The following is a 70412-nucleotide window of genomic DNA, read 5'->3' as shown; positions in this document are numbered from 1 at the left end:
ACATAAAGAGTGAAGTAACCTGCGCCGCACGTGAGGGGAAATCCTGGCTGAGCTAAAAGTTTGCGTTGGTAGAGTGATGAATAAAGTGGTAAAATAAGTACATTTTCTTGCGCTATAAGTTACTGTTTGAACATAAATGCCTCTGAAGATAATTCACTCGTTTATTCACAGGTGTTGGAATGAACTCTGACATGAGGAAATTAGCTGACTTGTTTACGGAGGATTCAGAAAATGATGCGACATTTTATGGCTTTTCTGACTCTGAATTCGTAGATACGGTACGTTTTTATTTTTTAACAAATATTTTAGATTAGTCATGTCGACATGTGTGATGTATGGCAGAGAACGGCTGCCCTTTTAATTGTTTTACAGTATTTCAACAAGAATTTTAACTTTTTTTCTGTTAAGCTACTAGAAATTTTCTCAACAAGTAATTTTTACATTTCCAAACAGCGTTTGGATTATGACGATGAAGTCCAGCTTGACATGTCCCCCAAGGAACAGCAGAAAACCACATCTGCAGGCCTTCCACCTTTCAGACTGAGGGTTGCATTACGCTGTGTGCCTTCCATCCAGCTGTCCACAGGTCATGATGCAGAAGACAGTGAGAAAATAACAACTAGAAGAGGAGTGAAGAGGCTGAGAAACACCAGTAAAACTAAAAAGGACAGAGCTGTAAAACGTGAAGAAGAGGAGTCAACAGTTGGCCATCCTTCTCTGTCTGAGGAGCGTGGATCTGATTCAGACGAAGATGTTTTTGATAATTTTCTGTTAAAGAGAGAGCAGAACATCAAGGCTAACAAAGCAATGGTGACTCAGAAACATTTAAATTTTAGTTGGAAGTCAGTAATTAGAAATCTGTAATTTGAAAAACACTGCATTTAAACCCAATAATGGTCAATTAGTGCTTAAAACTTTAACAGATACCACATTCTCAACAGCTCAAAACCTCTATTAGAGGAGCCAATAAAGAGGATAACTGATTTTTTTGTTATTTGATCCTGATACTGGGGTCCAGAAACCTAATTTGATATATTTTGCTGGCAAGTCATTCTGATCAAGCAAGTAAAACAATAATAATGCATATAAAATACTTAGATTTTTAAGGCTGTAACTCTGGCATGTTATTTATATTACACTGCTGATTTTCAAAAGGGAATTTTTTTGAATTATTATTTTTACAGTTGGCTCAGCTGATGGCAGATCTGCAGAAAATTCCAGAAGGTGCAGGGATTTTCAAAAGATCAGGCAAACGGAAGGCAAAAGTAAGACACTCTGTGAGTGCACTGAAAAAAGGCAAATTTGTTAAACATCACTAGTCTTAGCTAATTTTCAAAACCCAGCATACCTGTAAAGACATCTTCACTCCACTAGGGAACAGTAGATTGTGCTGATTCTTCCAAATTCACAGCGTCCACCACATACTGATCTGACTGGAGAGGAGTCCAGAAGGTATCCAGAACGAGCTTCCCGCAGACAAACACGTTCCATGAGGAAAGGTCAGGATCCCTCATCCTCTGAGGAGGTAGATGTGGAGCTCAGTTTGGAGGAAGAGCTACTAGAGGTCAGTGAAGCCATTTACCTAATAACTAAAAGGCAAGAAATTCAGGCAATTGTCACGCTTTTTTTGTTAGAAGTATAGGAAATACATGTTTTACACTGCAGAAATAGAGCAGCATTGAATTTATGAATTTAGAAATAATACTTAAAAAGACTTAAAGTCTTAAATGGTAAATGGCTTGTATTTGATATAGCGCCTTCTAGAGTCCTGCCCCCCCCCCCCCCCCAGGCGCTTTACAACACAATCAGTCATTCACCCATTCACACACACATTCACACACTGGAGGGGATGAGCTAAGATGTAGCCAAAGCTACCCTGGGGCGCACTGATAGAGGCGAGGCTGTCGAGCACAGGCGCCACCGGTCCCTCCGACCACCACCAGCAGGCAAGGTGGGTTAAGTGTCTTGCTCAAGTACACAACGACAGCGACAGACTGAGCGGGGCTCGAACCTGCAACCGTCTGATTATGGGGCGAGCACTTAACTCCTGTGTCACCGCCACCTTAAAAGTTGTGCTGAATTTTACTGCTGAAACAAATACTTCAAATACATTTCTCATGTCTTTTTATTTTATTTTATTTTTTTTACTTATTTGAGGCTTCATTAAATGCAGGTACCACTCAACAGAATATTCCAATACAAAAATATTTGATAACTGCAGCCCTACTGTATTAACTTCAGTGTATGGCATTTCTCCTCAAAAGTTTTATTTGTCCACTATTTTGAATAAATAATGTAGCCTAAATGAAGTTTGACGGAACAAATAAGTGAGAGTGCAAGATCCTACTTTAAGGAGAGGACTTTCATTTAATTGAGTTCTGATTTTCATTGTTTATTGTTTAACAGTCACCTTAAAAAAGTTTATAATGGTTTTAAAATATTAAAACTCAATTTCCATACCACGGTCAATAAGGTCTACTAGGAATTTATCTGCACAACTTTTAAAATCCATCAAACCCTGTTTTGTTGATACAAGTTAAAAGTCCAACCCAGCAGATTTGGTTAAAAGTTAAAACAAACTCAATAAAACCTCATAAAAGTTGTTCCCACGTTAAACCATGAAGCTTTATATAAAAGCATAATTGCTGATGAGCTTTCTTTAAACGCGAGTCAATGTGGGGGTCCACCTCATCCCCAGACATGAGCACAGGCTAGATGACTGATATTTTTCCTAAAATCAATAACAAAATAATAAATCGTTCTAAGGCCTTTGTGCTGTGGTCTTTGTTTATATTTTTTGCCTCTTTGCGAACATCCATTTGTAAATGTCTTCATTTCAGGTGATCGGTCATAATATTTGGAATGTTTGTTGGTTTTGTTTGAGAAAGAAAAACAATTTCATTGCACAAAAATTCAGCCCATCTGTTTTAGGTGCGCAGAGCCCCACGGCATCGGTCCACTCCACGACCCAATCAGAGCAAGCCTCATGTAATCCGTCCAGTAGAGGACATCAAAGACGATGAGCTTCAGCTGGTTGCAGACAATATGACTGATAAAGTGTACAACAGTGCCACAGTAAGTTCACAGTTGGACATGATTTCTACCTTAAACATTTTATTTTCAAACATCTACTGTGTAGGACACACTGTCTGCACTGCTGTATGAAAATGGTAGCTTACCGATCTGATGGTTTCTGTGATGAGGTAGCAGTATTTCGTGACACGGTTCCTACAACAGCCATATTGAGTTTCACTTGAACTGTGTCTTTATCTTACGTTTATTTTTATGTCTTCAGAATTGGAAAAGAGAACTTGATCTTAATGGTTTTCTTGCATTGATGTGATGAAAGAACTTCCTGCATTTAGTGTTTTCTGGTTATATCAATGGTAGCTAGAGGAATTTAAGACATTGCTTTCTCTGAGATTTAAGATTTTCTTGCAAAATAGATTCAAAGTTCTTAATATAGTGTGGTCAGTTTGAGCACAGGTGCATGAGAATGTAAATTTTAATATTTTGTGTGTGATGTAGCTGACTTTTCTCTGCATTTTCAGGGTTCTACATGCCATCAGTGCAGGCAGAAAACCATCGATACAAAGACGTGCTGCCGTAGCGAAGACTGCCGTGGGATTCGGGGTCAGTTCTGTGGGCCATGTTTGAGGAACAGATACGGAGAAGACGTGAGGAAAGCGCTGCTGGATCCGGTCAGACCTTTGATATGCCAGTGCTCTCTACACATGTGCTGGCACATGACACAAAAATAGTTTGAGGAACACACATGCACAGACCGTCAAGAACAAAAATGTTTATTTGAATGAAGATGGAAACTTTTCATACAGCTTTTTAAAAGTATCAGCAGTAGCTTTTAAGGCACGGGAACAGAAACTTTATTTTAAATTCTCAATTGGTTTGTTGTCTCTTGATCTTCATCTCTTTCCAAATTCAACACAGATATTCTAACCTGAAGGTCTGTTGCCCAGCACTGAGTTGTTTCCCTCCTCCAACACACCTGATTCAGTGACTGAATAACTCTGTTAAGCAGCTCATGAAGCTCTGCAAAAACCTGTTTTAAAATCAGATGTGTTGGGGCCGTGAAACGACAAAAGCATTTTCTGCATAGCGGACCTCCAGTACCAGGATTGGTCATCACAGTTTTAACAAGTTAAAACACAAATATGTTAAACACAATACAAGTATGTCACATGGCCTTGCATAACATAAGTGGTAGCATTAGCTCATGAGGTCTCTTTGATTCCAGCTCCTTTCTGGGAATTCTGCCATTGTGTCAGTTCACCTGACGTGGTTGTGGTCAGGCTATGATGTAACTTGCCATCACCAGCAGAATGTGAAAGAATATTGGATTTTGTGGAAAGTTCTTTAAAAGGAACCCAGGTTACAAAACTTTTTGGTTCTTAAAAGATAAATGTTAGTATCGTTTATATTAAAGTGGTGTAAAAAACCTTCTTAATGTCTTCATCTTTATAAAATTTGTAAAAATATTTTAACTCGTAAGTCGCCATTGTTGTTAGCGTCACAATGCACTCTGGGTAGTGACGTCATATGGTTGTACCCCGGTTGCACCGGCCGGCTTTGGGACCCTGTAGTGACTGTTGAGCGACATCAACGTGTCGTCTGTTCAGCCTTTTCAGTTTGAACCAGAGTGAAACATTAACGAGGACATCACTGACCATGTTTCACAAAACAAGCATCAAAATGAAGAGCAAGAAGGGCGGGATGAAGCGAGTGCAGGACAAAACCGGTGGTGCGTGTGCGGCAAATGTGTCTCCGTGGTAACCGAGAGGGAGCGTGTTTGTTAAGAGCTCACATTTTTGTCAGCAGAAGTTAACGGTAAGCTATCGTGTGATCAAACTTATTCAATTATGAATAATTTTGTAGAATTTTAGCATCCAGAGCTGTCGTGTGCTTCATAGATGATTAGGATATTCAGAGAAACGACTTTAATCGTTTTTGCTGATATGTTTGGAGAACACTGTATTGCTACACTTACTGCTTGTTTTACTGACGGGAGAGGTGAACGTTCAGCTTCATCCGTGATGAGTGGCTTGTCGGATGGTTCACTGAACGTGACAGAAGCGGCAGCTGCAGGAGCGGGTTGTCTGCTCAGGAGAGCGTCCAGCGTCTCTTGTCTCTCCGAGAGTGTTTAGGCTCCTTGTGTGGGAAAATGGTCAGTAAAGCATTTAGTTTCAGCCTTCTCTTTTACCCAGCTGCTCCGGTGAGCTCTTTAAGTAGTTGTGGTCAACTATAAGCCTCAAACGCATCAGGAGAGAATTGTTGGGAACACAGCCGCAGATCTTTGGGAAGTTGTGTCCGTCCACAGGCATCTTCCCACTGCTTTCTCCTCTACTTGCCAGTGGGAAAGCTGTGTAAACTCACATCACTCCCTTTGTTGCCCTTTGACTGTAAATTGCATCCAAAAGCAGCATAATGCAGCATTTTACTTAATTATTAATACAGTGAGCGCGTAAACAAACACTAGTGTCAATAGCTATTCTTCCAAGAGCAACCAATATACGTCATCGCCCCCAGAGTGCATTGCGTGTGGAAAACATGGCATCCTGCGTATGTAAAAAAATGCACTAAATATTACAGATTTATTATAAATGGCTATATTTTGTGTGTTTCTAACAACATATTTTGGTACAATAGAAAATTTGTGGCTTATTAGGGCATACACGTCCTCATAGCTGGAGTTCCTTTCAAGTGCCTTGAAAAGCACAATATTTTATTCCATCCATCCATCCACTGTCTTACGCTTATCCAGAGTCGGGTCGCAGAGCAACAGCCTAAGTCAAGAGGCACAGACTTCCCTCCCTCCAGCCACGCGGGCCAGCTCTTCCGGGGAAACCCCGAGGCGTCCCCTAGCTAGGCGAGAGACATAGTCCCATCGACATGTCCTGGGTCTTCCTTTAGGTCTCCTCCCGGTTGGATGTACCTGGAAAACCTCTCCAGGGAGGCGTCCTAATCAGATGCCCGGCCACTTCAACTGGGTCTTCTTGACATGGAGGAGCAGCAGATCTACTTTGCGCCTCTCCCAGATGACCGAGCTTCTCACCCTATGTCTAAGAAAGAGCCCAGACACCCTGTGGAGAAAACTCATTTCGGCCGCTTGTATCCGCGATCTTGTTCTTTCGGTCACTACCCAAAGCTCGTCACTATAGGTGAGGGTTGGAACGTAGATTGACCGGTAAATTGAGAGGTTCACCTTCTGGCTGACGAAGGTGAACTTTAACTTTCACTACTGCGTTTTCAGTGCTGTGATACTCTGCAGTTCCTCAAACAGATCACCAGTGTTTAGAATGCTCACATACTCGACAGGCCACTATTTTCTCAAGAACTTTAAATACTGTATAAATGGAAGGTTAGAGATTTGTCTATAATTCATAAGGTCATCTTAATTTCTTTTCAAAATTAACACTGGGCTGGAATATCATGGAAGCAGAGAATCTCTGGTGAAATGCTTCTCTTGCAGCACACTCTGACCTAGAGAAGTTCCTGTCAGCTGTAGACGTTATCAGCTGGACATTATGTGGTGGAGAGAGATAAAAATGCCAGCACAAATATCAAAACATACATCCAAACAAAACACTGAAGCATAGAGCACTGAGCCGCTGCTTCTGTGCATGCCGCCAGCTATGTTTATCCTCAATTATTTCTCCTGTTGTCATTCAGGTTTTTGGAGGGATGGCGTGGCTTCTTGTGTTTAGAAAAAGTACATCTGTGCTGTTTTGTTTTAGATTCTGTTCTGTGAAAATTGCTGTTTCAACTGGCTGGAGGGGAGAGAGGGCCGTGGCTGCAGCTTGTAGCAGGGGGAGGGGAGTATAGGCGGATAACAAATGCCGTCGCTAAGTTGGTGTTGAAGACTTGGCAGCCCCGCAAGCTCAAACATGGTTGACTCTGGAACCAGGAAGAGAAAAGGTGGCACTGTTTGTCAACAGTAACTACACTCCTTCTTGGCCATTAAAAAAACAAACAACAAAAAAAAAAAACAGAAAACCTGGCAACTCCCCAGCCGGCTGAAAAGGAGATCTGTATCATTGTAACCATTCCTGCAACATGATGGACACAATATACTTTTTTGTGATTATTTAATTCTTAAATTCTGACATATTGCACCTTTTAACCCAATCAATTTCATCCTCAGAATTGGACGTGTCCTCCCTGTCGAGGAATTTGCAATTGTAGTTTTTGCCGGCAGCGGGAAGGCCGATACCCAACTGGTATTTTGTTCCCCCTGGCTCAATACCACGGCTTCTCTGACGTCCATTCCTACCTCACCAGGTTGGGCAACCACACAGCTAAACACAATTTAAAGAGGTGTTGTCTAGCATGGCTGTTACACAATCCTGTACTCAAGGACAAAGTTTCCACATTTTCTTTCTCAAACATGCTAAATGAGCTCATCATGGTGTCTAATTCTGCAGAAGCATATTTAAGACATTTTCATTTGAACCAAGTAGAAAAACAGAATTATGCTGGGCAGTGACGCTCAAAAGTTGAATTTGGTGATTTCTGATCTAGCAGAATAGGTTTCAAATAATTTATCATGAGAAAAGTCTTGAAGCTCGGCAGTGTGTAACATCTGACTTGAGTTTTATCTGAAAATTTCATTGATAATTTAATTTTAATATCTAAAGTGTCTTTTTGTCCTTACAGCCTCCGTAATAAACTGGAGGGAGAATCCTGAAGGAGATGCTGTTCAAGTACTACTGTGTTCTTTCATGTGCTGAAGTTTTATCAGTTTTATACATTCAGCCTGTTTTAAATAAATGCGGTTTTTATCCAACTCTGAGTGTGATTAAAATGAAGTAAAAAACTGAGAAAGAATCAGCTCCTCTAAATCTGAGACCATGGTCTTGATTTGGAAAAGGGTAGAATGCCTTCTCCGGGTCAGGGATGAGATCCTGCTCCAAGTAGAGGAGTTTAAGTATGTCAAGGTCTTGTTTACGAGTGAGGGAAAACTGGAGCGTGAGATCGATAGGTGGATAGGCGCTGCGTCTGCAGTGATGCGGGTGTTGTACCGGTCTGTCGAGGTGACGAGAGAGCTGAGCCAGAAGGCAAAGCTCTCGAATAACCGGTCGATCTACGTTCTTACCCTCACCTATGGTCACGATCTTTGGGTAGTGACCAAAAGAACGAGATCGCGGATACAAGCGGCCGAAATTCTCTATTGGCTGGTAAATGTAAACATAAACCCAGTGTCATGTCTGTCAAAAATAATTATTTTTTTATTTTTCAATTAAAATATAGCTTTTAAAGGAAATACTGTACCTTCATTCTGCACACCTTTAAATGCCCTGTGGAGGTATTGTTTAAAAAATATATAGTTTTTTTAATAAATTTTTCCCGGCACAGTTCCAGTCATTCTGAAAACTACTTTTAATGACAAATAAATGCTTTGTGACCTTAACCTTAAAATAATGGAAAAACAGGACCTCAAAAACACACATGATTGACTTTACTTAAATTCATTTATTGAGCAGGGTAATAGAAATCTAATTAAATACACTTTAGGTATTACATAGAACTGTTTCAGATCAAAGCAGAATAACTTTTGCAGCCACATACAGTAGTGAGAACAAAGACATTTAGAGAATAAATGGGATTGCATGCATCACTCCTGTAATAAATATACTGAGAAAGAAATTTCTACCAAACAAAAAAGCATTAAGGCTTCTCATTGTTACAAATAAACCATAAAACACTAATTGTGCACGGTAAGTGGTCAAAATTATGCATTTGGTTTATAGAAGAGTTGCATTTGTAGATGGCAGCATTCTGCTGGATGTTGAGCTGAGGGCCTCAGTCTGCCTCTCTGCTGCTGCTGCTGAAAACTAAAGAAAAAAAATGTCCATTTAAGAAGCAGAACACTTAGATTTCTAACTTAATACTATATGTTATCTTGATTACATTAAAACTTTTAGAGAAGAATAGATTTACTTTTTTGCAGCCATGTATCCAACAATGTAACATTAGACATTCACACAATCATAAATTACTGAGGAACTAAAACATTTTCAATTCTGCAAATTCACAGCAAAAATTGTCTAAAAAACACTTCAATTAATCCATTGTTTAATTTAAGTTGCATTTCATGTGTAATACTTGACCATGTGACCTAAACAGATAGCAGTACACTGTAGATCATATGACACACACACAGTGTGAAGGCAGCTGTCAAAAGTCCAACGAAGACTTTACATCCATTATTTTATGCATTTGCTGAAGTCAGCATGCCCTTTGCTTTCCATAATTTCCTACACAGAAACTTGTGAATCCATTCAGAAATGTTTTATTGAGAACAGTCTGCATTATGAATCCAAAGAAGTTTCCTTGGAGTTTTAGGAAATGTAAACAATTAAAATGAAGCTTGATGTCATTCTCTGGTAATGTGGGCTTTTGTTCTTCTTTATTTACTCTGTAAATAAAAAAATGCATGCAAAATAACCTTTCAAAAAATCACATTTTCAACATTGAAATGAGGCATAACATTTTCTAGCAATTTTTTTTTTACTATTTTTTCAGATATTATGTTATTGTTAAATAAAATTCTTTGCATAAAAAGCAACTATAAATAAATCACCCCATTTTAAATTGGTATTCCTTTGTAACTGCAGCAACTGGTACTTGACTTTGGCAATTTGACTGCTTTGCCGTCCTGCTCTCATTGTCCTGTTGGTCCAGTAGAAACGGATATTCTTTCATTTCCTTTTTAATGACATGTTTCCTGTATTACCTGTACAGACTGACTTAAAAAGCAAGTCACCCCCTACCAGAGTATTACTCCACTCACACTTACTGTTTGGAAAAATACAACAAAAGCTGTTGCCTAGCAGACCGAAAGGGCGGAGCCGCTAACAAGCACGCGCACGCACGCACGCGCACACACACGCTCACAACGACATTGGGACATCATATGGTACCAGCTAACGTTCTAGGGTACCTCTTAGCCAATAGCGATGGCAGATTTAATTTCAAATGCAGTGCAGAGTTTTTACCTGACAACGGCACAACACTGACAGTTTTAGGCAGAAAATTAAAATTTTAACTAAAATGCACTAAAGTGCTAAACTATTCACTACACGTGTCTGCAGCATTATTAGTCACACATTTATATAGTTTATCAGAAAAAAAATTGATTTGGTGGTGACTTGCTCTTTAACAAAGAGGACCTGGGCAGATCCACTTGTTTCAGGAATCAGCATATCAGGAGAGACCATTAATAAGCCCTCACACCATCTTACCTTGTTCAAAATCTGACCTCACATTGTCACGTTAGTGGTGGTGGTAGTAGTGGTGGTGATGGTGTCCATGCTTGTGGTGTCCAAACCCGTGGTGTCCAAACCCGTGGTGTCCATTCTCGTGGTGTTCATGCATGGGGTGTTCATGCATGGGGTGTTCATGCATGTGGTGTTCACACTCGTGGTGGTCATGTTTATGAGCTTCATGTTTACCCAACATTACTCCAAGACCCAATCCCCCAGCTAAACCTCCAACAAGAGGAAGTAATCCACCATGTTTACATTTTTTGTGATCTTTATGGTGATCCCCTTTGGTACAATATGGGCAAGGACCTGGCTGAAACCCCCCAGAAGGTACTACTAGATAAGCATTAGCTCCAGGAGCTCCATAGGGCACCCCTCCTGGAGTTGCATATGGTCCCATGGCTGGATTCATGGGAGCTGGGTATTGGCCTGCAGGGTACCCAGCATTTGTTGCTTGGGGGTAGACAACTGGTGGAGGAACAGCAGAGTATGCAGGAGGACCTGGCACACAAAAGCGCAATTATATACCTCAAACCTGGAATCAAAGATAACGTACTTCAAAGAGAATCTAAAATGTACAAAAATACAAGGGTTACAATGCATTTAATGTCCCACCTTGATTTGGCCACATCGTTCCACTGCTTATTTGATCAGAACATGAAATCAGGTTTCACACAAAGCCCTGAAGAGACAACATAATTATACAGATTATTAATTTGAAGAAGTAAGATAATAAACACATTTTAGAAGCAAAAGAAAAGTTGGGCATGCATATTTTCCAACCTACTAAAACTTGATTGTATCAAAATCAGTTGACTGTTGCTCAAAGAAAGGAAAAAGAAAAAAAACTGTTTAATCAGTGTTTTTCTACAATTATTATTTATTGAATTGTGTGTTTACATTTTTTTCAGTATTTGATTCATAGTATTATGCTTGTTTTAATCCAAAAACTAAAAAAATAAATCAATATCTTATTCTACAAATATTTTTCCTTAGCAATCATTTTCTTTAGCAATAAAATATTACAACTATCCGTAAAAAAATGAATTTCAATATAATCCCGATTTAAATTACTGGCAATGCAGGTATATTAGATTAGACCTGTATTACTGCACTTGTTAAGACTGAATCACTCATCAGCTTGGTTTGGTGCTACATTATCCTTCAAGAAAGCTTCAAGCAAAAAACTTCAGTGACTGCAGTGAAAACTACAATATTTTCATAGAAATACAGGATGACTTTTGATTGCTGAAAACAAGTTAGCTGAACCTGCCTAAGATTTGAAGTGAAGTTCAAATGGAGATGAACTGTGAAAATTAACATTAGATGGGTTAGAGAATTTAGCAGATCGCTGGACACAGAAACTAAAAGAATATTAACATTCTTTAGTCATTTCATCACCAAACTAAGAACAACAAACACACCCCAGGTGATCTCCCTCCTGTCTAGCAGACCCTTTTGTTTGAACTCACAGGTGCAGTAGCAGCGATCCCAGCCTGGCCAGGGAGAGTGCACATGGGTGTAACAGGTGCATTTCAACAGGCCAAACAATTTAATACAAATTTGAATGTGTAATGTGAAAATTATTAAAGCTTGAATTTAAAAAAATCATAAAAGAAAAGACCAGAGAAGTTGAGTTGAGGTTTGAAAAATAGAAATATTTCTGAAATTTTAAAGGATTTTGTGGTTTTTTTATTTAAAAAAATTCCACAATAAAAGTTGAATATTTCGAGAACGGAAGTTAAAATAACGTCACAGCTGGGAAAAAGAAAACCTTGAACTGTGTTAGTTAAAATAGAGAAATTTTAGAACTAGCTGCAAATCAAAAACATGTGGAGTTGAAAGTCAGAATAAAGACAAACGGGAACCAAAACCACGTCTAGAATTGCTGTTAATTAGGTTTAGCTGCACAAGTTTTCTAAAACCTGCGACCACATTCATGATCCATTGTCATTAAAAAAAAAGGTTTGTGTTCAATCAATATTCAAACTATGAAGTTGGCAAATTTACCACAAATTTTACAGAAAAGGCGACTTAAAAAATGTATTAAATCTGAATCATGATTGTTAGAAATCATGAATCTGTATCCACAACACAACATTTTCTAGGATCTTTAGAATAATTTGTAGGTTTCTCTGGAGATCTTACCTTTGCTGTTGGGTCTGACAAAAGATGCAGTTTGGTGGTTGTTTTCCGCATTTACCTGGATGGAAGATGCTAAACCCACGCCCTCAGAACACGTGATGTGTTTTACGTGCTGTGTTTTACGTGCTGTGTTTTACGTACTGGCAAAGGTGAAAAGTGGCTCAACTGGTTCAAGAGTTATTTTGTTACATTCCTTGACAGACGTGTTTTTGTTTTATGTTTTAAGCAACACGATGTAGGGCAGCTGACACCCACACCAGAAATCTTCCAAATAGGTGGGGTGGTATTTGTTTGCGCTAATTTGTGTCATCACATTTTTTGTTGGTGCTGCTATCGTTTTTGAAACATTCAAGATTATTTTATAGGTCATTCAGGGAATCACCATCCCTCCCCGCTGCTCTAAAAGGAGCTAGGCTGGTTTACTTTTCATTGTTCAGTGTTGAGTTTTCAGTAAAGTAATAAAAAAAACTATTCCCGCTGCCGCACCTAAGTCGTAATGTGCATTTAATGTATTCGGACATAAAAAATGAATGACATTGTAAAAAATAAAGTTCTGTACATTACAAAAGTAGGTAGGTGGACTTTTTGTCAAAATAAATATTCATCATGAACACGATATTTTTTAGAAACGAACATCGATATTTGTCTAATTTACACTCGGTCATTTCAAAAAGACATTTTCCTGTTTTTTTATTTTTTTATTTCTTCCCGTGTCCTGTCTGGCTGTGAAGCAAACAGAATTAATGTCTGAATGCTGGTGACAAGCCTACAAATTCAAATTCAAAGATACTTTACTAACCCCAGAGGGAAATCAGAGATTACAGATTTACTCTCAGGTGGAGCATCAAAGCTTCTGCTTTTAATGTCACGCCTGATACTTAAAACTTTATTGTTATTGTTTTTTGTGAATGCTTGTAATTCAGACCGGACACGGAGACAGAGGTGACAGAGAAAGGAAGAGACAAAAGGAAGGGGGGGTCCACAAAAATAAAACAATCAGTGATGAACAAGAGTCTGCATCTAGACCTGCAGAAGGAGAAAAAAAAGGGACACACAACAACACAACAGGAGCAAACTATCACTGCGTCAACCTGATGAGGAAATATTAAATCAACATTATTTTACTTAAGAATCAAACAATAATAAATCACAGTGCATTAAGTGCCAACCACAGCCTCAAGACATGTGTTGAACGTGCCCAAGTCCATACTTATGAGAGCACCATGTGAGCACCTGTGTGTGTACACGCGCTTGTATATGTAAGGTTTCTCTATAGGAGCATCCAATAGAGAGTGTGAGGGGCCACAGATCTGCCCCCTAAAGATGTGTAGGAGACGGGGGGAGCTCCAAGTCTCAGAGATCCAGGAGCTGCCCCAGAGCGCAGGGACCCCAGGGAGACTGTAACCAGAAAAGCCCCAGCCCCCCTCGAGAGGCGCAGAGGATCACCCCGGGGGGCCACAACCAGCAGCCGGCAGAGTCCCAGGGGATATCAGCAGCAAGCCCACAGGCCCGCCCGCAGCCTCCTACCCCCAAGTCGGCTGAGCCCGGAACCCAGCGACTCGGGACCCAGAGGTGACCAGCCCCGCCGGGGACCCAACAGAGCCCATGGATTCAGATCCCACCAGGCAGCCACCGAGATTAATCAGGCAGACACCAAAAATCTTAAACCCCCTGACCCGGGAGCTACGAACACTCAGGCAGACCAAGGCACCACTCTCCACACCAAGTGTGGCGGGGGAGGGGAGGCGAAATGTGTAGCAGCAAAAGAAGTCCCAGGAGAGGGGAGGAGTCAAAGGCCCCACATGACATATACAGTCATACACAAACACAGTCACACACTCCCTCCCTCATGCTCACACATACACATACAACCCAAGACGTACAAAAATGCACGCCAGACACCCACTCATTCTCCCCATACACACCCTATTCACTCTGGTCCCGGTACTGCTGCACATGGGGTACAACCATCACCGGTTCCCATTTCGACCCTTCCTGTTGGGGTGCTGATGAGCAGGCTCCCCCACCCAACGCCAAGCAAAGCGACCCACCACCCCAGACCCCAGCCAGATGGCCAGATGCCCCTCCTAGCCTCCAGCCCCTGGAAGCCAAGCAACGATGGAAGGGTGCTAAGACCCCTAGTCTCCCTCCCCCTGCTCCAATACAGTGTTGGTGCGTGTTGATGAGGTGTATTTGTGGCTGAGGTGAGCGGGCAGTGCAGGCATTGTCTGGCCTACACCAGTTGATGCCACCACACCACCCCTCTTCCCCCCACAGTCCTCTGTGTCTAAGTGCAGTTTAAAATTAGAAGTGGGCACCGGCACTTGGGATGAGGCTGAAATCCCCATGCCAAATGCCGTTGAATGTGCTCACTCCCAAGGCCCTAAGTGTGTGTTTGCGTGGAATGTCATTGGTGGAAGTGTTTAATGTGCAAATAAAATTGGGGGGCAGTCTGCCACAGGAATGCGGAAATGAGGTCCATACCTGCACCTCCTGACTTGTCCACCCCCCAAGGTGCTATGCGCATGTTTGTGTGAAGATGTGAGGTAGCAGGAGGAGAAAATGTATGGGGATGGGGTTGAATGGCTAGTTGGCCTAAGCCATCCAGGGAGCCAGCTCCCCCACTGGCCCCAATAGGTACCTCCGTTGCCAAAATGCTACCCAGGGCATGGAGACCCCAGCCCATCTTGCCAGGGCCCAAAGCAGAAGCATTGCAGAGTTCCACAGAGTCCGAGGGCACAACCCAGTCCCACCCCAGCAGAATATCTACTCCCATCCCTGCATTTGCACAACTTCCAGAATATATAAGACACAGGACATCCAGGTAAGGTTGGGTTCTCCCCCTCCTGGACATCCCCCTCCCCCGTGATGGGACAGCCGAGGAGCCAAGGTCTACCTGAGGCCCCTGAACCCGGGCCAGGCACTGCCGGATGTTCCCGCCTTCTTCACGGCAGCATACAGCATTCCAGCAATACCAAGTTGAACAGCATAACATTTTTATTTATAACCCCCCCCCCCACACACACACACACACACACACACACACACCATTGCCACCACCCTGAATGAAGGATGTCACTTGACTGGTAATGTTTTGACCCTCAATTTCACTGTCAAAGTTGGAGATATGTACCAAAAAAACTATGTAAATGTGTGGGCGATGGGGGTCATCTTACCCTAGAAATCTAGACAAACCGTTACATTAGCAAAAATGGTCAGTAGTAGTAGAAAAATATCGATGTGGCAATATATTGCAATATTTTTTCCTGCGATATTGGATCAATATTTAAAAGCCATGTATCAAGTTTTTGGAAGAGTTTGCATGCAAACATTTGTGTTTTCTTTTGGTGCAAATCAAATGCCGACCTCTAGTTGGCAACAGTGTACATTGGGTTTTGTTTCCACCACTGAAATGTAAATCCCTCTATCATGGTTCAGATCAGGCACGTGCAGAGGGGGGTGCGGAGGGTGCTTGAGACCCTGCCCCTTTTGTCCGAAGTGCCCAAAGTGCCCTTTTTCCGGTCGTTCGTCAGATTTTACCGTACAAAACTGTTATACTGTGAGAAAAATCGGGCACTAGGACCATGCGGAGGCAGCCGCCTCAAGCTGAAGGCTATTTTCCCTTAGACCCGCCTACAAGCTCACTGATTGGCTCTGCCGCATCATACTAACGTGTGATTGGTTGTCCTTGCTGTCGCTCTACCTTGTAGCCATGGAGACGACAGACCGGTGTTTTCCCTGCGGACAGGAGTCTGCTTTCATCTAACTGTAAGTTTTTTTCTGCCTGCTTCACATCATCTGGATAGATTTTAATATCAGAGCTTTTGTTTACGTGAGTTTGAGTCCGTGGTTAGTGTGTGTGGAGCAGAGTCAGGTAGCTGCATGTCTGGGACAGAAAATGAGACAGAGTACTTCTCCTGAAGTGTTGCAGAAACTCAAAGAATCACGGATGTGTCTCACTCTAGATTCTCCGGGTCATAACTTCTGAATTCCTAATCGAATAAAAATACATGATGTAATTCATGTTACTCCAAAAATCGCTATTAGAAGGAAACATGCTTTGCAGCGTCACAGAAAGAAACGCGCGACGGGAGAGCGAGAACCTAAAGGAGGAGATGATCTGATCATCTTCATCAGCAGCTTTTATAAAGTTATGGAAACTTCACAAATAAAATCCACCTGGTTGGTCAGGTGTCCCAGAAGGCTGTTTCTGTAGATGGTGACATGAGGAGGGACAGATTAAAGTCACACTGGTTTTTATTTGAACACTCAACTGTTTACTAAATGATTCAACTTCATTCCAGCATTATTTATACGTACAATAAATATTTATTTAGCTGAAAATATCATTTTATCAGTGCAGAATTTTATTAGTTGACTTTTTGTAATGAAATGTTTAGATTTAACCTTTTATCTGCTTATTGGTCTTCATAATGCTGGTAGAAAGTTGTGAAGTAGCCCATGAGTGTTATTTTATGATACCTAGTATTTATTTTACTGTATCCCGTTCTCTGGACCAGAGCGTAGACCTGTGGTCACAGACAGGCTGCAGTCATTAAACTGGTTAACATGAGGTCAGGGGTCACACTGTTTTCTGAGTGTTTGCAACACAGTTCTGAGTTTAAATGGTTCTTTTGACATAGTTTGCTCAAGTCATTTTGAAGTTCCTGTTTAGTAATAAATGTAAAGAAAATTCAAATCTAATTTTTTTTTTCATTTAAGCTGCAGTTTTACAGACTTTAATAAACATAAACACTAAATACAAAGCAGACACTGAAAGCTGAGGTTGTTCTGAAAAAAGGAGCAGAGTTACTAACATTTTACACTTTTATTACAAATTTAAAGCCATAAAACAAAAAAAAATACTTGTTATATTTATGGTCATAAGAGGGTTAAACGTGATACATTTTCCACCTCCCACAAAGAGATGGTAAAAGTGAATGTGAGCATGATTATATACGTTTTATTACTTTATCATGTATTTTTTATTATTGACTATTACTCCAAAGAGTTCAGATGAAGGCAACTGGACTTCTTTGGTTTCTTTAAAACATTTCACTTCTCCTCTGAGGAGCTTTGTCAGTTCTAACTGGAATATGGGAGAGTCAAGCTCATAAGCTGTAGCTGTTTGTTGTTATTTAAAGAGCAGAAACTACACTGAGTACCCCACCTCTCTATCTCCTGATGAGTCGTTAGCCTCTATTGATGGTGAGTCATCGTGTTGATTAGATGCAGGAAGATGTGACCTAGACTGAAACTGAATGAGATTCAAAAAAAAGTTCTAATCTTTTAAACAACGCTGTTGGTCCTCTTGGTCCTTGTTCTGGTTTTCTAAAACCCTGTGTTAAAAACCTTGGTGTGTTTTTAGATGGTTCTTTTAATCTTTACAGACAGGTGAGTGCAGTGGTCCAATCAGGTTTTTATCATTTAAGGCAGATAGCAAAGGTGAAGCCATACCTTCCTGCTAAAGTCCTCGAACATGTCATCCACCTGTTCGTGTCTTGCCGATTGGACTACTGCAACTCCCTGCATTCTGGCCTGGACCAGTCCTCCCCACACCGACTTCAGCTGGTCCAAAATGCAGCGGCTCGCTTGCTGACTGGAACCAGCAAGTGGGATCACATAACCCCGGTTCTGGCCTCTCTCCATTGGCTTCCTGTCTCTTACAGGATCCGTTTCAAAATTTTACTTTTTGTTTTTAAATCCCTTCATGGCCTGGCCCCAGTTTACATCTCTGAGCTGCTGTCCGCTTACGTCCCTGCCAGAACCATGAGGTCCAGCTCTCAAGCTCTTTTAACAGTTCCAAAAACCCGCCACAAGACTCGCGGCGACAGAGCGTTCTCTGTGGTTGGGCCCAAACTGTGGAACAAGCTACCTCTCAACATCAGGACCACACAGAATCTAGAGCATTTTAAATCCCTTCTTAAGACGCAATTTTTTGATTTGGCTTTTAATGCAGGTTGACTTGAGCATCTTATTAGTTTTTAACAGTTTTTATCATAGATTGTGACTGTTGTGTGCTCATCTTATTTTAGGTTTTTATTGTTGATTTGTTGTATCTTGACTTGTTTTACCTTGTACAGCGCTTTGGTGTAGCTTTGCTGCTGTAAATGCGCTCTGTAAGTAAAATTGACCTTGACCTTGACCAAAGCTGCATTATTGGTTCTGGAAAGGTGAAATCTAAGCCCCGCCTCTATTTAAAGTGGGGTTTTCACGTTTTGACATAGATAGCTTCTTTTACTCCTCTCTCAAATCATCTATCTTCTCTGTCCAGAATGTGGACTTTGTCATCTTCAAAGGTGTGTCCCTTGTCCTTCAGGTGGAGGTGGATTGCAGAGTTTTGACCTGAAGAGGTGGCTCTCCTGTGTTGTGTTATGTTCTTGTGTAATTGTTGTTTAGTTTCTCTAATGTAAACATCTGGACAGTGCTCCTACACTGGACTGCATAAACGACCCCGCTGAGCTTCTGTTTGGGTGTTTTGTCTTTTGGATGGACCAGGTTCTGTCTGAGGGTGTTGTTGGGTTTAAAGTTTACCGGGATGTTGTGTTTGGAGAAGATTCTTCTAAGTTTCTCTGAGACTCCTGCCACGTACGTGATGATGGTGCATTTGTGTGAAGGGTGTTGTTGTTAGATTGGTAGCAGAGCTCTCATGTTTAGTGTTAAGTTCAGTGAGATCATAGAACGGGATCAAGAATTTTCTACTGACAGGAAAAAGATCTCAGCTAACATAGCCGTAGATCACAATGGATAACTCTCTGTGGTTGCATTTATTTTACATTTATTTTACTACCTCTTACTAGAGCTGTCTTTAGTAAGCACAAAATATCTTTGGTTGTACACCTGTGCAATAGCAATAAAGTATCTTGATTTCTGTTAAATGTACTTCCTGAATGAGTGACCTTTTCAGGCTAAAATAACAAATACAGACAGAAGGACAACTTATTTCTTCTTTTATAATGTGTTGCATCACCACCTGGTATCAGAACAGGACTCAGTATTGGAAGATAATCAAAAATCAAATAACTTGGACTCGGATCAGGGGCAAAAATGTGGTTGTAACACCTCTAGATATAAGTCAGCTTTAAAAACTAAAACTATTATTTATGAACTAACATTAACACTAATGACACTAATTTATATATTTTTATTATGTTGTTTGAACCCAAGGGTCTCATTATCTGAATGTTCTAACTTATTGGATTGCTCTATAAGTGCCCCTTTTTTTACTTTGAGCACCCGCCCCGTCAAAGGTCTCTGCACGGCCCTGTTTCAGATACCTCATGTTGAACATGTTACATATCAGTTTGGACTGTTTATTGAATTTTCTTATAATTAATTCAGTCCAAAAAAATCACTAATATGGCTGAATTTATCTCAATATTTCATGATATATTGTATTGTCTCCCCTGTATCGTCATACGTATTGTATCGCCAGAATTTTACCAATACACATCCCTAGTAAATAGTAAAAGGCACTTCACAACACAATCATTCACCCATTCACACATACATTCACACACTGATGGGGATGAGCTACAATGTAGCCACAGCTGCCGTAGGGCACACTGACAGAGGTGAGGCCTGCCTAAGTTTTCTCTGCAGGTCAGTCTAGCTGCATTCCATCGTAGCCTCAGCAGATTTCTCATTGGCCCAGCAGTATTGTGTTATGCCAACTGCAGTGCTCGATCGGTCAGGTGGGTGAAATTATGCAACTGAGCCAAGAAGGCGGCAGCTCATTTGAAATGGCTTTGATATCCATGTTGGACCATTTAGACTTAAGCTTTGTTTTGAGTGAAGAGGAGTTATAGGTAGTGTGTAACAACAGTTAAACAGTGTTTGGCTTTTGTTGTTTTTATGACCCATAGTAGCATCACTCAAACATGTTCTGTATTAGTTTCCTTCACTCTGTCATTTTCCATACTTTTTCAGATTTTAGAACACCAAAACTAAAATTTCAAGCTTTTCAAGAAGACAAGACACAGAACTTAATTTGATTTGGATTCATTTATTGAGCAGAGAAACAGAACATCTAATTTTGTAAGTACATTTTAGAGTATTTGCATTTAAGTTTCAGATCAGAGCAGAACTTTTTTGGAGCCATAAACAGTAGTGATCACCAAGTTTGACAATTGGAGAATAAATGGGTTCATAAAGAATGTCTCATTTATGATAAACATAAAGAGAAATGAACTTTTAACAAACCAAAAAGAAACACAGGCTTTTCACTTTCACCATTAATCTTTAGAATAATGTAAATCTGCAGCTAAAAGTGCTAAACGCAATTGTATGCCTTAGTTAATAGTATAGTTGCAGTTTACGAAAGGAGCATGCTGGATGGTGAGCTGGGGGCCTCAGTCTGAATCACCGCTTCTGCTGGAAGACTTGAGAAAAAAAATCTAATTAGTATTTTTGAAAAATGTATTGGAATCTATTTGACTAGGAGAAAAATTGAATATCTAACTTTGTAATACATTCTAAAATAACTAACTTTTTTGCAGCCTTGTACAGCAGTGAATTAAGAAGAAGAAGAAGAAGATATCATTTCTATAGCACCTCTCAAGATAAAAATCACGAGGCGCTTAAGCATAACATTAGACATTTAAACAATCTACACTACTTAACATGTGAAAAGTCTGAGAGAAATAAAACATTTAAATTCTGCTAACAGCAAAAATCATCCCAAAACAAAAATTCTTTTTCATCAAAAACAAATGTTAAATTTAAAGATCTACTTATTTTAACATGCTGTTATATCGTCAAATTCTTATTTAAAACGTGACCTCACCTTGTTACGTTAGTGGTGGTGGTTCCCATACCCGTGGTTCCCATGTCCGTGATTCCCATGTCCGTGGTTCCCATGTCCGTGGTTCCCATGCCCGTGGTTCCCATGTCCATGGTTCCCATGTCCATGGATCCCATGTCCGTGGTGCCCATGCCCGTGGTGTCCAGGCTTATGAGCTTTGTGCTCACCCATCATCACTTCATCTCTGTTGGGACAGTATGGGTGAGGATCTAGCTGAACACCTCCAGGAGGGACCACTGGATATCCACCAGGATAGGCATTGGCCCCATGAGGTCCACAGGGCATCCCTCCTGGAGGTGCATATGGCATCATGGATGGATTCATTGGAGCTGGGTATTGACCTGCAGGGTCAGGATATGGTGCCTGGGGATAGCCCCCTGGTGAAGGAACAACACAAAAGCACAGTTAAACACCTGCATGGGATCAGGTAGCCTAGGAATCTAGACAGACCGTAGCAGTAAATATTTTGCTGTGCTTGTCAGTCTAGCCACGCTCCATTGCAGGCTCAGTAGGCCCTAACAAATTAGCTTTAGCCAATCATAGCACTCTGTGGAGAGACGTTGGCCGAGCTTAGCATTCAAGCTGCTGCGATGCAGAAGAACAAAAATGGTGGTGCCAGCTCAGGAACAGTGCTCATTTGAAACAGCTTTGGCATCAACTTTGGACTTGGACTTTTCTTTGAAACATTTGCAGACAGTGGTACTTTGGACATTCATTTAAAAAAAGAATGTGTTTGTGTCTTCTTTGTCTTTGACAGTGTATAGCAGATTGATTTTCGTAGCGATAAATACGTGACATTGTTTGTTACTGTGATTGGTCTTCCTAGAACAACCGTTGATTCCACTCAACCACCGAGCTCTGTCTATGGGGCATGGCCAGACTATATAGGATGGCTTGTAAGGGTAGGGATAATGTACAACAGAGATCCCACAATGTAAATCAAAAAGATGTCTGATGATAAATTTGATATCATACCTTGATTTGGCCACATAGTTTCACTGTTGCTTTGATCAGCAAATGAAATCGGGTTTCACACAATGTCCTATACAGACAAAAAATACATATAAGGTTTATTCAATTAATGAAGTAAGAGAGTAAATATGAAGCTCCAAGGTATAACTAAATGTTTTAAATGTAAATTCATTCTGCACTAAAAATAGGCAAACATATTTTCTACCCTACATAAGTTAAAATAAACTTAAAAAAAAAACAAAGAAAATCTATTTCTTAAATGTATTTTTTTCTTTCTTGGTTATTTAGCAATATAATACTATAACTATGCTTAAAACCTTTCCGTGTAATCCTTAAATGAGATTGCAAATAGAAATGTTTTTTATATTTGAAAAGGATTTTTGTGGCTTTTCTTCAGAAAAATTCCTCAGAAAGCTGAATATTTTGACAACTATGAAAGCTAAAATAACAAAGTTATAGCTGGTAAAAGGAGAAGAAGCTGAACAATGTTTATTGAAATAGCAGAAAAATTGCAGAACTAGCGCTGGCGATTAAAAAAACATACGGATGTAGAAGTTGAAAGTCAGAATAAAGACAAACAGGAAGCATAACTGCCTCTGAAAACAGAGATTGTTTTCTGATTATTAAGAGCAAATTTACCACAATTTTACCAGAAAAAGGTATAAAAGTTTTTAAAAAGTACTAGATCTGTATCATGATTGTTAGAAATCAAGAATCTTTTATCCAATAAACAGCATTAGAATATTTAGTATAATTTGTAGGTTTCACTGGAAGTCTTACCTCTGCTGCTGGGTCTGAGAAACTGGTGTTGCTACATTTACTTGTAGGGAAGGTGCATAAACCAAACGCCCTCTGTTAAAGAACGTGACGTGTTTAACATAATGGCAAATATGCTGAAATGAAAAGTAGCTCAACTGGTTCAAGATGTATCCTGTGACAATTTTTCAATAGTTGTGTATTTACTTTTGTTTGGTATGCAAGCAACATAATGTAGGGCGGGTCAACATGGTGGCTATGCAAAGGCGTGTGTGTGTGCGCGCGTGTGTGTGTTTTCAACAGCTATGAGCCAAAATGAAGAAAAAAAATCCAGTGGGTTCATGAGTCTCCAGAACAAAGAAAATGCGAATGTTTCAATGGGACTAAACAATGGAATATTTTGAAAAATGTAATAGATAATAGAATCTATTTAATATTGCAAAACAAATGTATATATAACTTTTTATTGCATTAACCATTGCAGGAATGAGCAGAACAACTTTATTGCAGCCATGTGCGCTAGTGAGCATAACATTAGACATTTACACAATCAACACTATTGTGTCAAACTTCATGTGTTCAGTCTAAGAGAAAAAAAACATTTTACATCAGTTCTGCAAATTAACTGCAAAAATAAATGAGTTTAAATGATCTAATAACCTACCAACCCATACCTCCAGCTAAACCTCCAACAAGGGAATGTACCCCACTATGATGGTGACCCTTTTGTTGATCATATTGTGGATCTTTTTGGTGAGAATGACCAATGTGGAAACCTTTGTGGTGATCCCCCATTGGGAGGGTAAGGACCTGGATAAACACCTCCTGGAGGGGCCACTGGATATCCAACAGGATAAGCAATAGCCCTAGGAGCTCCATAGGGCATCCCTCCTGGAGGTGCATATGGCCCCATGGCTGGGTTCATGAGGACTGGGTATTGACCTGAAGGGTACCCAGGATTCAGTGCCTGCCCCCTGGTGGAACAGCAGGGTATGCAGAGTTGTAAACAGGAGCACCGGAAACAACAGCACAATTTTACATAGCAGAACCCTGTGTCAGAACCAAACAAGGTGAAGCTGGTTATAGCTACTATTCTTGACACAGATGGAATCAGCTTCCTTATTACCTCAAATGTGCCCCAACTCTAGTAACTTTTAAATCAAAATTGAGAACTTTCATGTATTCATCAGGCTTTGAATAAAGGTTTCTTAATGTGCACCTTCTTCACTGTAACTGCTCACCCTTTAACTTTGCTTTAAAAAAATCTTATTCTTACATTTTTACATTTCTTATTTGTGTATTGAAGTTTGATCTAATCTTATCTGTGTATTTAAATTGGATTTTAAAATCTGCTGTTTTGTGCTGTCACAGTGATTTGAATATTTTATGTTCTTGCTGTTCTTGCTCCTGGCAAGCAAATAGAATTGCTTCTGTATACGAAATGTACCATTACAAATAAAGCTGCCTTGCCTTTCTTAGAATTGGAAGTTCTAAACGAACATGTTGTTCTCCTTGACTCAAGACATCAGTGCTCGCCAGTCGACTTTCAAGAAACTCCTTAAGACCCAGCTCTTCAGAGAACATCTTCTGAACTAGGACCCTCCCTGCACCTGTCCCCTCCCTCTACTGTCCACTCCTTGTTCACCTGCCCCTGAGTCATTATGCTGCCTCACTGCCACCTAGGATTGACTGATTAGTGTTTGTTGTTAGCCTCAAGGGCAATTTGCTGGCTTCATTATCACTTGTAAGTCACTTTGGACAAACGTGTCTGCTAAATACATGAACATAGTTACTTCTAGCCTACAATCATAGAACACCAAGTAACAGGAGAGTGTGACCACCATGATAGACAACTCGGCAGTTAAACTGTGGCCCCGTTCCCACCTGGTTAGGTAGGAATCGGGAGAAGCTGTGAGACACAGGGAACAAAAAGACAGTTGAGCACAAACAATTCTTGGAAAACAAATGGATTAACAGAAACCTGGCCCCAGGGGAATGCAGAAAGGATATTTTTAAAGATTAAAACAAATGTTTATTCTAAGCAAAACCAATTATGAACACATAAGAAACCAGATGTGTGTGAAGATGTAAAAATACACACACACATGCATCAGCTTCTGCACATTCTCCACGATCCTGTTTACTTGCCCCACATCATTTTGCTTGGATGTCTGAAGTCAAGGACTGATTTGTCACAAAATTTTGAACCAGTTGAGCTAAGTTTTATTCCGTCAACCAGTTGAGCTAAGTTTTATTCCGTCACCTTTGCCTGCGATCAAAATGTCACATGTCCTTAAACAGAGGCTGTGGATTCATGCATTTTCCCTACAATTGTTGAGAAATTCAACATAAGAAAAACTGAGCCAGTTGAGTCACTTTTCACCTTTGCCATTACGTAAAACACGTCACCTGTTCTTTAGGAGAGGGCATGGGTTTATGCATCTTCCCTACAGACCCAACAGCAGAGGCAAGATCTCCAGTGAAACATACACATTATACTGAATATCCTAGAAAAAGTTTTTACTGTAGATTCTCGACTTTTATCATGTTGCATAACTTTCTGATGTAATTTTGTTAAGTATTTATGTAAAATCCCTGTTTGTGACATAATAGATCATAAATGTGTTCTCAGGTGTTTTATATCTCTTTTAACCCTTTAACTGTGGTCAACCATGTGGTAGAGCATGTTTGCTATGTTTTCTTTAAATTTGTACTGAACACAAATGAAAAAATAAACTACAAAACTAAATAAATTCCAAAACATATGAAGATAATTCAATAAAAGTTTATTAGCATACATTATTATTGTGCATTATTATCAGATGGTATTGGTGAATGGTCTGTTGTATAGAACTAACCCCCCAAGGCACTTCACAAAACAATAAGTAATTCAACGCACACACACACATTCACCGTCGCTCTAACCACCACCATCAGGGAATGTGCACACAAACAGTTGAGTCAAAAATAATCCAATCTGGGTTGTTTTATAACTCACCTGCAGGATGATTATAGCACCAGCCCAGCTGGAGTTGTTTTGAACCAGCAAGATGGGTTGGTCCATTTAACCCAACCGCTCAATATAAAACCCAAATACGGGGTCAAATTAACTAAAATCCTGGCTTGTTATACTTTGTCAAATTATCAAACATGCCTAATTAATTAGAACACATTACAGTGCAATGTATAAAAACCTCTTCTTATTCCTGATGGTGGCTCCAGCGTACCACCATTGAAGAGGTAAGGACTCGATGATTGCTGTGTAGGACTGCCTCATTAACTGTACTGGTTGGTTGAATTTCTTCAGCTGCTTCAGGAAGTACATCCTCTGCTGGGCCTTTTTTATGATGGTGGTGACGGTGGGCTCCCACTTGAGGTTCTGCGTAATGGTGGTGCCCAGGAAGCAACAGGGTTATGGAGGGAGTGGGGCTGTGTACATTCTAAAGTCCACAACAACCTCTGATGTCTTCTGGGTGTTTAGCACCAGGTTGTTGTGGCTGCACCAGGACATCAGCCGTTTGACCTCCATTCTATAGGCAGACTCATCCCTGTCCGAGATTAATCTGATGGTGGTGTGGTCTGCAAACTTGACTAGCTTGACAGAATTGTAGTTGGAGGTGCAGCTGTTGGTGTACAGGGAGCTGAGCAAGAACACAACCCTGAGGGGAACCGGTGCTGATGGTCTGCCGGTCCGAGATATTCTTCACCAGCCTCACTTGCTCCTTCCTGTCATTCAGAAAATCAGTGATCCACCTTCAGGTGGGGTCAGCCACATTCATCTGGGTCAATTTGTCTTGGAGCAGGTCTGGGAGGATTGTATTGAAGGCAGAGCTGACTATGCCCAACTTTAGTTTATTATAACAAAAACATTTAAGTCTTTACAAAAAATAAAAACTGCAAAGTCATATGAAAAAATTAGTGACGACTCTCCAGGAGGCAGCCATGGATGTTTTAAAAGAATTTATTTTAAAGTTAACAAGTTAGTACTTGAGCAGAAATGGGTAGGGAAACTTAACGGAGAAAAAAAAACATGCACCAACAACCACTGGACAAGCAGGGTATCGGGGCTTTGGGGGTGCCACTGGTTCCACGCAACATGATGCAGGGCAGGCCAGTTTTACTCACGAGGTTCAAAAGAGTTGTGGAAGATGTGCAGAATATGGTGTGTTTACACCTTCACACACATCTGGTTGCTATAGTTCTTGTTTCATAAGATGTTTTATGCTATTGTCCAGAAAAAAAAAACATTTTCACTGCATTCATCTTTTTATCAGGTGTTTTTTTGTTTTCTAAAACCCAATTTTTGCATTCCCCTAAAGCAGGTTCCTTTTTATCCATTTGGTTTTCTTAGAATTGTTAGTGCTCGACTGACATTTTGTTCCTCTTGTCACAGCTTCTCTGTCTATTCCTACCTAACCAGGTGTGGGTGAGGTCACAGTTTAACTTAGGGTGTTGTCCACCATCGTCAGTCCTGCCCTCCAGGAGTTAGATGCTTTCCTGCTCCAACAGAATAAATGAGCTCATCATGACATCATGGTTATGACCCATTCACTTGAATCGGGTGTTGGATTTGGTGTCCTCTGACCTAGCAGTAAAGGTTTCAAATCACGTATGTATCATGGAAAAGTCTTTAGAACTTTTCCATCTGAACTGGAACTGAAAACTTTATTCATAATTTGATGTTAATGTTTAAAATCCTAAAGTTTCTGTCCTTACAGCCTGTACTAACTTGAAGGGAGAAAAGATGGTAAAGAGGCAGACGTTAGAAGTTAGTAATGAAATGAGATCAATTTAATCCAGCTGTTTAATCCAGCATAATATAAACTTACTCATTAAAATGAGAATAAGAGCATTTATCTAAATAAGCTGTTTCACTTTTTATGCTTGCTGCTTCAACTAACCCGCTGTCATCTGGACAAGCAGGCAGCACTGTGAGGGTCATGTTCTTTGATTTCTCCAGTGCATTTAACACAATTCAGCCGGATGTACTTTGCCAGAAACTCCAGAAGACACAGGTGGGGGGTGGGGCTCAACTATTGCCTGGATTAAAGACTACCTGACAAACAGACTACAGTTTGTGAGGCTGAAGAACTGCACATCAAACCAGGCAATCAGTAACACTGGAGCACCACAGGGGACTGTACTCTCACCATTCCTTTTCACCCTGTACACCTCAGACTTCCAGTACAAATCAGAGACCTGTCATCTACAGAAATACTCAGATGACTCTGCAGTTGTTGGGTGTATTAGATGGACAGGAAGCTGAGTACAGAGAGCTGGTGGAGCGCTTTGTGGCATGGTGTGGAAACAATCATCTGACCTTGAACGTGAACAAAGGAGATGATTTTAGACTTCAGAAGAAACAGGGTGGAGTCAAACACTGTTTCCATCATGGGAGAAGTGGGGGTGGTTGAGGAATATAAATACCTTGGAGTTCACCTGGACAACAGACTGGAGAAAACAGCGAAGCCGTTTACAAGAAGGGACACAGCAGACTGCACTTCTTGAGGACGCTTAGGTCCTTCAGTGTCTGTAGCAAGATGCTGCAGATCTTCTACAAGTCTGTTGTTAAGAGTGTAATCTCTTCAGCCATCGTCTGTTGGGGTAGCAGGGACCTGAAAAGGCTCAACAGCCTAATAACAAAGGCTGGTTCTGTTCTGGGGACGACAGTGGAACCACTGGAGGAGATAATGCAAAGAAGGATTCTCCAGAGAATCAAGAAAATGATGGACAACCCTGAGCATTCTTTTCACAAGACTGTCCGACAACAGAAGAGTGTCTTCAGTCAGAGGCTTCTTCAGTTTTGCTGCAACACTGACCGCTACTGGAGATCCTTCCTGCCAACAGCCATTGTAATATACAATAACTCTTTGATGACTTGATTATTATTATTATGCTGAGCTATTACAGCAATTTCCCTCTGGGATTAATAAAGTATTTTTGAATCGAATTGAACTTATACATACATTGCACACATTACATTTATTTACAAAACAATTACAAATCCAATGATGGGAAAAATATTCAAATTTGTTGTGAGAGTACAATCTGGAGCAACAGGACATGTATTCAAGGTTCGCTTCAAGCCAGATCTTTTCCAGTTATAATTTTGGCATTTATTATTAAAAGTAAAAAAAAAAAAAAAACTTTTCCATGTTTTACTTCTGAGTATAAAACTTTGGTTTGGAGCATCTCTAGTCATGATTTTATGGAAATCATTGCAAAATAATTCAGTGTAAAAGTAAATGGCAAACAAAAAAACATCTGCAAAACAAAGTCCATGAAAACAAGTGTACCGCAGGACTTAAAGGAAACTGGACTAGAACACGACAGACTCTTGAGGTTTACATATTTAATCTGCATTTGTAGATATATGTAAAAATAAGATTTAAGATTGATTGTGCATGAAACATACAGACAACTGAAAGACAATCATGTAATATAATCTTAGCTGTGCTAAGACGCTCTGTAGCATTTACCAAAAAAACATATATACAAAAAAAATTAATGTTGCTTTTAGATATTAAAGCATGATGGCTTGAATGTGTGTGAACTTACAAAAGAAGTTAACGAGTTATTTAAGTACTTCAGCGCCCTGACATGAACACCCTTACACAGATTAGAGCTTCTGGCCTCAGCCAGCCATGACTTAATGTGCACAGACATTAATTGGATGATGAAAATACAAGTTATGAATGTATTCCGCAACAGCGGTTAAAAAAACATGTTTGCTGCTGAAGCTTCTCCTTTTTATGAAGAGATCTTTCATTTTGAGATGATTTGGGCCAACTAGCCTGAGGGGACCTGACACGGCAGCTCGCTGTGACGGGTCAGGAAACTCCTGAGGTGAACGACGAGAAATAGCAAAGCTCACAGCCCCAGGAAAATAAAAGTAGAGTCTGACTTAGTGTCATCTCTTCACTGAAGTAGTTTGTACAAAGAATTTCACAATCTACAAATTCATCATGAAGTGTGCTGATCTGTTATTGCAGATGGGAAACGGAGGCTGGATCTTTTTGAGAAACAGATGTTAGTGTAATGCCACTTCCACACAGGGGAAATGGGATTTCACAGTGATTTATCTAGATCTGAATCCCACTCACCCACCTCTGAGCCCTAAATGCCAAAGGTACCAAAATATAAGATTAAAGTCAACTTTCTGCATCAGATTTACAAACTCGCCTACAAAAAAAGTTCTGGAACGATGCCCTTTTTTTTAACCCCACAAAGTCCAGTTAGAACAACAATCCACCAACAGCACTGTTCTCCACTGTTTCTAGAAGCTGTTGCCATTGATCTGGTGAAGGTCCACTTGCATCATATTGATACCGCTGTTGGCTAACCGAGCTAGGCTTTCTGCAGATAAGGTTTCCATGGTGACGATTGTGTGCTGGTCGTTGGCCGATCCCATACCATTTTCTGTTGCTGCTGATGGGGACGCAGCATCAGCTGAGACAGTTGTGCTGGTGCTGGTAACGGGGGCCATTTTCTTGTTCATATGAGTCTTGATATGCTTTGACAGGTGGTCGCTGCGCATGAAGCGCTTTGGGCACTCGGTGCAAGCAAACCTTTTCTCACCTAAAGAAAAAAAAATTAAGTTTAAACACCCACAACACACACACACACACACACACACACACACACACACACACACACACACACACACACACGAGTGCTTGGAGAAAGATGGCAGCATGTATCTAATGAGGTTTATTTTCTGTTCTGTTTACCTCGGCTGAGGTTTCAAAGGGAATGACATACTAGATTTTACTAATTAAGCAACTGGAAATATGCATGTGACTTTTATTTTGAAATTTTCTGGATATATTACATAGCTTTTGTTTGACTTCCCATCTGGCCCAATCTGAACTGCTGAGCTTGATGCGCTCTGAAAGCTTGATTAAAAAAATAGACTTGAAGCGTAGATTTAGCAGAGAGACACATCACTACGCTTCTGGGAATGGTCTAGAACGTGACGCTTTCCTTTATAACGGCAAGTAATAGCCGCATACTATGCTCCACTGACATTACACGTCCGATGGGAAAGCCGATAATACTGTTGGCTACATTTACAAATATTTGGTGACACTGTGTAGTAGTTGAGGGGAAATTACATCTGTACCACATTCTGGTGCAAGAAATATAGATCAAATCACACAAGTATACGTTCTGAAGTCATACCTCTCCCTAGAAACTAAATTTTGTGTTTTTCTGGCTCATGGGGAGTGCAGACACATTTTTTCCTCCTCTCCTCCTAACTTATCCTCAAGGCTCTTTGTCTCTGTGCTGGGTGCACGGCTGCTCCTGCATTTTTTCTGGAAACTGAAATGACTAAAATGGACCTGGTCAGTTGGTCACTCAACGCGATTGATAAAATTTTTTCAACGATGCAAACGGGAGAAGGGGCTCCCGGATGCCCCTCTGGGACAGACCCAGTTGGACACATCATGGACTCCTGGAAACAGTGGAACTTGATCTGTTTATCTCAGCTGTCTGTGGAGGATTCTGAAGACGTGTGGATATTCGTGGTGTTGGTGTCAGGTTTCCTAGCCTAGGAGGCTTCCTGGCTTACCGGAAAATTAACGAGCTGTCGAGGAATATTGGCTTGCTCCCGGAGCTCAGAGATGGTTTGCACCGCGCTGTGAATTCACAGACTGACATAATTGTCGAGATTAATAGTAAGCTTGGAACTTTGGCCGAGATTCATGCTTTGGCACAAAAGACGGATGCCATCAAGGAAAAAGTGGACGAATCAGCACGGATTGGGATAGATTAATGTATGCCATTATTGGGATTTTGAGAGGTTGAGGACCAAGGAACTCTAATACAGAGAGGAAATTATCTCTGTCTGGCCCCAAAACAATTTCTAATCTGAATCTGGTGCCCTTGAGCCTGTAAGGCTCCAACGAATACTCCCCCTCAGAAAAAATGTGGAATGCTGTCGCTAACTGTCTCCTATCCCAGCCTGGGCGGGACTTCGGACTGTGAAGGCTGAAGAATTGTTCCAGGAGTCACTGCACACTCCAAACCTCAATGACCCCCCCCCCCCCCCCCCCCCCCCCAGACTGAAGTGACGATCGCTGCTTATCGGGGCTGCAGGAACTGAAGTGTGGATAGTCCCAAACCCACCACCCCACCTAGTGGACACAAGTTGTATAATGTCTAAAGTCTGTTGCATTTCTGTCTGTGTTTTTTGCAGAGCAAAGCTGCCCTCCCTGTGGAGGGTAACTCTGAAGTGCCTTTTTTCCCTCCACCTGAACCAATCCTCATGTAACCCTCTGATCTCTATTAAGGTAGCACGACTCGTGTTGCGAATGACCACAGTCACCAATTCTTGTCATGTGTCTTGCCCATGTATGTCTGATCTCTGAATTGTGTGTACTGAAACTCTAATTTCCCTCTGGGATTAATAAAGTATCTCTGAATTTTACCTGTGTGTGTTCTCTTATGGCGCTGAAGCTCATCTGAACGAGTGAACCGTTTGCCACAGAACGCCCAGCTGCAGACAAAGGGACGTTCTCCAGTGTGCCAGCGGAGATGTGCTCTGAGGTGGGATGTCTTGCCGTAAATTTTCCCACAGCCACTAATGTGACAAATGTGCTGCTTCTTTTTATTTGGGTCTCTGTTGGACAAATAAAATAAACAATTGCCAAAACATGAGTTTGAAAGAATTATTTGCTTCCAAATTTCTAGGTCAAATTACCCTCTGTATCGAAGTAAGAATGGACACTAACCCCAAAATTCCACTATCTCCGCTCCGCTGCGCTCCGGCACGAACTCCGCAGCAAAATCGATCCCGTTGTAATCAATCAGAGCTGTTCCACTACTGTGGCCGTGCGGCGCAGTGCGCCGCCCGCCGTTCCGCCATCCGGCAAAAATAGGATCGATTCTATTTTTGCCGGACGCCGGAGCACCTCCGCAGTCAATGGACAGAAACCACAACCGCCCAACAGGAAAAGGAGTAAACACAGCTTCCGTTATTTCACAATAAATTGATTAAAAAAAGGCGTTTTTTGTTTCATATGCACAGGTTTAACAACTTTTAACAACTATCAATGGCGGCTGAACTTTAAATGCACAAAAATAAGCCATAAATACAGTTTCTACAATCAAAGTAGTCACACTTTGTTGATCCAAGCACTGCTGATCTCTCAACACAAATGATGGGCAGATTAAACAGTTCATTTCGATGCTGCTCCCACACAACGGGTCGGGTGTTTGGATCTAAGTTCCACGTTTATTGCTCGGACTGTATTGCAAGATCTCGAAAATCCCGCGCATGCCCGTTTGCGCACCTCAGGTCTCCGCACCGGAGCGGGTACCAGTAAAAATTGAGTTCGGAAGGGAGCGGCTGCGGAAGGCGGGGGCGGAGCGGAGGTAGTGGAATTTTGGGGTAATGGAAGATTGCAGGAACTTAAAACATTAGTTCTTCATTCTATCATCACCAATGCTCACTCGTCTCTTGGTGATTTCCATAGTGGAAAATGAATAAACAACGTATAACAGTCAAAACACTTGGACAACACTTCCTTTTATCCAAACTTATTTTGAGCCTGAGAGGGTTAAAAAAAAAACACATGAGCAATTAAATGGTTTCAAACAGCAAACCTGAATTACCTCACCACTAGATGTCACTAAATCTCATGTAATGAAAGAAAAATAGACATTTTTGACCAGCATTGACAAATGTACTTACGAAATGTTTTTTTTTAAGATAAAAGCATGTTTTGTTTTTGTGAAAAACTAATTACAAATAACATTTCATCATAAGAACATAAAAACTCAGAGTTACATTAAAATCTGACCAGGATGACATTATAACATAACCTTCAGTCACTCACCGGGCTTCTCCATCTTTGCAGAAAGGACAAGTGCAGGCTTCTCTGCGGTTCCGGCGCCCCTGAGAGGGTGGGCTCATGCTTGCATCTTCCATAACTGCACTACTGTCCAAACTTTCTCCAGCAGTCAGCAACGGCTGCTCACCTACACCCATGAAGGAAGAGCGTGGGAAAAAGTGTTGAGGATTTTCTTTGTCTGAAGAAATTTTATTTATCAAACTCGGTATAGAAAACAACCACACTTTTCAGCAAGGTTTCTACTTAATTTTTTATGACAATAACAAGTTGCCGTTAATTGTCTGCAGCTTAGCCAGAATGGCTGAACAACTGGTCAATGCATTTTGCATCCATGGGAAGAGAAGTGCATGCTTAGACTGAACACCAAAAACTCAGCTTCATCTCCACATAGCTGGCTAACTGGAGAGGATTATAGTGTTTTGTTGTACCATTGTAAACAAAACCATTCAACCAATTTGAATGATACGAATGTTTACGCTTTTTTTTACCCTCCACACTTGTGTAAATGCTAGTGTAAAGTCAGCTCTGACACTGAAAGGTGAATCAGATATTCCATAATTGATTTCTCACAATTGTTGGAATTTGCTCAATTTAGGAGCAACAAACACAAACAGGGTTGAGAGAAGAGGGGAATGGTCCTGTGCTGTAATCAGGGTAACTGCAGGTTGAAGTGAGTCAAATTTAAGACTTTTTAAGACCTTTTTTAAGGCCACTTTGACCAAATTTAAGCTATTTTTTAAAATGTAATTTCTGCTATAATTTCCTAACCACGCCACGAACGTGGGATTAGCCATCCAGTTACCATTAAACTTGCACTTCTCCATGGCGTAAGCTCCCACTAGCTTAACCAGCGAATGTGCTCATCTAAAAATAGCTCCCTTTCACAACCAACTGAATATGTGCGGTTCCGCTTACACCAACATCGTACACAAAAAATGCTGAACACTAACTAGAAATTCACAAAAATGTCATAGAAATAAAACAGTCTAGTTTATTGGGTCTTTGGTAATTTAAGACCTTTGGAAACTGTATTTAAGGATTATTTGTCATTTTTAAGGATTTTCAAAGCCTTAAATTTGGAAAAGTCAATTTAAGACTTTTTAAGGACCCGCGGATACCCTGTGTAATACAGTAACTATGCCAAACTGCCTTCAGTGTAATTTAACTATCAGATGAAGAAATCGAACACAAACAGCTTGTTTACAGTTTAAGGCTCAGGGAAAACTCAGATAGTAGAACTGGTTTAACCAGAATTTAACTTGCATGCAAAGTGAAGCGATACCAAACATCGAAACCTCATTTTAAAGATACTAATCCTGAGACATTGTTGTTGTTTGCATGTACTTTTTCTCTTTTTGCATCTAAATTTTATCATATTTAGGAAATAAATGGTTCGTAAACAGTCATGATAAAATGTGGGCTAATTAAATAGAAATGACACAAATTTGTTTTCCATAACTCAGGAGTTATAGAAAGCATGGTCCTACTGTTGACTGGAGGTTATTATAAAGCATATTGAGACACATAATGAGAAACTTATAAACAAGCTGGTCTAACCTGATGCACCTGTGATGTTGATGGGGATTCCCTGCAGAGGATGCATCTGCAGCCCTGTGCTTCCAAGTGAGTTGAGATTTATGGTCTGAAGATTTGGGATCTGCACCGGTACCGTTCCAGCTCCGGTAGCTCCTTGAGTCTGCCCGAGCTGGGGCAGAGACTGCACTGGGGCTAGTGTTATCTGTGCACCTGCTGGACTCTGGATGTGAAGGGTCTGCCAGCTAACCTGGCCATTAGGGCCTACAGTGCGCAGGAGGATAGGCCCTGTGTTTGGCATAATCTGAAGATTTTGAAGCCCCTCTTGGCTGAGTGTTGGAGCTGCAAACACCTGACCACCTGCACTTGCAACGGTACTGGCTTGTATGGTCTGAAGAGGTGCTCCACTTTGAATAACCTGAGGAGACTGAATGAGGATTTGTTGAGGCTGCTGCTCTGCTCTGTTGTCTGGCTGAATTGGGACACCAAGAGAGGAGGCTGGGTTTTGCTGGAACGTTCTGCTCCCTGATCCGTTACTCTTCTGTGTGGCAATTCCATAAGAAGAGGTTTGAGTGGTGATGGTGGATTCGCTGGTCATGTAACTGGTCCCACTATTAGAAGATGCTGGCTGTGGAGATTGCTGTACGTGCTGGTTCCCACCCGTTTCTCCACTACCATTTGCATCCCCTCCAGTAGAACCTGTACTGACAGGCACCAAAGTGATGTTTCCATTCAAGGATACTGGCATGTTTGCCAGAAACTGGGGCTGATTTTGTAAAACACCATTGCCTAAGATGTTCTGAATGGGGATGGCTCCCTGAAGGACACTGGGCATGGTTATGATGTTTCCAGCTGCACCAGCTCTATTGGATGCAGCAATAATCTGCTGGCCATTTGGAGAGGACACTATCTGAAACTGTTGTCCTTGTCCTGCTGCAGCAGGTTCCTGTTGAGCATGTGCAAAGTGCAGCGGTTGGCCATCTACTGTCTGAAATTGGGGTATTACTTGGTACTGTATATTGGGCATCACACCTGATATGGTGGTTAGAACCTGCTGACCTGGCACAGATGGGGCCTGAGCTACTACATACTGCTGTGGCTGCTGACCCTGAGTACTTGATGGTGACAGCACCTGTCTGCTTTTGCCATTGTCTCCTGTCATCACCCCTGAGGAATCAGTGGTGATTGTGTTAGAGCCGGAGGATGCCTGAACGCTTAGAGGAACGACCTGCCAGCCGTTGGCACTGGAGGTGAAGACACCCGGGTTTATTTCCAGCTGTTGGTCTGCGGTAGAATCGTTTTCTCCGGGGGTGTCGATTCGACTGCACGTGGCTGCCAGCAAGGCCAAAGGAGACGGCTGCTGTGAGTCCTATAATCAGTATAAATGAAGATCAAACAGGAAAATGTAAACAGACAATAATAACAGAGCATGCTATCTTACATCTATAGAGACAATTGAGTGCCAGAAATTCTGATGTGAACATTTGTTGCTGCACAAGTTTTTAGCAGACTTTCCTGAACAAAATGGATGAATTTCATATTTCAAACCAATTTTGACAGTTACTGTGATACTCTTTAGCTTTTTCTACAATGTTTGGCCTTTGCTGGGATGGCTCCAGCATACACATCAGCCTTGCTTTCTAAACATGTTCTGCCAAGATCTCGTCGCTCAGCCGATCCCAGTCTCTTAGTAGTCTCGAGGATTTAGACTGGGGGGTGACCATGCCTTCTCTTGTTTTTTTTTCTATAGACTTTTGAACTCTGGAGATTAAACATGTTCCCTCCTTGTAATGCTTCAAAGCTGGATGGTTTTTGTATCACTTTTCATTTTCCGTCTGTTAGTGGCTTATTTTTGTAACTGTATATTATTACCGTTTAGTGTGCTTTAAATTTTAGGTTTCCTTTGTACTGGTTTTATGTTTGTATTTGATTTACTTACTTTTCCATTCTCTACTTTTACCTTTTTATGTGCGTCATGCAATTTTGTGTTTTGCCTTGATTGGCAGCATGAAGGTGCTTTATAAATGAATGAATAAAACTACTCATGTAAAATCACATCCCCCAAAGCCCCATGAACTCTTTTGTCCACGCATATTCAAACTGGAGAACAATAAAAGCAACCCTAATTATTATAAACAAGATGTTTACAGCAACACAAATAAAGTGGAACATAAATTATATCTTAAACCGTGCAAGGGGATCACATGTTCTAGCATATTGTATATTGGACCTGTTAAAAAATAGGAAGAAAGGCATGATGTTTCAAGTTAAAACAAATTAGGTTCCTTATTCTAAAAGAAATCTAGCTTGTTTAGTGAAAACCATAATATCACTGCGTTTAAGTCTAGCGAGTTTCATTGAAGCGCTTGTAGGGGAGTGGGCTTCACAGAGAAAACGCATTGGGTGAGGGGACATGGGAGGGAGGGACCACATTTTCCGGAGCAGCGGCGGGCTCGGCTTCCCCTCCCCCCAAGCCCACCCATCTCCCTCCCACACTTGATTTTCGCCCTATAAACTAGCACACTTCACTAGCCACCCCCTCCAAGGAGAGCCAAATGGGCCGAGCGAAACATACAAGAAGTGCCCGGGTTAGATGGGAACACCCCGTGTGGGCGAAATTTACCTGCCCAGTTCCCACCCCGATGACATGTGCTCTGGTGAGAAAATCAACAACCCGCTCAGGTCCAGACACACACGCACAGACGAACACAACAAATTCAACAAGTGGCACACACGATGAGAACGAAATGTCGCTAAGTGGTTAACTTACTTGTGAGTTTGTGTTTCGCTTCTGGCTGAATCCTCCGCCGCTCTCCACAGCGGCCATTTCACCCTGCTGCTGCTGATCTGCGGAAGAACACTTGTAAGACTTCTTGGAACATAATAGATCAGTTATACACGAAAACAAAAATCAAACAAAGAAAAACGACTACATGTTTCACAACAAGTCAACTTAAGAATGCTTTGTGGAAGATTCGGGTTGGAAAACATTTCAAGCCCTCACAAGGCCAGTTAGCTTGTGAGCTAACGTGAACTCAGCACAAGTAATAAACAATAAACTAGTTAAGCATTAATTAAGTGCACCAACGCAGTTTCCACCGTTCTGATAAAACATTACCGCTATTTTTTGTTTGAGGAATACCATAACCTACAATTCTAAAGAGGGGACAGCGTCGTTTTCTAAAGAACCACTAACAAGTAGCGTTAAGTAACAATAAACTAACGTCACTTTAAAACTGCTTCAGACTAGACAACAATGCAGCGCAAAATCCACCACTTAATACAAATAACACGATGTTGCTACGTCATACCCTTGAGTTATAAGTACGCACGTAGTATGCCTCCAAGTTTTAAAAGTCCACTTACTGCTCATAATTAGAAGACGGGAGGAGTTTCTGCTCTTTTTTCAGCTTGACAACTTTTCACAACTTCACACAAACTTAAGTTCCCCCTCCCTTTGAAGTAGGCGTATGAGTGCGTTCGATTTATGTAAACTAGATTCGAGATGGTGCAATGAACTTCTCAAACCTATTTCAAGTTAGACTACTTTTTAACTAGAGATTATAAAAATATAATTTGTGAAACTTAAGTGAGCCAGTAGATGACATTTTGAAAGAATGCTGGGTTTTCTTGGCGCTTAAATCAAAGTAAAACCGACTCCTGAACTTATCATAGACATGTACAAGTTACAAGGCAGAAATGAAACGGTAGAGTGAGTACCGCCACACATGCTGTAAATAATTCAATTCAAACCGATTTAAACTCGGAATATTTAAGATTTTTTTTTTCTTTTTCGTTTGGTAGTACGCGTACCGTACTGTGCCGAAAAAAAAACAAGCGCTCCTCAATCAGCAATACGGGTGATGGAATAATCCATTGTCCAATAGAATTGTTTGTCTCGCCTAAAGAGCACCAGTTGACTAATCTAATTTCACCATAGTTGGAGGGGTGGGCGGGATTAAGCACGGTAGGTTGTGCTCTTGAGCATGATTGACGTCGGGTTATTTGTTTTCCGCTAAAACGACGTCACTATAGTTTAGTCCACGTAAATACTGATAATTCGCTTAGCCCCGTCTTGAAGTGGAGTCAAATTTCAACAGTGAAACAACGCCAAACGTTGTTAATGTCTCTGGCCACAGAGGTGGGAAGTAAGGAGGGCTGAACGAGTGCTTGAGTCTTGCCTCCGTGGCCGTTGGCCACTCCCTTGTGGCTTTGTGAGTCGGTAAACAGTAATGTGGCGGGAGGAGTCAGAAAGGGTGGAGAAGAACCCTCATAACACTCACCACACTGGCTACTATGCTGGGCTGGGAGTGGAAGATGGTTGGACTGGGAGGGCTTTTATCTCTGCTAGGGGCTGTCATTGAAATAGCACATGTGTCCATGTATAAACATGTCAGAGGGTGGAGTCCATACATCCATACCACCCTGGCCTGTCTGTTTACACACACACACACACACACACACACACACACACACAATTGAATTTGATTGATTTAGTCAGGTTCAATATTGTGTTCAAATTGCTATGTTTAATCCTGTTATGTAGAACAATTAAGTGCCTTCTGGTTTCTATGCTTATCACAGGATTTATCTATGTTATCACTTCACAAGTACTCTAAAGAAATGCTGTTGGGTAAAAAGTTAGCACAAAAAATGTGCTAAAATCAGGAAATATCAAATAAACAGGATATAACCGGGGCAGTGCTAGTGGAAGGTGTCCAAGGTGTGCCAGTGCCACCCTGACAGCAATCATGGACCTCGTGCCGCAGAGCCTTAACATTAAGTTCTGCTTATTTGAACAAAAGCATGTCAAAGCATTTATCTGGTATAGTAGATGCTTATACAAATATTTTCTTGTTGTTATACCAAAATAATAACCCAGATAACACATTTTGTGCAAAAAAGTCATACTCTGAGACATATTGGAAAGGTGTATACAAAGTGATTGCCATTGTAGATAATAAACGCTGAAAAACTGAAAGACAATGTTTGGAGTGTTTTCTTACAACAGTGCCTCTGTAGCAGCAGCTGGCCACAGCCTGGACCCTCCTTATGATAGTCTAGACTCTAGAGCAGGGATGTCAAATATGCGGCCCGCGGGCCGGATCCGGCCCGCAAGCGGGTTAAATCCGGCCCGCGAGATGATTGTGTAAACTTTATTTTCATACTTTACAATGTAGAGTGAAAATAAACTTATCTTTGTGAGCAAGTTTTCTCTGTAATGAGTATAAATAAAACAAAGCTGCGCTCAAGGCTCACACAAGAACTTGAATCACATCCTGAAGTTGGCATGCCACTCAGGATGTGACTTCTGATATTGATGTGCTGGTGAAAGCTAAAAGATGTAAAGTAAAATGAGTCAAATATATTTTAAGTGCTGCACGAAACTGATCTAGCCATGTGATCTGTAAGCTCTTTTAATCACTAAGGAATGTATTTTTTATTGATTGATTTTTTTTATTTTTTTCAAATTTTCAAGTACACTTCAGGTGTTGTACTTGTACCGTTTTGGATACATTGTCCTCTGGCTCCAGCCTTGTTTTATATTGGTTGTATTAAAACAAAGAAAACAATCTGAAGTTGTTTTTAATTTACCGGTCCGGCCCACTTGGAACTAGATTTCTCGCAATGTGGCCCCTGAGCTAAAATGAGTTTGACACCCCTGCACTAGAGCCTCCCATGGTACATTGACGGTGGCAAAAATTCCACCATCCTCTGCAAAGGCCAGAGTGTGCTTTTCAGATAATTGCAAGTACATCTATTTTCAAACGGTTAAAGAATGACACAGGAAGCACACATATGGTCAGCTTTTAGAGCTGGCCTGTTTCAAACTATTCAGTGGACATACATGCAAAGTAATATAAGGGATCAATTTCATTGTCCCTTCTTGATCCATGTTAGCTTTTGAAGATTATCTGTGCATGAATGATCTTTTTTAATTCTTATTGACTAGAAATAATGTCATTGACACTTTGGTGATTAAGTGGCTCTCTAAACGTTTCTTCAATGGAGACATCGTAGGTGGATTTTTGGTGAAGTTTTCATCAACTAATCATTTATAGCTTACTGTTGATCTTTTGAGCAAAATTAGCAAAATGTCACAACATACGTTTTTTATTTGCAGGAAATCACCAAAAATGCACTTTCATGACACAATCTGACGCACCACTGATAATTATCTTGCAAGTGCTCAGATAAAGTTGGTTAAAGATAAACAACAAGTTTTCATTGCGTTTATTTATGAACGACCCGTAATGATAATCTATTCAAGGGAGAATCTCACTTCAAGTTTATTGAGGGAATTTCAATTGCGTTGCAGCGTGTTTCCTGTTTTGTATAGGCGATAAACTAAAGCCTGATTCATGCTTCTGCGTCAGTGCGGAGACACGCAACGCCATTATCTGTCCTTGCGGGCCAGCTGGAGAGCCCCGCAAGGACGTACGGAGTTCTGCGCGCCGCATCGCCGCGCTTCACCCGTGACATTTCCTGGAAGTACATATCTGCGCATCTTGCTGGTTGCAGGATGTGCCGCAGCTGCGTCCCACGCTGATAAGTTCTGTTTCAGATGAGATGCAAAGTCACTTCCTATAAACGCATCGGCCCGAGCAGCTGCGATCCGCGCAAACTCGGCTCACATTAACGAGTTTAAGAGTTGAAAACTCGTAATCGCACGGCTCACTCACTGATAAACTAACCTGAGAGCGCTTTGACAATGGAGCTACTGGATATGAAGCTGCGGGTCTCAGTGCGTCTGACAGGCAACGAGAGGAAAGAGCGCTGAGAGAGAGAGAGCTAACAGAACTGAAAGCTGCAGCGTGGTTTACGGTAAAACTCCCTCTTTCTTTGTTAATAATTTTCTTTTTGTTCAAGAATAAATTCAACTAGATTTCACAGAAAACAGGAAAAATCGGAGTGAATTCATTTTTGGGTTTCATCCTGAAAGCTTCAGATTTCGTGCCTGGTAGTTAGTTACTACAATGACTGACAGGAATTCCAGAGTCCATATGCCAACGCACACTTTTGCATTTGATGTTGTGGTCTATAGGCCTCATTCTCATTAAATAACAAGGACAGCTCCAGTTGATCAATGTTCTCTGGTTCTTCTGCCTCTATAGCTTGATGCCCCCATCATGCTGTTAGACCGTTGGTGAGTCAAGGTGATGGAGAGCTCGTTGTCCACGGTAAAGCGGCGAGCCTGGATCAACAGCTGCAGACAGTGGTCCACATTAGAGGATGCCGACGGACTGCTCAACCTTCCATCAGCCTCGGTGGCGGACGACGATGTTTTTTCTGACGGTTAGAGTAAAGTCAGAACTAAAATATTTCAACTAACCCACACATGATTACACAAATGTTAAATCCAAAACTGAATCAGGGATTATTTCCACAGGAGGTTTCACTGGAAAGATTGAGAGCTGGCTTCTTGATTGTGGGTGAGTGTTTTTGTAATAAGCAGATTTGTTTAAGTTCAGACTTGTGAAACACGAGGTCTAACTCACTGGAAACTTTATGTCAAACTGCAGCAAGCAGAGAATGGAAACTCTCTGAAGTCAGGTGCATACAGGAAGATAAGGCTGCACAGTGGCCACGGCATAGAACAACCTGAGATGATGCACTCTTTAATGTTCCACTGGAAAATAGAAAGAAGGTCACTCATCCAAAACATATATGCATTGAGATGATCATGGGAGAAGTTCATGATGTGAATGTCCTTTAGTGATTGGGGAGTAATTTTGCAAGAAGTCACATGACAAAATCCTTGCCCCTGAATGGCTCTCTTATTACTTGGGAAGTGCGTTTCAAAAGAGACATTGCAGTTAAACACATTTTCACAATTAGATGTGAGCAGTCCACTTTGAGATTATATCTGCATGGAGGAAGTTGTTAGACTTTAGCGGGCTGTTAACAGCTGATAACAGAAAGTCCAGCTATCATTTTCATAAGAAGCTAGTCATAAAACACTGCAGCCACACTTTTGGCAAAAGCATGCAAATCTCACTGACGTATGTGTGTACTTACAATTAAAATGTGTCGCACAGATCAGATGTCTGCCCAGAAAACAGCCATCAGCTCAGTTTTGGTGAGTATGAACACTTGTACTGCGTCTCAGAGTTGAGATGTCACATTAAAGTAGAAGGTTAATTTTAAACTTCATTTGCTTTACATTACCATACTGATAAATTACCGATTATTCAAATGATCGGAGAATAGAAGATTATTTTAATTCTGATACAATAATATGGTAATCAAGGTGAGAAAAATGATCATATTTAACAAGCTAATAATAAAGCCTTTGATTGTGATGTTGAAGCAAATTGTCGCGAGTTGGTGTAGGAGGATGTTTAGGACCCAAGATGCAGATAACCAGATGAACGAGGCAGGAGGTGGATGATGACAATGAAATCCTTTATTTAAGAGTAGTCCAAGAGTTAGGGAGCCAAAACCAAAAATTCAAAAATTCTAAACTGAGTAATGAAAAACACTAGAGAACTAGAAACACTGAAATCACTATAAACTCTGGAAACACTAGAAGCTAGGAACACGGACGAGACTGACAAGAACAACGGACCAACAAAACAATGGACAGGGTTATATACACTGGGGAGGATGAGAGGGAGATGAACTGCAGGTGTGTGGGGAGAGAGAGACCAGGTGAACACAATTACTAATCAGGGAGGAAACTAACATGGCCTAAGAATAAAACCTAAGACAAGAAGAGCAGGAAACATAACTAATAATCTAAGGGGGGAGAAAAACCACAAACACCAGTGGGAAAAACACACTAAATCATGAACAGCTGTAACTAAAGGAAAATTACCTAAGAGAAAAAACCTAAAGACCAGAAAGGCAGCAAACATAACTAATATTCTAAGGGGGAAGCTGAAAATAAAGGAAAACACTACAGAAAGAAAAACTACAGGGGCGTGACTAAAGGGGGCCAAGGGAGCACAGGACCTGGGAGGGGGATGCCTGAGGAGGGAAACCTAGGGCTGAAGATCTGGGGGCAAATGGGGAACACCAGGAGACACATGAGGAAGATGCAGACAAGGACACATGAGGGCGCTAGGAGACACAAAAGGAGAACCTAGAGAGGGATAGAGAACAGAAGGAGACACGTGAGGGGAGATGCAGACGCAGACCATGACACAAATATTGGAAATATGTATGTAAATGAATGTAATTAAAGATTTTCACATATTTTAGTGGGTCAGTCACTCAGCTTATTTTTTTGTGTAGAGTCTGTTCTGCAGGGCAACAACTTAGCTGATGACCTGAGTCTTGGTGCTGATGGTAAACACACACACACACACACACACACACACACACACACACACACACACACACACACACAAAGGCATGCATGTACACAAACGCACTGATGCACACATGCACGCACACATGAACACAGGCATGCATGCATGCACACAAACACACTAGTGCACACACACACACACACACACACACACACACACACACACACACACACACGAATAAAGGCATGCATGCACACAAACGCACTAATGCACGCATGCACACACACATGAACACAGGCATGCATGCATGCACACAAACACACTGCACGTACACACACACACACACACACACACATACATGAACGTACACACACACACACACATATACATGAATGCACGCACGCACACACTGGCACATACACGTATACACATTTACATATACACACACACATGCATGCTGGGACATACATACACACACACATGCATGCATATATCTACACCAGTGGTATTTGCAACCATCACCTACAACCCATGATAATTCAGTTTAATGTCATCTTACATGGTTTAATCTCATAAATTAAAAGCAGCAATTCTGCTAAATTTACATTTCTAGTGCAAAGAATTGTTATTTTCATAAGAATTTGTTTAAATTGGAGGCTAAACCATTAACAGAGATTGCAGATCACCTGCATTTGTCAGCCTCTCATATGAACAGAACTTTATGATCTGATAACATTTTATTGGACAAAAGCCAGCAAGTGTTTTCTTTAACTTCCTGGTTCCCACCTTGACCGAAATCAGCTGGAAGCTGAACTGCAGCTTTTGGTTTTTACCTGCAGACACCAAGTTCATCCAAAAGTCCAAAGTGATCCTACTAGATTGCATCAGGGAGGCAAGGGAACGTCTCCCGTGTCCTAATTAAAATCTGTAACTTTATGATCTCTGTGTCTTCCTGTTTATGTATCGTGTTGCAGCTCATAAAGAACAACAAACAAAATAAAGAAATTAATAATCAGATTAGGACTTAATGCAGATTTACTACACTTACACAATGTGAAATGTGATTGTTCTTTATTTCATAAACAAATGATTTTGTCCTTTTAGCCTCTATTGTATATGGGAGCCACGTTCCACCTGAAGCTGGGTAAGAATGAACACTTTAACTCTGTTACCTACTGATCACATTTATTACAGTTCCAGTCAAAATTGTGAGTTATGTTTCACCACACCCTGAGGCTGTTTCTGTTGAAGTTGTAGTTTCTGACCGTTTAAAGCTCAAATGTTTGCAAATATTAATCAGATCATCTTTTTTCCCCTCCCTTGTTCTTCGGTTTCCATAAAACCCGCCACATCCTTCCCTCAGAAAACAGTTAAGCAGGTTCAGCAGCAGGTTTGTTCACTTCCTCCTCAGCTCAAAGTGAACGTGTTAAAAATAATGCAGCTAACTCTTTTCATCAGCATTGTTCTACTGAAGAATCACTGTAATATTATTTCTGCTCCGCTTGGGTTTATGTTTAGTACGCCTTGCCAGAGACTATGTCCACCGTCGCTGAACCTGGGCCACAGCATGGCCTCTAGCTGCCTGTCCACTTTCTCACGGAAAACTGTGTCAAGGTGAGATTTCTGCAAAAATCTAGAGATCCAGGCCAAATGTTTCTACTACTAGTCTACCTAAAGGACTAAGTTGCAGCTTGATTGTTTCCATGCTGCATTTTAGTGTAGTTAACTAACCATCGTGCCTCTTTTAGTGTGTCTGAAGTTTTGGAGTTGTGTTCAGAGGATGCTGAGGAGACTCTTTACGAGTTGGGTTTTGGTAGTGAAGAGCCCCAGGTCACTGTGCGCATCCCTCCTCGATTCCTCACCTTTCCATCTCAGGCTCAGGGCATCAACTTCCGCCTCTTCCTGGACGCTCAGATACGACGGATACGAGAGGAAGACCCCAGCCTTTCTCTTGCCAGTAGGACCTTACTTTACTTTACTGGCGCGGCACGTCTGTCTCTCATGTGCCCCAGGTTTAAGACTCCAAATCCTGCTGTTTTCTGCCTCCTTCTCCTCTAACTAGCTTCTACTTCCTGAAACAGGAGCGCCAGAGCCTTTTTTCCACAATGACTCACAAAGTATTCATGCTAATTTATTGAAAAAAAAATGTGAATGAGAGCTTTAACCCTCTCAGGCTCAAAATAAGTTTTGATAAAAGGACGAACAACTAAGTCATTCAGGGGTACTTCTGTGTTAAAAATGCTCATGACATACGTACGTGGAGTAACCTGGTAGGTAGGTTTTAACTGTTGCAAATCTGCAACACCTGCCTCCACAGGGTTAAAAATGTTTTGTCATAATCGTTTGACGTGTAACGATGAAAAATAATTCTGTGACATCTTGTTTTGACAGGTCGTTTCAGACAAGTGCAAGTGCTAACAGCCATGGCCAATGCTTTCTATTCCCTCTACTCCCACGTGTCCCGCACTCCCCTCCAGAAGCTGGAGACTCCAGAGTGTCACATCTCATCTCCTATGGAGAGAATTGAACGGTTCAGGACCAGCATTCGGAGCGAGCCGCGCTCTCCTGTGGAGAGGCTGAAGGACACCGTCAACAAGATGTGCCTCTACACCGGCTCACCCCGTGGGTCAGAATCCACATCTCCACAGCCCTCGCCCAAGAAGAGACCCAGTCTCTCTGAATTTGGAGATGTAGCCCTTAAAACCAAGACTGGTTTTAAGCTGGACTTGGAGGAACTGGATCGGGGCGGTTCAGTGGTGGATTTTAAGCAGATAACAGATGGTAGGAAACTGGAGGAAGCACAGCAGATTGTTGCTGATGCGGGCAATAATCAGAAGGACACTGACATCTGTCGTGTGAAGATGCTGGGCAGCAAACAAACAGATAATGCTATCGGTGGAAAGTGTGTCAGGCAAACTGATCTCAAAAAAGTTAGTCAACATGTAAGAACATCTCTAGAGTCTTCGTTATCAGGAGAAACTGTGATAGAAACAGACCATCTGCTGCCCTCACGTCTGCAAGATCAGGACTCGTGTTTGGATCAAAGTAAGACAAGGACAGCTAAGATAAACCCTGTTGACAAAGTTACATGTGATCTAATCTGCCCGCAAATAATCGAGAGCGTACATCCAGTGCCGTTCTGCTGTCAGAACACACACGATACGGAGAGCTTGCTTCATATCACCTCTGTGGGAGAAAGCTCAGATACAACCTTTCCTGATTCGCCCAAACTTCACACACACACTCTCATCTCTGAGCCCAGTGGAACGCCTTCACAGGTGGATGCTTCCAGATCACTTCCTGTCCTGGAGCCCGATGGCAGCTGCGCTCATTATTGCATCACTGTGACTAGCACGGAGGGGGAAGATGTGTCTTTGAGTTCAGTGAACACAGCAGATATCCACTCTACTTCGCCCTTTTCATCCAGGCAGACGTCCGACGAGTCATTTGACGAGAGAGAGAGATGGTATCTAAACCCGACGGCGCATCGAGGCCTGGACAAATTCTCCAGAAACCAGCGGCAGGTCAACTCATTTGAACTGGAGGAGGTACAGATGACTGGCTGCAGTAATTAACGAGTTTGTTAAAACCCCATAGCAAACTATTTATCTATAAAATGCTTTAAACACGGCATTGCAACCGACCAAAGAGCTGTACGTGAAGAATAACAACACTGGCAAAAACAAGCACACAAACCATAACACACATTAAAACAAGCAGCTAAAGAAGGTCAACCAAACAGGGTGGTACCAGTTGATAAAAGCATACTGTTTAGCGTCCTAGGCAACAGTAGCTCAGGAGGTACAATGGGTTGTCCAGTAATTGGAAGGTTACAGGTTCAATCCCGGCTCCAACCACAGAATGCTACTGTTGTGTCCTTGGGCAAGATGCTTAACCCGCCTTGACTGCTGGTGGTTATCAGAGAGATCAGAGGCGCCAATGTTCAGTAGGCCTCACCTCTATCAGTGCACCCCAGGGCAGTTGTGGCTACATTGTAGCTCATCACCACCAGTGTGTTAATGTGTGTGTGAATGGGTGAATGACTGATTGTATTGTGAAGCGCCTTGGGGGGTTGTAGTATCTAAGAACCCTGGAAGGAAGGACTGCAAAATAAGGGAAAAGCCAGGTGTGATATAAAAACGGTAACGGAGGACGCTTGCCTAACCTGATGAGGTCGCGAGTTCCTCAGTTTTGGAACAAAAAGAAAAACTCTTTCCCCATGGGACTTGCAGTGTGCCTTGCGGACGGTGAGAGTGAGCCGATCTGAAGACCTAAAAGCACGAGGAGGGTGGTAAAGATGATGCAACTCAACCAGACAGGGAGGAGTCAGACCGCTCAGAGATTTGAATGCAAAAAGCAGAGGTGACCCTGAACTGAATGGGAAACCAGTGGAGAGATGTAAGGATAGGTGCAATGTGCTGTAGGCTCCCGTCAGGAACCCTGCTGCTGAACTTTGGGTAACCTGAAATGTGGACAGAGGAGCTTTACCGAAGCCATGACAGCACGAGAAGGAATGTGCAACAAACGGTCCATATTGACAAGGATGGGCAGTTTTAATTAATAAAACAAATTAGGAAAATGTGTGGGCTTCGGTGGGCAAGGCAAGGTGATTTTAGTGGAGGAGTTCAAAATGGAAAAAGGACAATGAGGTTTAAAGTTGTGGAACATTCAAACATTTGTTAGTGATTATTTCTGATTATAATCTGTCAATTTGAGTTTTTCATGCAGGCTAAACATGAAAATAGTCTCCTACACCTATCTCCTGCATGAAATAGACGATGGAACTCTAGGATTAGAAAAACCTGACAGATCTACGTAACTGTCACTTAACATTCATAGACTCACCCATCTTGACTCGTGACGGGGAAGGCTGTTGTTAGCTTAGCGTCTAGGAAACAGCCGAGAACTCCTCGGCTAGCAGAAGCTAACTGTTAGCATTAGCAACTCAACCACATAACAGAACTCCTCCAGGCATGTGTTATTTGTGGAGTAAAAAACGGAAAGATTTCTGCATGTTTGGCCTTTTGATATATTTCAGTACGTTTTACAATACGGTAGCATTTTCCCAACACTCGCACAACCAGAGGGTTGTGGGATCGCGTCCCGCTCACTCTGCTGCAGTTGTTGTCCTTGGGCTCCTTGACCCATGTTGCCTGCTTGTGGTGTTCAGCAGCCTCTCCTCTGACAGGGCAGCTGTGGCTCATCATCAGCAGGGTGTGATTGTGTATGTGAATGACTGACTGTGTTGTGAAGTGCCATTGGGGTTGTAGAAACCTAGATGGCGCTATAGAAATACAGACATTTAACATTTAACTCCATACAAGTAGGATTCAAAACTGCAGCCTTCTTGATATGAGGCAACCGTGCTACCATGCAGTCACAGCTTTGAATGAAACACAAAAATTAAACAAATAAAACCATGACAACTAAATAGAAAATCAACAAATAAAGCTCTTTTATCAGTTAATAAGCAGTAAATAAGTTTAGTACATATCATGTACTATATTACCTTTTATAACAGTTTGTAAACTTAACTTTATTCTGTTTCTTAAGGTTCACAGTGCAGGAGAAGATGATGTTGGACAATTAGAAGCTATAAGCACAGCCAGCTCACCGTCATTCAAAAAAGATTCACACAAAGGTGAGAGAGAGAGATTCACTGAGCAGGATTGCTCTTCAGAGGGGAAATGGTGCCTTTCTGTGCTAATTCAGGTCAAACTGCAGCTGCAAAGCCAGTTTTTGTTTGTAACACGTGAAGTTAAACCATCTGCATGTATGTTTGTGTAGGTGAGGTGGTCCGGGGTGACAGCGTGCAGTCTGACAGCAGTGGCTACGCGGATGAAGAAGTCTGCTCTTTAACAGAAAGACACAACAGATGATGGAAAAGCAAAAAGACAAAGAATTGCAGAAGTTTCTGTCAACTTATTCCTGCCCTGAAGATTTGATGGTTTAGAAAACTTAGTTTCAAACTAGTGGGGAAAAATAATCTGCATACATGTAAAATGTTGTAAATCATAAAGAGTTCAACACAACAGGAAGTGGATGGAGTACTTGAGTGGAATGGTTCTTTAATCAGGTGAAAACAACAGTAAAATTACAATATTTTGTTAAAAATGGCAAGTTAGGAGTTCATATTTCATTTACATTTTTGTTACAGGATTTAAAACTGCAGCACAAAAAATGTAGCACCCAAAGTTAAAAAACATTGTTTAACTTCCTCCTTTACAATAATCAGAGGTGGTTGTACTTTAAGAATATTTTTGGTTCCTTACTGAAAAGTGTTCACTCTGTCATTTACAGGGTGAAAACATCACTGCACAGTCTAAAATAACTAATTGATCCAAATAACAAGACATTTTCTTATTAATTTGGGGCTAAACGTGTAGATTTGGTGACATCATCACACTGAAACTAAAATTTAAACTATCAAAATAAAAGTCAAACACTGGGTTAAATTCTAGGCGTCACAAACACAAACGTCTTGAGGTAATTATACTCAGCACGAGTCTAACAGCTTTATTCACCTGGTCTGAGATCACAAAGCTTATCAGGGTTTGGTATTCTAAATGTATTTTAAAAAAAGGATCATATTTTATTTCATGACAAGTACTTCAAAACAGAAAAGACCTTTACAAAACTCAAAAAAAGTTACTAGAATTTGTCAAAGATGGTTCATTCATGGATATTCGCTCCGACGTTGATTTTGTTGTAAAATAAAACACAAAGATTTGAGGAAAAAAACGACAAAGTCAAATTTCTCCATTAATTTGAACTCAAATCAGACAAGCTGATTATTTTAAAACATACTTAAAATTATTAATTTCAACTAACATCATTTGTGACATATGACTCAAAAGTGCATCATTTATGACGTCATGTATATATTTTAAACTTCATATGTAAGAAAACAGCTAATTATATGAAGGATAAATGGGCTAAAAACAATTTTTTTTCCTAAAACAATCTGTCACAAGTACACAAAATATCAAGGGAGTGGGTTTGAGTTTTAGGCTGTGAGATTTTCACCAGCTGGACAACAAATGAACTAGAGATAAACTTGTGTTTAGCTTCAAGGCAGGATAAAAATGTCTCTTAACCAATCTGAGGTCAAAAAGCCTCTACTGTACAACAAGGAGGTGTACATTGGCATCGCGTGGTGGCGAGTTCGGGTCTGCGGACAAAAAACGCGCCCAGGTGTCTCATTTTCCTCCTGCCATGATTTTAAGGTACTGCAGTGCATTGTGAGCCGCGTGGGCTCGAGCAGCTTCTACGTTCGGAGCAAAGCCATGACACACAGTGATGGGTTGTGTGGACAGCTCCACCAGACACTGACAGCGGCCGCTGAGGCTGCGCTCCTCTGAAAAACAAACAAGCATGGATGTGAAGAAAAAAAACGAGGAGTTTCTAACCGCTTTACGGTGCTCCTGTTGTGCTGTTGAGCGTGAGCTCACCGAGGTCGAGGTAACTGACATCAAAGCGCTGCTCCACGGACAGGTCGCTCAGCAACGAGCAGAAGTTGGAGCCAGCTGGCATTCCCAGAGGGTGGCTGCGGAGCTGCAGGATCTTCTCTCCAGCAGAGTTACGCAGAGAATCCCAGGTGCAGCTGAAACTTTTGCTTTTACCCGACTCCGCTCTGCTGCCCATGTGCTGCGTAAATGGGATGATTTTATACACGTTTTACACAGACACAGTAGAGCCAAGCAGAGAAGCTTCATCACCATAACATGGGCACAGTTTGTGATATTTTGAGAATTGCACAAGAAATTTAAGCGCAAGCATATAAATCACTGCTGTGGTGTTTAGCTCTCACCAAATTGAAGGTATCTTCTTCTGCATCTGCCTCGTTGCTGCTCCTCAGGTCCACTGGAACGTCGTGGATCCGTGAGAGCATCTTAGCGGCTGCATTCCTCTTGGCTAACTTCTTAGATGTGCCACTTCCTGGACAGGAAAAAGGAAATCACTCCTTCACTTGGCATAAAAGCAGATTTTGACAAATCCAATTGAGCGTGAAAGCACAACATGCAGATATCAAACAAGAATGAGAGAAGATTTACCAATTTCTACAAATCTCTCCACTCTGCAGGTCATGGTAAACTCTTTTCGATGTGCTGGACCCGACTCCTGAGTGACCGTGTACTCTGGCAAACGCCATCCTTTCTGCACCACCAACTCCTGAAGTAAATCAAAACAGAAAAAAAAAGGAAGGAAACTATAGAAATATTCTAACAGAAACCAGTGTTGTGGATTACCAGGATAAAATAAAGTCTCTATGGCGTAGTTACCTGCAGCGCCCCAACGGGGTTACATTCCGACTGTTGAGAACTGCTGGAAGTCTTCATCTCTGACTGAGAGCTGCATAAAACATGAGAGGACAGACTAAATCCACACAAATCTCTCTCTTCCATCAACTCAATGTTGAAACATCGTCTGGATCCAATCAAGACAAGCCATTAAGCATCACTTAAGCATCGCTAGGTTCTTTTCTACATTTTAAAATGAAGTAGGGTCCTGACCAGTCTCCGTCAATAGACACATCAACCTCGATAAACACGTCTTCTCCGACAGCGACTCCAGCTGGATCTCCGAGGCTTCCTTTGAGCATCTTCAGAGCAGCCTCAGCTGCTTTGTGCTTAGCTGCCTTCTTGCTGGGCCCTTGGCCGGTGCAGCTGATCTCTCCGACGGAGACGCGGAATGTGAAGTTGGGCTGGTGGGCCTGTCCCTCCGCCTTCAGCAGGTCGTACACTGGGGTTTTGCCTATCCGCGTTCCATACTCCTGCAGCAGACTGATGGGCGTCTTTCCAGGATTCACAGCCAGCATTTGCTCAATACTATTTAAAAGATAGAAAGCATAAGCAGCTGTTCACTTATTTTGTTATCATCTTTACTGAGATCAAAACACAACAATGTGGCTAGTTTATTGCTGCTAAAATCTAAAGGGCATACGCTACAATGTTCAGTGGAAAAACTACACTTGTCTATATTTTAGTTTCACGAAATGCAACAAGAAATAGGAAAAGTGTGCCATCTTTAAGGCTCAATCTGTGAAATATGTTTCCAAGAAAAAAAATACTATTATTTGCCAAATGAATACTGACCCAAATAATAAGTGTGGTGTTTTGAGGTGAGATTCTTCACAGTGTACAAAGGAAATGGGCACAAACCAATAAAACTCTATTATTTACATTATCAGAGTAAAAGAAGGCACTTTTATTCAATGATTTATTTGTGAGGCGGCAGCTACAGCCATCTGGAATGAAGATTTGAACCAGAAATGTTTGCAATCAGCTTATTTTATTACATATATTACAAATGGAATAAAGAGATTTGTGTAATTTATGCCGATCTTTACATTTAGGAAAACATTATATTAGTGTTTTTGACCACCTGTTGCCTTCCAGATTACAATAATCCCTCAAAAATCAACCTAGCAGTAAAAAGCCACCAGATAAAGAGTATTAACGATGAGTCAAACAGTTAAGCTGTAGAGATTAAAAGAATAACAGAAGATTAAACACTTAAAACAACATGCACGCGTTAGTTTCTGAGGCCTTTGACTCTGACATTTTATATTGTTTACATACAAATGGCTTTTATCAAGAAGACAATCCCACCTGGAGTCCCCGGAGTTTCTCTTCCAGCTATCCGAAGCTGTCTCGTCGTTCATTCCCCGTTTCGCGCAGACAGAACCGCTCGGTTTCGGATGTAAAATCCCCCCCGCCACAACAGACACGTACTCTCATTAGACGGTATTTATTGTTGTCCCAAAACGATGAGCTAAAGCTGCAACATGATGGATACCAGAAGACGAAACCACCTCTACAGCGACAACCTCGGTCACACGATTATGACGTAGATTGCGTCCTGGGCAGCGTAAGCCCCGATTGGCCCAAATGCCTTCTGTGCCTCAGAAGGTGGGAATGACACTCATCAAGCATTCATCCCTAAATATACTGATGGGTCGAAAGTGTCAGGAAATATAACGGGATTTTCTTTCTGGATTCCGACATTAAGTATATATTATAAAAGTCGAACATCTAATAATCTGTCAGTTTATACAGTGGAAATGTTAGCCATTTCATTTAGTTTACAGTGGATAGAACAAAATGGTGTTAGGAAAAGTATTATTTGCTCAGACTCCATGTCAGCATTGTTATCAATTAAAGAAATGTCAGCTGATAAGAGGTCAGATATTTTGTATGAAATATTTGAGTGCATGTTTAGGTTAGGTTATACAAAAGGTATAATGATTTCTTATTAATAAAACCTTGTTGCAGCACTAAAGCAGAAAAATGAGATTTTGCAAGAAATATGCTAAATATTTACATATGAATTGTTTTAGAGCCGTTTTATTGGCAGAATCTGATATTAATTTAGTTCTTACAAAAAAATGGGTCCCAACGTGGTTTGTGTGGCGTTGCCATAGTGTGACGTCATAGGCACAGATCCCCTGTCCTCTTGTTTGGAAATGGAAATATGATCACCCTACATTAAACAAACTGTCCACCCGGGCTTTTGCGCTGCACAGAGATGCTTCGCTGCCTATGACTTTGAACGCCAGTTGAGAGTCAGTCTCATTCAGACTGACCAATGAAGAGAGGGCCTCAAGTTTAGACCCTCTCCTCATTGGTCATTCCACACGAGGTGGGTCAAAGGTTACCCTGAGCGGGTTACATGATGTCAGGCATTCAAGTATTGAGTATATTTACTGCATATTACAGTAAAATATTCTGTATGTGACCATATTATGGTGATCCTTGGGTCGTGATGATGGGGACCTTTAATATTGTTGCCCAGGGTACAACTAAGTGTTAATCTGACCCTGGGAGCGGAGGTAGTGACTAACACAGCACGTCAGCTCTGTCTTATCAAATGCACCAAGTAAGTTACGAAAAAAGTAACTTTAAATATTCAACCGAAAAAGAGGCGAGCTGAAGAAAACCTAGGGATTACTGAAGAAACGTGAGCAACATTGAAGCAATCACAGCGAGATCCGTTACTGTCTGTGTGTGTGCGCGGATGAGCCGGACGGACTGCGCTCCCGGCCGGCTGCAGTTTTCTGTGTAGGGAGGGGCGGGCGCTCTATGTGACTGGCCAATCACAGAGCGTGAAGACAGTCAGTTACCCAATGAGGATTTTCCTTCAGCACGATTACGGATATTTACGTGTTTTACTCGTTTCATGCTCGTATTCGTCAAAAATGCTCATCCCTAATTGCTATAATACATTATAGTAATGTATGTGGTCTAAATGTATTCTACAATAAATAAACTGCTGTGTCTCATTGGTGTGGTTTAGTAACACAATTGGGAAATGATTTAGGTTATTTTGACTAATTTACCTAGGAGCTATTGAAAAAAACCTTAATTTTTTTTATAAAAATCCTAATAAAATGATCAGATCGCATGAAAGGTGTTAACAACTGCTGTGTCTCATTGATCTAGCTTAGTAACAACACTGAGAAATTGTTTTGGGTATTTTGACAAATTTACCTAGCTACTGGAAAAATCCCTTAATTATGGATAAAAATCCTAATAAAAAAGATGAGATTGTATGAAAGTGTTTATAAATGGCTGTGTCTCATTGGTGTGGCTTAGTAACACAATTACGAAATGGGTTTGGGTGTGTTGACTATTTAGCTAGGATCTATTGAAAAAAGAAATCCCTTAATTTTGGATAAAAATCCTAATAAAAAAATCAAATTGTATGAAAGTTGTTAAAAATTGCCGTGTCTCATTGGTGTGGCTTAGTAACACAATTGAGAAATGATTTTGGTTATTTTGACTCATTTACCTAGGAGCTATTGAAAAAATCCCTTAATTATGGATAAAAATCCTAATAAAAAAGATGAGATTGTATGAAAGTGTTTATAAACGGCTGTGTCTCATTGGTGTGGCTTAGTAACACAATTAGGAAATGGGTTTGGGTGTGTTGATTATTTAGCTAGGATCTATTGAAAAAAAATCCCTTAATTTTGGATAAAAATCCTAATAAAAAATCAAATTAAATGAAAGGTGTCATAAACTGCTGTGTCTCATTGGTGTGGCTTAGTAACACAATTGAGAAATGATTTTGGTTATTTTGACTAATTTACCTAGGAGCTATTGAAAAAAATCCCTTTTCAGGGACCAGAATAGAATAAACGCTCTGCCTCCATGTTGCTCACTGAGTAGGAGGACACAGCAGACACAGAGGTGCTCTCAGCTCCCCCACATTCATCAACACCATGTCTCCATTTTCAGCCCGTGTACTAGTACACTCGGACCTGTGAATGAATGATGGCTGAGGCTGCCAGACTTGTCTGCCATATATTACACAAAGCAAATTTTCTTTTTGATCTTCATTTGTTAAATTTGATCTAAAATTGCAATTTTAAATGTTGAGTAAGGACTAAAAATCTAAACTGCAGTCCTTTTTGAGCTGTCTCCCATCGGTCCACAAGAGGGCAGACACATTTGCAGCTATGAAAATTAGTGAGTTTGACAAGTGTTATCATTTTCTTTTTCTGTGGCACACTTGTATTTGTGCATTTATCTTGTTTAAAGGTGCAGTATGTAAGAAAATAGTGAAAATTTTACAGTGAGAAAATCCCAAAAGAGTCTAATGCTTCAGTCAATTTGGAAGCGAGGTTCTACTGAAACATATTTCATATCCAGCTGGCTGCAGGGATTGTCACTTTTTCTCCTTTCAAAACAAAGGAAGGACGGACATATGCTGTTTACCAACAGGGGTTGCCATGTCTCCTGTGAGCTAATACAGCAACACCGACGATTGCAATTAGACGACGGCTGGCAAAAACTTCCAGAGTGGTTCAAAGTGGTTGCAGTAACCAAGTTTTACCTCAGAACTTCATTTTTACTTAATTTCTACATAATGCACATTTAAAACCATGAAAATTTTGAACATATATTATATATATGCCAATGTCCTCACTCTCCAAGCTTTCTAAAGTTCTTCTTTGAGGCCCTGGTACTTCACTAGTTTCTCGTGTTATTTTTTCGTGATGTTACCATCACTTGGTATCGCCACATCGGCCACAACGGCTGTTCTACTGTTTGTCCATCACCACAATGTCCAGTTGGTTCTCCATCACCATTTTGTTCATCTGGACCTGGAAGTTCCACAGGAGCTCAGCTCTCTTGTTCTCTACCACCTTAGGGCGTGTTACCCACTTTGACCTTGTAGCTTCCAGTCCATACTCTGCACAGATGTCTCTGTATGCGACGCCATCCACTCGGTAGCGGCATTCCATCTATGCTTTCCCTTCCAGTATCTTACACCCTGTAGTTGTATATATATATATATATATATTTATATGTGTGTGTGTGTGTGTGTGTGTGTGTGTGTGTGTGCGCAATATTTTGTGCTCTGTGTACAATGAAGCACAAAATTCAATTCAATTGGATATCCAATTAAATTTTCTTTTGTTCTTCATTGTACACAGAGTGCAAAATATTGGTAACAAAAAATTTTAAGTGTGACAAACATTAAAACTAGTTTATTTTCATCTTTTTCTACAGTATTATTTTGCCATGATCACTACTGTTTAAGTATTAGATTTATTTCAAGTAGTTTCCTTTTTTCAATTTCATTTTCTTTTCCATTTTTTCACATTCTGTAAGCTATTTATCTAATAAATAATAAATATTCTTTGTTACATGATCATGTTGGCCAGTAGGGAGACAATCTGACTGTAGGATCCTAGCAGCACAGCATCATTCCTTAAATCCGTGATGCAATATTATTAAACAAAATCTTAATTCTTTTTTTAACCTTTACAGTGTTAAACAAAGGCTTTAGTGAAAATATTATCTAAAAATAAAGAAGTAAATAAATAAAAAATATCCTGGGTAAATAAATAAAGCCTTTACTAAATAAATTTGAAGAAAGCCTGTGTGAATGGTAATTGCTGATAATGATCGCTGAAGCTGCTTAAGGAGTGAAGTTAAAGTGTAAAAAAAATTCTAAAGAAAAAAGAAACAGGAGAGCAAAAAGGTTAGGCTCCGCCCACTTGGCTACTACGGCAACCATGTTGACAGCACTCAAACTGTTAACTAGAACATTTCTATAGAACTGAATGTTAATTAGGTTTATGTTGTGTTAATAATGTGAATGGTATGCTAATTATGTTAAGGTTATGTAAATTATGTTTATGTTATGTTAATTATGTTTATGTTATGTAAATGAGGTTCGGGTATGCTAATTAGGTCATGTGACCTATGTCATCATAAAGGCATACCTCAACAGTCTCAGCTCCCCTCCATCACACTAGTGACTGACCTCTCGTTGGACACATCACATTTTGTGAGCTCTCTCTGATAACAAGGATCTGTTACACTAGAACCTCGAAATGTCTAGACGCAGCACCGCTAACAAGAAGAAAGTCTCTTGGTTTGATATGCGGGAACAAGAGGTGAGTGTGGATTATAACGCAATAATCAACGTTGACACAGTTTCAGACTCTGAAGATTGTGTAAAGCCACCACAAAAGGTTTCTCTAGCTGAGAAAGTCCTGCAGGAATCGTCTGTCTTTGAAAAACAAAGAGACATGGACCGTCTTTTGATTGAAGTGGAGGAACTCAAGGAAAATTTGAAAATTTCCAACGATTCTCTAAAAAATGAGAAAATAAGACGAACCAAAGCTGAAACTAACTGTATGTTTTACAAGAGAGAAATTACCGAATTAGAGCAGGGATTAGATTACTATCAGCATAAGGTAGAGACTCATGAAAAAACGGTGCAGACTTTACAAAACCAGCTTCAGAGCAAAGAAAATCTCTGTGAGAGACTGCAAAAGCGTTCTCAGCAGGAGTCACTGCTGAGACACAACTTAGCTCAAGAAAAACAGAGGAGTGACAACGAACATATAATCAATAGTAAGTTACAGAAGGAAATTGCAGATTTACACAAGGAGAAAGAAAATCTTTTAAACAAGCTGGAGAAATTTTCCTCCATGAAAAAGGAGGCAGATGAGAAGATGTCTGCACAGCTGGAAACCTTGAAACACCAGTTGGATGAGAAATCTTCTCTCTGTCATCAACTGGAATCGTCTTTTATTAAGGAAAAGCAGCTGAGAGTCCAGTTACAAGAGGAGAAGAAGAACCAGAAAAAAGATCTAAGTCATCAGAAATTAAAGAACGAAATCTGGGAATTAGAGCAGGGACTGGATTACTATCAAAATAATGCAGAAACCCGTGAAAAAAGAGTGAAGAGTTTACAGATCGAGCTTCAGAACAAAGAAACTGCATGTGAAGATCTGCAGAAGACTTTAAAACAGCTGAGAGTCCAGTTAGCTGAAGAGCAGCAAAACAGTCAGAACAAAGACACAATTACTGAGAATTTAAAAGAGGAAGTTGGAGAACTAAAGAAGAGCCTTGTGCAAGCTCTGGAGAGTCTTAACTCCACAAAACTCGAGGTGAAGGAGAAGATGTCTCAGCAGCTGGAAGTGTTTAATCAGCAGCTAGAAGAGAAATCTGCTCTTTGTCAAACACTTAAATCAAGTTTAGACAAAGAGCAGCAGCTGAGGGTGAGCTGTCAGGCTGAACTCGACAATACCAGAGTTCTTGTCTCTGAGAATTCAGATCTCCAGCAGGAGATCCAGGATTTGAAGGAGAGAAACTCTGAACTCAGAGATGTGATGATCAAACACGTCTCTGAGAAAGTCGAGTCAGACCAGCAGTTTGTTCAAGAGCTGCAGAAACTCAAAGAGCAGCATGAAGAGGAATTAGTTACCCTAAAACTGCAGCTTAAAGAACATCTCAGATCTGAGATCCAACCTGGTTCTGAGATTTATTCACCAGAACCACAGCCGTCTGTGGAAAGTCTAGAGACAAATCCTGACAAGGATTGTCAGACGGACACGGACGTTTGTCAGACTGAAATCATTCAGGAGACGCTGGAGTTAAGCCAAAGTCTCCACAGTAACGAGTCTCCATCTGAAGAAGCCGTTCCACAAACAGTCAAACCGCAGAAAAACATTTCTAAGTGGAGGCGCTTCAAAAAGTTTATGACTCCGGCGTGTCTGCGGAAACACAAGAACAAGTTATAAACTAATTACCTGCCCTCACACACACCACCCTCACACACACACCTTCACAAACCACCGTCCAATATTCACACACCTTTAGAAAAAACGGGGCTGTATGTTAGAGAAGATGGTCGTGCTTTCGTCTTGCAGAGGTTGCTGGTTTACATGCCAGCTGTGGCCCCTCTGTGTGACAGAGCACGTTCTCTCTCATGCACGCGTGGGTTTTCTCCGGGCGCTCCGGTTCCCCCACAAACACGTGTTTAGGTTAATTAGTGACTCTAAAATGTCTGGGTGAGTGAGTGAGTAACTGGTGTGACTGAACACAATAGAAAAATGATAAATCTCCAGAGTCTGACTCAATCTGGAACGATCAGATCAACAGTCTCTTATCAAAAAGTAGTTAGAGTGTGCTTCAAGTAGGCAAGGCAGCTTTATTTGTATAGCACCTTACAACAGCATCAAACCGACCAAAGTGCTTCACAGAAATTAAAACATTACAAAACAACATACAACATAAAGATACCTAAAAACTAAACCCTAAGAACTAACACTAAAAAGACTAAAATACTCTCATGCTGAGTTAAAAGCCAAATCATAAAAATAGGTTTTCAAAAGAGATTTAAAACCAGAGAGTGAAGAGGCACTTATATATACATATACTTATATATATATACATGCTTTATATACTTACATACAGCTATACCTAAGTAGTAGTGTGTTATCAGTACATTTTATTTGACTCATTCTTGTAAGGGCAAGATGTAAATCATATATTTGCAAATCCTATCTGACAAGTTTTAAGCAATTGGCCAGCTTAAACATGAAAAGCTCAAGAGTGAATAATCAACACATTCTCACTCCCAGCGCGTCAAAAACAAACGCTTGGTCAGCCACCCTCCACCTCAGATCCCTGACGCCAAACGTGCCTTTTTCATTACTTAGGTGCGAAAAGGTTTTTTTCCCCTTATTTGACTGCAGATCCCAATGCAGCGTTACACTGACGCGATGGGATGTCCGCAGCCAAGGCACCAAACAAGCTCATTGTACCTCACCCTAACCTTTTCCTCTTATTTAACCTTCCCCTCACCCCTATCCTAACCTTAACCATCTTGCTAGCGAACACGTTAGTGATGTGTCGATCACTCTAAAAGCCGGCTCTATGAAGTGAAGGGCGAGAGCCGCCTGTCAATGGTCGGGTTTGGACCGAGCAAACGCGAGGGGGAGGTTTCAACTACCACGGTGGAGGTTAAAAGTAGACGGTGTTTGTAACCTCCCCCTCACCAGATGGTATGTTCTAACGTTCCCCTTGGGCGGCAAATACGAAAATTCACAGTCAGACTGCATGGGAAACAAACGCTTGATCACAGTGAGAGTAACGTTGTGGGTAGCAAGAGGGTTAAGTATAGGATGAGGGAGAGGGGAAGGTTATAGTGAAACGTTAAGGTTTAGGTGCGGTTAAATGAGCTGGTTCTGTGCCGCATCAGCGGATATCTCATCCCGTCAGTTTTACGCTGCATTGGGATCAGCAGTTACAAAAGGGAAAAACCCCTTTCCGCACCTAAGTAACGAAAAAGTGCACTTTTGGCGTCAGGGGTCTGACGTGGAGGGTGGCTGACCAAGCTTTTGTTTTTGACGTGCTGGGAGTGAGAATGTATTGGAATAATAGTGTAGGAGTTTATTTGGAAATAATTGGCTGCAAAGGGGGCTAGCCCCTATTTAAAACAACCAAAAAATTTATCCCATCCGCTGAATCACCACCTTAACGTGGTGGGTGGGTTTGTGTACCCCCAGGATCCTGAAGGATGTTTGGTCAGGGTGTTGGCTCCAGGTGGGGTCTCCCGTGGCATCATTTCCGCAGGTGAGGGGTCAGACTAAGAGTGATTCAAAGACTTATTTTATAGAAAGCCATGAAGAAACAGTCTCCATGTTGCAGAACTGACTGGTGGAGACTAGACAATCCTCATGGACGAGAAGGTCACCTGTGCAGCTCCAAGCAGCAGAATAAACAAATCTGTTCAGAGTATTTGGCTTATTGAAGTTTCTGGATTCTGTTTTTGTAAAGTGATTAAAACATAATAAAAAGGTAAGTAGACTCGTCTGATTTACTGAACATGTCTCTTCTCTCATCTTGAACAAGAAGCCTGTTGGATGAGAGTCAAACATCTTCAATAAACACAAGTCCAGCTGCCATTTTTAAAAGTTACTAAGAAGATCACGTCCCACGCGTTGAGAATTAACACCAACTGTCATGTACATGTTTGAAATCAAAACTCTCAAAACACATATTTCATTCTACAGGTACAAACCTCAAATCTACAGTGTTACAAATCTTTTTGTCTCATTTCTAGCTTCGGTGGGAGGAACTTGGGTGGAACCAATGAGAGCACGAGTCTTAGATACCAATCACGTTTCTTGAATTCCTGTCCAATCATTGGGAGAGGAGGGCAGGGTTCTGTCAGAGCTGTAGAAAGAGAGAGTTACGACACGCTTTGAACTCACCGACTCGCGGTCACGTGGTTCATGGAGCTCTCAGTTCCAAACATCCCAGCGCCGTAAGTCAGTTTGAACGGTGTTTGGTGGGACAAACCACAAAAAATTAATATAATAATATTTCCCCTAGCGATTTGTGGTAATTATTGAATAATATTATATATTATTATTAGTAGTAAACTGTCCCACTATAATATGTAAAGCTTTCTTTATTTGTAATTTACTTATTTTCTTCAGGTCTACTTTTTACTTTTACTTCACTAATTTTTAAAGCCACTATCTGTACTTCCTACTTCACTACAATAGGGAGCCTAGGTCTCCTCTCTTCCCGGTCGACTCATGGGTCCCTGGAAGAACGAAAACATGAATGCAAGTCAACGGGGCTAAAAAAACAATTTTCTAATCCGCTTTGCCTTACGTCCTGGATCACACATATGTTGCACTTCAATTTAAATGTAATCCAATGATGGATGTTACATTGAAAATTTTCAGCTTGTAAAAGTTCGATGTTAGCATGACTACAAATCCGACATCAGCACGTTGCATATATGACGTCACCACAGAATCTGCCATTTTGCTTTATGTTTTTCTCCGTGTCTGCTTCGATGATGTCACTTTCATAAAGCGCATTTGTAGTCCTGGACTTATTACACAAAACTTAAAATAACGTCTCCCCCCTTTCGAAAATAAGCGCGTTCTTGGTATTAAAATGCATCTTCACAAACATCATATGTGAAATCCATGGCACATAACAAGCAGAATTAGAAAATAGCGTCTTTAGCCCCGTTGACTTGCATTCATTTTATTGTTTTTCTGGGGACCCGTGGTCCGGAAGTAGATGGGCGTGACTTAGGCTCCCTATGGAGCGCTGTCTGTCACCTATGATAGATTGTCACTATGGCAAAGCTATGGAATCTTGTGTTACCATAGTTACAGCTCAGGTGCATCATTTAAAATGCTTTATTATTAAGGCTGCTGGAAAAATCAAAATAAACAACAACCCCTTAAGCAGGTCTGATTACAGATAAATAGTCAAGATACAACTCATTTGAATCTGAAATATGAGTTATAAATGTACATTTCTATAACTAGACTAGGGCAGCAGCTATCGAATATTTTTGTAATCGAGTACTCTATCGAATCTTTTATCGATTAATCGAGTACTCTAATAAATTGCCCTTTTGTGTTTGTAAACCATTATATCAAATAGCATGTTATAAAATATGAAAGACCTCTTAAAATGAGCATGCAACTGCCAGTTATTCTTCAAGTTTTATTCAAAATTAGTTTTCAAAACTTCAGCACTTCAACTTTACTTCACAGTAAACAAATGCCTGTGCAAAAAATAAGTATACAACCTGAGCAGATTTTCCCCTCGTGTGAGAATCTACTAGCCTGCAAGCCAGGCAAAAACTAGGAGGATAACTTTTGAAGTAGCACAGCGAGCGGCTGTGGGCCAAACAGAACCAGAACCGCTCAAGGCGTATGTGCAAACATGGCTCGCCAGCTATTTCCCTATTTACACACGTCCGTTTTCATTTCTACACTTTTTTTTCTCACACAATAATAAGGATAGTCGAGAAAGCATGTTTGTCGTGGTTATGTCAAATTATACTGATCACAAAACATTTATTTACTTTCTTTCGTTTTTCTCCGCCACTCATAAATACCCGTGTCCTCCTGCAGCAATCCCGAGGGACAACAGACCTCAGTAACAACACAATAAAAAGTCTGACGTGTTGTGTAAAAACTGCTATTTTTAGCACGTTTTTAGGTCCAACGTGTTTCTACCAGATGCACAGTGTGAGCTGAAACAGTGTTACAAACGAAAAAGTCGCACAGTGTCCGCAGAATATATAGCAGACCTCAGAGTCTGCTTGCAGAAGTGACATTTACATGTGGATGTTTCCTGGTCAGGTGCTGCAGCATGGAGGATGTGGTGTTGTGGTAGGCTAAATCCATTTTCTAGTATTTACACTGGAGTATGTTTTCCGCCTTACGACGTGAAAAATGGTCCCACACCTTTGACATTTCCTGTCTTTTTCGCACTCCACCGGGGTCCACGTTGTCTGCCATGGCTTAAGAGAAAGTTAAGTTACATTCGCTACTCGCGTGTGCATTCAGTGCAGTGTGTATGTTTATCATTTATTTCGGTCCGGGTGAAACATGACCCCGGGCGATTGCTAAGCCATGAATTAATTAAACATGAATTAAACAAATCCTCGAGGCAGAGAATTTGACTCGAGGCTTTTTTTGTATTTGAATTATTCGAGGTACTCGAGGAATCATTTCAGACCTAAACTATACCTACATGCTATCTATGGAGCTAGGTCTGGGACAATATTAAACATAACTTGTACCAAGTTTTGTAACTTGGAACATGTTTCATGACATGTAACTTTGGATTCGTAACTTGTAACTTTAGTTTTCTAACTTGTAATTCTCATTTTGTACTTGTATTTCTTGTTTTGTAAAACCAAACTTTTATTTTGTACATTTACTACTCATTTTGTAACATCACACATTCATTCAGAAACATGAACCTTTCGGTTTTTACCTAGCAACTTCCAAAATAAACAAAATCAATGTACATGTTTGAAATCAAAACTCTCAAAACACAAACCTCAAATCTACAGTGTTACAAATAATTTTGTCTCAGTTCTAGCGTCAGTGGGAGGAACTTGGGTGGAACCAATGAGAGCACGAGTCTTAGCTACCAATCACGTTTCTCGAATTCCTGTCCAATCATTGGGAGAGGAGGGCAGGGTTCTGTCAGAGCTGTAGAAAGACGACACTCTATAGAGCTCCAATTGTAAGAATGGAATGCGGAAGTCACGTGGTTCTTGTAGTTTTGAATAGTTCCAAACAGCCCCGCTGCTGCATTGACCGTAGTTCATTTTCGGTGTTTTGGAAGGATTTTCTCTGGTAAGATGATGAAATGTCATCATTTTGTTGCATTGTGAAGCGTTAGCTAACTACTTCATACCAAAATAAGCCAACAATGATATTTTATGTTGCCAGTTTTTGCTTGATAACCTTTAACAAGCTAATTGTGTGCAGCTTGTTGACTGTGAGCAGGAGGGTTTAGAAGAAGAAGATGAAGAAAATACCATTTCTATAGCGCCTCTCAAGACAAAAATCACGAGGCGCTTCACAAAAACAAAAAATATAAAAATTGTAAAAATATAAAAAGCATTTCAAAAATGTTTAAAAATATATTTAAAATGAGCAAGAATAAGCAATTGCAATTTAAAAGAAAAAATGTTAAGAAAGAGAGAGAGTGAATAGGAGAGAGGGAAATCAGTGGATCCTGAGGAAGGTGGAATAGGTGGGGAGAGCAGGATAAAGAGAGAGTGGTGAAGAAGGTCATACAAAAGCCAGCTTGAACAGGTGAGTCTTCAGCTGTTTTTTGAAGGAGACCACTGATCTCAGGCTCAGGGGGAGGGAGTTCCAGAGTCTGGGGGCCACAGCAGCAAATGATCTGTCACCTTTGGTCTTTAGCCCATGGCGCAGCCATGTTTTTGTCTGTAGAAACCTTTGTTGTATTTGAAATATGTAGTGGTGAGGCAGAGGTCTAACAGTGTGCAAATCCGATCGGGTGTGAAGTTGGTCCTGTCCTCCAAGGTGCTGTCTTCTTGTAGTCGTTTTCTGACAGTCTCCACTGCCTACGTAGCTGGTATGCAAGTGAAGAGGGAGACTACGTCAAAGGACACCATGGTTTCATCTGGATCCAGGGTAAGTTTCTGGACCTTGTCAGTGAAGTCGGTGGAGTTCTTGATGTGGTGTGGGGTGTTCCCCACCAGAGGTGCAAGGATAGTAGCAAGGTGTTTCGCGATGTTTTAGGTGACTGAATTTATGCTACTGACAATGGGTCTGAGAGGGATACCTTCCTTGTGGATCTTGGGAAGTCCGTAGATGCAGGGTATGGCATCTTCTGGATAAAGGCGGTGATATGTCAGGCGGTTGATGGTTTTGTCCCTTTCAAGGCCTTGAAGGCAAGCTATAACTTTCTTTTTGTAGCTGCTTGTGGGGTCTCGCTTTAAGGCTTCATAGGTGTTGTTGTCACTGAGGAGAGTAGTGATCTTTGCATGGTAATCCGTTGTGTTTAGGACCACGGTGCACCTTCCCTTATCAGCTGGCAATATAGTGATGGTGTGGTCTTTGCTCAGTGATGCGACTGCCTTCTTTTCTTGTAACGTGAGGTTAGGCGGAGGGACTTTGGCACTGGAGAGGGTGGCTGAGACTTTCATCCTCTTCTGTCTGAGATAATTTGTTGATCCGTATGGCAGTTTCAGTGGCTGTGATGAGGTCCACTATGGGCAATTGTTGCGGAGCAATGGAAAAATTGAGTCCTTTGGCTAAGAAGTTCATTTCAGGTTCAGAGAGGTTCCGGTCTGAAAAGTTCTTCACCCATTTTCTTTCGAAGAAAATCCGATGTTGCTGAATCTTCAGGCTGTGCTGGTGTCTGCCTCTCCCTTAGCAAAGCAGTGATTAGTCACCACACTTCAACCCTGTCAGGTTTGCTAAGACACTTGAGATCCTTAAACCAGGATCTAGTGCAGTTGCAACCTTGAGCCATGTGATGTTAACTTTATCCTTGCGCTTCTCTATTTCTGTTTTGAGAGTCTCTTTAAAGTTCACCATGTAAGCTGGGTCCTCCTCGGAGACCTCCAATACTCGCAGGAGGTGGCACAATGCTGGCAACACCACAGAGCAGGAAACAAACTTCTCTCCTCCCAGAAGATCAGTGATGTATCTTCAGTAAAACTGATTAAATTTCAGTCAGAAACAGAGAAACCGATCACCTAGACTGTTACCCCCCCCCCCCCCCACACACACACACACACACACACACACTTTATTAACAAAAGACTGATAAATACCAACTCAGTGTACATTTGCGCATTATGGCTGACTGGACAGGCAATAAGTCTACTTCAATCTGGTTGGACATTGAAAGTTCAATGTCGAACTGTCCTTTAAAATCACAGCTTTTTCTAGAAAAGGGGAAAACCCTCAAAACTGTCTGTACCAACCCAATTACATTATCTACAATTACAGCGTGGCAAATAATACGAAAATTAGAGGGTAGGTCACAAACAACCTCGGTTTTTCCAATATGTGGAAACCCAGATTTTCTACCTGGGATTATGGATGATAACTTTGGAAGATGGAGTGATAAGGGGGTATCCAAATTACAAGATCTATTTGATGGACCTACCCTGATGTCATTTACCCAACTGACTGAAAAATATAATATTTCAACAAAGGACCTTTTTCGATACTTACAAATAAGAGACTTTATCAGGAAGGACTCTACACTTCTGGCATGCCAGGATGTGCCAGATACTGAGCGCCAGGTGTTTTCTGCCAGGTCGGTTACTTCTATTTGTACGTTTTATAATATCATTAAATGCTATAAAACAAGGGAAACTTCCTGCCTGAGGGAACTGTGGGAAAGGGAACTCCACTGTAACATTACCGAAGATGACTGGAACAATGCTTTGAGAAACGTAAGAACCATAAGTGTATGTAATAGGGTTAAAGCCACCCAACTTATGATTCTTCACAGAGCTCATAAACCACCCTACCGAAGGCAGTGCCTGAAATGCAAAACTGAGGTTGGCACTCTTACGCACTGTTTTTGGTCCTGTATTAAGGTGAAGCAATTCTGGCTGATTATCGGAGGGGAAATTAAAAAAATTTGGTTTGCAAACATAAACTTATTTCTGTTGTTGGGAGTGGTCGATCCGGTTGTCAGTGGTAAATATGAAAGGAGACTCTACAGCAGACCTGGGCATTTTACGGCCCACGGGCCACATACGGCCCTTTGGTTGACTTTGACCGGCCCGCGTAAGGTTAATTGGAAATTACAAAATAAATGTATTTTCTCATTTTACCTCATGCATGGGCTAAGGCTGCATTGCTTTTATTTTGAAGTTGTTTTTTACGCGCACAATGACGCAATACGTATAGCAACAAGTGCCCGCGGTTGACATGGTGATTGTAGCCCCAGAAATGGCCGCTCATGCAAAAAAAAAAAGAAAGAAAAATAAAGAAAGATGCCAAATACAGGATTTTCAACAAAAATTGGACTGCTAAGTATTTTTTTTGTTACTGAAGTCGGAGGCAAAGCCGTGTGTTTGGTTTGCAGGGAGGAGATTGCCGTGTTTAAGGACTACAATTTGAGTCGGCATTACGACAAGAAACACTCGGAAAAATACAAGAACTTGTCTGATGCTGAGAGGGCACGGACATCCGAAGCTTTGCTAGCAACGTTGCAAAAGCAGCAAGGCTGTTTTACTAAGCTTCACACATCCAGGGATGCAGCAACCAGGACAACCTTTGTGATTTCCCACAAAACAGCTAAAAACAGCAAGCCGTTTTCGGAGGGAGAGTTTGTCAAAGAGTGCATGGTGGACTCTGCCGCGCTAAAATGCCCTGAAAAAAGGCGCATTTGAGCAAAACCCGCTGTCCAGGCGAACAGTGGGGAACCTGGAGCTTCAGCTGCAACGTGAAGTGGCAAGTTTAGACTTTTTCTCATTGGCCTTAGACGAGAGCTGTGATGTCCGGGGGTTAACGGAGCTCACAGAGGAGCTGGCAGCAATGTGGTCGATGAAAGGGACAACGACAAGGAGTGATCTTTCTACAGAGGTAAATGCGTGCACGGACACTCTGGGATTGAAATGGGAGAGACTGTCAGGTGTCACAACAGACGGTTGTCCAAATCTTACAGGGAAAAATGTCAGACTTTAGAAACGCATGCAAGACAAAGTGACAGAAATCGATGCAGATCAAAAATAGGTGTTTTTGCATTGAATTATACACCAACATGTGTTGTGCAAGTCAGTGCTAAAAATCAACCATGTTACTGATGTTGTTACTAAAATAATAAACTTCATCAGGGCGCGGGCGATGAATCACAGACAGTTTGTGGCTCTTTTGGAGGACTCCACACAGCTGTCAGATGGCTCAGCCTGGGGAAAGTGCTGAAGAGGGTTTGGGACTTGAAAGCAGAGATTCAGGATCTCTGCTGGATTTCTACTCTTCTCTTAAGGAGGAGAACTTTCCAAACCTGAGGAGACATGCTCAGAAGATGTTGGTTCTCTTCGGCTCTACCTACATTTGTGAACAAACATTTTCAATGATGAAGTTTACAAAATCCAGGTATAGATCCTCTCTCACTGATGATCATTTGTCAGCTATGCTTCGCATCTCCACCTCAGACATTCAGCCTGACTTTGATGCACTCATTAAAGCCCAGTAGAGACTAGATTTCTCTCATTGAATGAGAAAAAA

The 70412-nt window shown here is 41.1% G+C and overlaps 5 protein-coding genes across 7 annotated transcripts in view; 2 read left to right on the top strand and 3 right to left on the bottom strand.

Moving 5' to 3' along the window:
• The window catches only part of LOC107385315 (cell division cycle-associated protein 7), a 7840-nt gene extending 39 nt beyond the window's left edge, over positions 1–7801 (top strand). The window contains exons 1-9 of one of the 2 annotated variants that reach the window (XM_054736111.2): positions 1–88; positions 172–278; positions 454–810; positions 1185–1265; positions 1412–1564; positions 2932–3075; positions 3552–3701; positions 7160–7296; positions 7672–7801. The exon at positions 1–88 is cut by the window's left edge and continues 39 nt beyond it. In XM_054736111.2, the coding sequence (XP_054592086.1) occupies positions 180–278; positions 454–810; positions 1185–1265; positions 1412–1564; positions 2932–3075; positions 3552–3701; positions 7160–7296; positions 7672–7702 (1152 nt within the window). In that variant the 5' untranslated portion in view covers positions 1–88; positions 172–179 and the 3' untranslated portion in view covers positions 7703–7801. Of the gene's footprint in view, positions 89–171; positions 279–453; positions 811–1184; positions 1278–1411; positions 1565–2931; positions 3076–3551; positions 3702–7159; positions 7297–7671 lie in introns of both variants that reach the window. The other variant, XM_015959119.3, reaches the window with a different exon arrangement.
• Positions 7802–20410: 12609 nt separating this feature from the next.
• On the bottom strand, positions 20411–23100 carry LOC107385319 (histidine-rich glycoprotein). Its single transcript, XM_054736270.2, has 4 exons — positions 22981–23100; positions 22204–22270; positions 21211–21605; positions 20411–20806 (listed from the first exon to the last, which is right to left on the bottom strand). The coding sequence occupies exons 2-3, from the start codon at positions 22217–22219 to the stop codon at positions 21220–21222; spliced, it is 402 nt and encodes a 133-aa protein (XP_054592245.2). The 5' UTR covers positions 22220–22270; positions 22981–23100; the 3' UTR covers positions 20411–20806; positions 21211–21219.
• A 6617-nt stretch (positions 23101–29717) lies between these two features.
• sp1 (sp1 transcription factor) lies at positions 29718–38801 on the bottom strand. Of its 2 annotated transcripts, none has more exons than XM_054736040.2 (6): positions 38712–38801; positions 38116–38192; positions 35370–36714; positions 33798–33939; positions 32388–32578; positions 29718–30534 (listed from the first exon to the last, which is right to left on the bottom strand). In XM_054736040.2, exons 1-6 carry the CDS (start codon positions 38716–38718, stop codon positions 30233–30235), a joined length of 2064 nt encoding a protein of 687 aa, XP_054592015.2. In that variant the 5' UTR covers positions 38719–38801; the 3' UTR covers positions 29718–30232. The 2 variants fall into 2 exon arrangements, with proteins under 2 accessions (XP_054592015.2, XP_054592017.1); XM_054736042.2 differs by having other exon boundaries at positions 38657–38721.
• Positions 38802–42032: 3231 nt separating this feature from the next.
• On the top strand, positions 42033–50683 carry tespa1 (thymocyte expressed, positive selection associated 1). The gene is made up of 12 exons (XM_070549374.1): positions 42033–42170; positions 42461–42641; positions 42736–42778; positions 43385–43425; positions 44583–44636; positions 45704–45743; positions 45963–45989; positions 46118–46213; positions 46348–46556; positions 46991–48147; positions 50153–50240; positions 50387–50683. The coding sequence occupies exons 2-12, from the start codon at positions 42506–42508 to the stop codon at positions 50476–50478; spliced, it is 1983 nt and encodes a 660-aa protein (XP_070405475.1). The 5' UTR covers positions 42033–42170; positions 42461–42505; the 3' UTR covers positions 50479–50683.
• Positions 50684–51580: 897 nt separating this feature from the next.
• tarbp2 (TAR (HIV) RNA binding protein 2) lies at positions 51581–54406 on the bottom strand. The gene is made up of 7 exons (XM_015959128.3): positions 54211–54406; positions 53113–53427; positions 52882–52951; positions 52654–52771; positions 52410–52537; positions 52051–52246; positions 51581–51956 (listed from the first exon to the last, which is right to left on the bottom strand). The coding sequence occupies exons 1-7, from the start codon at positions 54261–54263 to the stop codon at positions 51799–51801; spliced, it is 1038 nt and encodes a 345-aa protein (XP_015814614.3). The 5' UTR covers positions 54264–54406; the 3' UTR covers positions 51581–51798.
• Between the last annotated feature and the right edge of the window lie 16006 nt (positions 54407–70412).

The sequence above is a fragment of the Nothobranchius furzeri genome, chromosome 3 (genome assembly GCF_043380555.1).
Source record: "Nothobranchius furzeri strain GRZ-AD chromosome 3, NfurGRZ-RIMD1, whole genome shotgun sequence".
NCBI lineage: Eukaryota > Metazoa > Chordata > Actinopteri > Cyprinodontiformes > Nothobranchiidae > Nothobranchius > Nothobranchius furzeri.
Note: the sequence above shows the minus strand (reverse complement) of the source record. Positions and strands in the feature narration are given on the sequence as shown.

What these genes read in the sequence shown, in the direction of transcription:
- sp1 (XM_054736040.2), bottom strand. An exon ending in AGCGAAACACAAACTCACAA is followed by an intron (nt 36,715 to 38,115) that starts GTAAGTTAACCA and finishes TACTGATTATAG; the next exon opens with GACTCACAGCAGCCGTCTCC. An exon ending in TGCAAAGATGGAGAAGCCCG is followed by an intron (nt 32,579 to 33,797) that starts GTGAGTGACTGA and finishes TTTGTCCAACAG; the next exon opens with AGACCCAAATAAAAAGAAGC.
- tespa1 (XM_070549374.1), top strand. Translation starts at nt 42,506, where the DNA reads ATGGAGAGCTCGTTGTCCACGGTAAAGCGGCGAGCCTGGATCAACAGC. An exon ending in CCCCAGCCTTTCTCTTGCCA is followed by an intron (nt 46,557 to 46,990) that starts GTAGGACCTTAC and finishes TTGTTTTGACAG; the next exon opens with GTCGTTTCAGACAAGTGCAA. An exon ending in ACTCATTTGAACTGGAGGAG is followed by an intron (nt 48,148 to 50,152) that starts GTACAGATGACT and finishes CTGTTTCTTAAG; the next exon opens with GTTCACAGTGCAGGAGAAGA.
- tarbp2 (XM_015959128.3), bottom strand. Translation starts at nt 54,263, where the DNA reads ATGAACGACGAGACAGCTTCGGATAGCTGGAAGAGAAACTCCGGGGAC. An exon ending in GTGTCTATTGACGGAGACTG is followed by an intron (nt 52,952 to 53,112) that starts GTCAGGACCCTA and finishes TGTTTTATGCAG; the next exon opens with CTCTCAGTCAGAGATGAAGA. An exon ending in TGTCAGTTACCTCGACCTCG is followed by an intron (nt 51,957 to 52,050) that starts GTGAGCTCACGC and finishes TTTGTTTTTCAG; the next exon opens with AGGAGCGCAGCCTCAGCGGC.